We start from the raw sequence: 71,688 nt of genomic DNA on the forward strand, positions 1-71,688 counted from the left end.
GATAACAACAAAACTATTCCTAAAATCACTTGTAAAAGCAATACTATATGTATAAACAAGATTAAAATACCTCCTACGTCTTTTATGCCTCGTGCGATTATGAAAATAGCATAATCGCAATATCACTAAGAACAACAATTATGTAACATCCAATCTCATTAATAATTTCAAAATTTTAAGAGTGAGTTTGGATGGGCGGTGCGTTTAACTGCGGTTAGTGTAAAAAACAGCGGTGGCGGTGATATTAGATACTGTAGCGATACTGTAGCGTGAGACAAAAAGTAAGCTAAACGCACCGCACCCAATCACCCATCCAAACCCATCATAAGTCTTGAATGTGATCACATTTAAATCATACCTTGATTTGATCTAAATTGGATTTGACTAGAAAAAAAACAATCCTACGATGAGGAATCCACATTGGGTCCTCTTTCGTCTATAAATCATCATTTCTGAGTAAATTTTCACACACAATGTGAATCACTTTCATTTTAGAGACGCTTTCTTATAACTTAGCTTATACATAATATATAACCTAACTTTTATAATATGTGCAAAGTTAACGATATTTAGATTTATTAAAGGGAACAATTTTGACCGATCTACTAATGACAAGTGATATTAATTGATTTATTAAGAGCGTAATTTTTAGATTTTTTTAATTTTACAAAACAATAATTTTTTTAAGATAAGAATTTTAAAACCATATTTAAAAAGTGTATTAATTTACAAATTAAATTTTAAATATTGAGCAAAAATAAATTTTAAGTATAAAAGTTTTAGATGTACTTGTTTATACTATATGTTTCTTTTTCAAAAATATTTTAGAAACAAAAAGTAAAAATATAAAATATGTAATTAAATCATTTTAATATTTTGTTTTTAATACATTTTAAAAAGGAGAATGTTTAAATTTATATTTTTTTTGAAAGGTTTAAAATTCTATTTTTAAACATTAGTAACTAGTTTTAAAAATAACTTATTAATTAAAATAAAATAGAATAAATAGTTAATAAATATATTTTAATTTTAAAAAATAATTTTCATACTTTTAAAAATTAAATTTAATTTGTATTGAAAATGAAATTTTGTTATAATTTTTTTAGTAAAGTTAAAAGTTTTTTGAATTAATGCACATACAATATTAAACATTTTAAAAGTAGAAGTATTAAAATTTTAGGGTCCATTAATCCAAATAAAAACAAAAATAATTAAGGAAAATATTTGTACTTAATTTAACTTTTTTATTAAAAAAATTTTAACTTTAATGTTTAAGGTAGTATACGAGGTTTTTTTTAATTTGACACTTGAATTCTTTTTACTCACGAAGCTCTTAAGTTTGACTTTAATATTTAAACTTTTTTGTCTCAGTTAAGTATTTACATTTTTAATTAGAGTACACATGTCAAATATTCATTAAGCCACATGATATCGCTTAGTCTGAGTATCAAATTGGACATTGAAACTAAACTCGGATACCAAATGATATATTAATCTTAAAAACAATAAAGAATTCTTGCTAATAATATTTTTAAAGTATTATTCTAAAATCATCCCCTAATAAATTAAAAATAAAATTATTATTTGGTATACCGACAGTGTATTTTTTATTCCATAAGTAGCATTAAAAAATTGTTATGTGTCTACTTTTTAAAAATATTTAATTTTTAATATTTTACTATAACTTTATAGGGGAGACTTCTCTTATTTATGGAATCAAAAAACTCGACCGAGAATGTTGTAAATAATTTCTCTTAATAATAAAAAATAAAATGAATAATATAGAGTTATTTGGGGTATAAAGCTTGATCATTTACTGTTTTAGAGGATTGGCATAGTATCCATGACCATCAAAATTTTAATTTAGAGGATTTAGAAGCGTTAAAGTACATTTTAACTCACAATTTCTAAATTATTATTTTATTATTAAAAACTAAAATATTAATTACTTTTAAAAGGTATGTCAAAACCACTGGGTAGCACAACTCTGAAGTAACAGAACACCAAACCCAAGCGTCTCTAATCACGACAACTTATCACCTCATAATCTGACACGTGTCGCGAGATCTACCTATCCTAACTCCACTCCCAACTCCACGCGCTCTTTTTTTTCCTTCCCCAAGGGTCCGAAAGAAAACGAAGGAAAATATAAATAAGAGAAAAGGAAAAGAAGCTGAGAGAGAAAGAAAAGGAAAATAAAAGGAAAATAAAAAGAAAAGGGAGAAGAAAGAGGGAAGACAAAGGAATCGATTGTCGGCGCCCCATGTTTCCGCCGACCAATCTTCATTTCATTATCTCTTCCACCTCCACACACTCCTTCTCTCTCTATTAAAAACAATTTCTTTTCTCTCTCTCTCTCTCTCTCTCTCTCTCGAAACTTCTTTTAAAACCCTAACCTTTCTTTTTCCCTTTGTTTTTTTTTTCTTTTTTTTCGGTGCCTTCCTAATATTTTTTTGAACTAATTGGAAGTTATCCGAGTTTTTATTTGATCTAGGGTTATAATTTTCTTTCGTTTTTTTTTGTCAAATTAATTTTCGTTTTCGTTTTTTTGGGGGTTTTATTTGAAGTTTTAATTAGAAAAATTATGAGGAGAGGTAGCGGCGTTGTGGAGTCGTCTGTTATTGTTGAGAGGGTTGACGATGTTGATAAGGAGAAGAAGAAAAAACGACGATCTAATCGTCGATCCAAACATAACTCAGGTGTTTTTCATATTACTGCACTAAATTTTCCTGATAAAAGCCTAATTCTGTATATTCAAACTGAGTTTTTGGTGATGTCACTTGCTATTTATTAGAACTTAGTGGGGTTATTTATTTATTTACTAGGTTATTTCTAGAACTTAGCGAGTTTTGTTTATGTTTTGCTGTGTGCTGCTTGTAGAATTCTTTTTCTGGGTATTCTTTTAAGTTTGGTGAATTCGTTTTGCAGTATTGATTTGTTTTTTTTTTGTGTTATTCCATGGTTAATTTGGTTTTAGTGAGATTTATTGAACTGGGATTTTGATTTTGGGTTCATAATTTCTATAGCTTTTAATTCAGTGAATGAAGCACGTGGAGAAACATCAGATAGCTTGAAAAGCGATGACAAAACAAAAAATTTCGTATCCTCTATGGGTTATTCTTCGTCCAAACAAGGATTGGAGATGACTTCGAATGAACAGACAACATCTAATGTTGGTTTTAGTTCTATGCCTACAATGCATATCAATGAACGAGTTGGCTCTGCTTGTGATGATACTGCTGTTGTTGTTGGTGGAAGCATTTATTCCAAATCGTGTCCTGAATCAATTGCCTATCCGGGGTCATCTAAATTGTGCACAGATGGATTTCTTCCATTCCACCAGTTTGAGGGTTCTTTCCGAAAGAAACTGTTTGCTCCTTACTGGCCTATGGAGGCCGTAAATGAGGCATTGGAGGTTTGTTTGAAATTCAATCTTATAATTTGATATCTTTTTGTGCTATTGATTTGTTATTTAAGTTTAGTAATAGTTTTTATTAATCGACCATCAATATAGTCATTGTTCTATAAGAACAAAAACACCCTATAAGAAACTGATACATCCTAGAAGTTTGGAAATTTTGAATTTAAATTAATTAGTTTAATATAGTGGCTTTTAAAGTTCAGAAGAGGACACTTCAGGGGCTAGAACTCTAGTTTTGAGGTTGGAGGTTTCAAGTTCATATCTTATCTATATATTGAACATTTAAACTTTAGTAAAAAATAATCATTAGAGTTAATAATCAATAATGCCCCAGTTTACTACTCTAACTTGTAAATAACATATAATAATTAAGATTAAAAAATTACGAATCCCTTGCATATTGCTCATCTAATTAAAACTAGTGATGATTGTGTACTTAATTCTCTGTAGTTTGTATTGTTTTTTTGGATGCATATTTATGGTTTATGTGGCTGGTTCACTGGTTTTATTTGTGTGTTGGTTTCTTGCTATTTTGCCTTATGTTTAATTCTTCTGCAGAAAGGGGAAGCTTTCAAAGCGTTGTTTCGTGTGAATGCACACAACCGACTGGAGGTTTGTGGATGCTAAACTTACGTTTGTTTTTTTTATGTTCCTTGCTTGATAAATCTTGTATGCTGACATGGAAGACCACGTTATACTGCTAGGCATATTGCAAAATAGATGGGGTACCTACAGATGTTCTTGTCAATGGAATGTATTCGCAGAATAGAGCTGTGAGTATGAAACTATCTCTGGTTTATATTCGCTATGTTATTGTCAATGCTAATGTATCTTATTTAGTCTAGCCTGCTAGTTTATATGGGATGGGTCTAATAATTGCAAATATATTTTTTCTGTCTCATAGGTTGAGGGAGATATTGTGGTTATTAAGGTTGATCCTTTGGGATTGTGGACAAAGATGAAAGGGTCAAATGGGTCCTCAAACAATTCTACAGTGGTAGAAGATTGTAATTTAGTTCAAGAGGTCAATGGACTGGCTGATAATAGCGAGAAGGGTAAAGGAAAGGTAGATGCCAATTGCGAGCATAGTGATGGTAGAAGTGGAGTACTACCTGATAAAGGGTTTTATGATGCAACACAAGTGACTAGAACAGCAACATACAACTATGTAAATGGGCATCACCAATATGGTTCGGAGTCTTTGCATGTGGGTCTTTTACCCGGGCAGAATCAAGGAATGAATTCAGTGGATCAGTTGGCTTCCATGACAATTCGATACCCTCTGAAACGACCTACTGCAAAGGTTGTTGCAATTGTTGAAAAATCTCTTCGAAGGAATGCTATTGTCGGCTTTCTTAATGTTAAGCCGTGGTTCTCCTATCTAGAACTTAATAGAAAAGATGCAAAGAAAAATTCTGTGATCCTTGATCACGAGTATGTTACATTGACCCCAACTGATCCAAGATTTCCCAAAATGGTTGTTTTTGTGAGAGACTTACCAGTCTCTATAAAAAAGAGGTTGGAAGATGGTGATATAACAATTGAGACGGAGCTGCTAGCTGCCCAAATTGAAGATTGGAGTGCAGAAAGTTCTTTCCCATGTGCTCGTGTCTCTCATTCTTTTGGACGGGGCAGTGACTTGGAACCTCAAATCAATGCAATTCTATATGAAAATGCAATTCATTGTGCTGATTTTTCTCCTCAAGTACTTTCTTGTCTTCCAAGTACTCCTTGGGAAATCCCATCCAAGGAAATTCAAACTAGAAGAGACCTTAGAGACTTGTGTGTGTTCACGATTGACCCTCCCACTGCTTCTGATCTTGATGATGCTTTATCTGTTGAAAAGTTATCGAAGGATACTTTTAGAGTAGGTGTACACATCGCAGATGTGTCGTACTTTGTCTTACCAAACACAGCCTTAGATGTAGAAGCTCAGTTTCGATCAACCAGTGTCTACTTGTTGCAAAGGAAGATACAGATGTTGCCATCTTTGCTTTCAGAAGAGCTTGGCTCGCTCAACCCCGGAGTAGATAGGCTTTCCTTTTCTATGTTTTGGGAATTAAACAGCATGGGGGATGTTTTGGATCGTTGGATTGGTCGTACAGTGATAAGATCTTGTTGCAAGCTTTCATATAGACATGCTCAAGACTTCATTCAAGGTATAGCTGATGTGGAGAACTTTAGTACCTTAGAGGGGTACCCTGAGTTGCATGGTCAGTTTGAATGGTCTGATGTTATTAGATCTGTTAAATATCTTCATGAAATTTCAAAAACTTTGAAGGAGAAAAGATTTAATGGTGGTGCTCTACAGCTTGAAAGTGCTAAAATTGTTTATTTATTTGATGAAGATGGGGTTCCATACGATAGCAATCTAATTGAGCGGATGGATTCAAATTTTCTTGTTGAAGAGTTCATGCTTTTGGCAAATACGACAGCTGCAGAAATAATATCTAGAGCTTTTCCGGATAGTGCATTATTGCGAAGGCATCCTGAACCTAACATGAGAAAACTTAAAGAGTTTGAAGCTTTTTGTCGCAAACATGGTCTAGCATTGGATACTTCCTCTTCTGGTCAGTTTCACCAATCCTTGGAAAAATTAAGGGAAAAACTCAAGGGTGATTCTGTTCTTTTTGATATTCTCATCTCATATGCTTCAAAACCGATGCAATTGGCTAGTTACTTTTGCAGTGGTAACTTAAAAGATAACTTGAATGATTGGGGTCATTATGGGTTGGCTGTTCCTCTCTACACGCATTTTACTTCGCCTCTACGTCGTTATCCAGACATTGTTGTACATCGGACATTGGCTGCTGTAATTGAAGCTGAGGAGCTATGTATGAAGCATAGAAGGGTGCTTAAATGTACAGATGGGAAGGTGTCCAAACATTGTTTCACTGGTATTTATTTTGATAAGGAAGCTGCAGAGTCTCCACAAGGGCAAGTAGCATTGTCAAATGCTGCATTGAAGCATGGAATCCCTTCCCCTGATCTGCTTGGCGATGTTGCTGCGTATTGTAATGAGAGAAAGCTGGCCAGCAGGCATGCAGAGGATGCTTGTGAGAAACTCTATATGTGGGTTTTGCTAAAGAGAAGGGAGGTATGTTTTTCCCCCTTAAAATGCTAAATAGTTTCATTGATCTGTAGGATAAGCGGCTACTGCATTAGATATATATGTTGGTTCATTCGGAAAGCTGCTCTAGCTATGAGGCTTTCTATTCATGTTCAAATTTAACACACTCTGTTTGCTGGTTACCTTATGCCTTTTTACCATCTTCTTAAGAAAAAGATCCTGGTATTTCGGAGAAATTTTGGAAACAAGTAGTTACTGATGTCTAAAACATCCTAGAGACTGTTCATTGTAATACTTAGTTTCAATTTCGTAGATGTTTTAAAAATTTCTAATAGGAGGTTACTTGGTATAGACTTAAATTGTGGAAGTTCAGTAATTGTTTTTAATTTTGTTTGGGTCGTATGCATTTTTTTACTGATGCTTTCCTTCACCCTTTTGATTGTTCTCCCTCAGATTTTGTTGTCTGATGCTAGAGTGTTGGGATTGGGTCCAAGATTTATGTCTGTTTACATTCAGAAGCTGGCTGTAAGTGTTCCGTTTCTTATTTTTTAATTCTGTCATACTGTTCATGGTTTTGGTGCTAATGTTTATGTGGTTTCAGATTGAGCGGCGAATATACTATGATGAAGTTGAAGGGTTAACTGTAGAATGGCTTGAATCTACCTCAACGCTGGTGCTCAGTTTAGCTGGGCACAAACGCTTGTTCAAGAGAGGTGGCCCAGGGAATTACATGGCTCTAGGAAATGCTGCATGGGTTGTAAATCCTTATGATCTAAGTGTGGAAACAGGTATTGATGACTGTGATGCAACGCGCATGGCAAATGGTGAGGTGGCATTATCAGATTCAGAGCCAAACTCGAAGCCTTGGATTGATCCTGGAGCCTTCCCTCTAACGGTGCGGATGCTTTCAACAATTCCTGTGGCACTGTATGCAATTGGTGGTGGTGATGGACCCCTCGAGATTGGGGTACGATTATACATGAGTTCATATTTGAAGTAACTCGTGTTTTGAAGAAAGGGCAATGGAGTATGGAACGACCTGGGGGGGGGTGAACAAAGGAAACAGAGCCTTGTATGGAATGAACAGGTTCTGTTGTAGATAAGAAAGTAGTGTATAGTTAATGTGGTGGGACTAGGGAGGTGTAGATAGATATAACGGTGGGTTGGGGTTATGGTGGATTGTTTTGGGGTTTATTATAAGTAGCTGGTGTTTTTTTTTTAACAAAAAGCTGCTCTTGGAAATTAGCCCTTGTTTTTATCGGCAAGTTCCATCTAATATTCCTCTAGTAACTACAATGAAAACTATTCGACACTGAGCTTTAGCATAGCTTAGCTTAGGAGTCGATTCTATGCTGTATTGCTGGACTGCAGCCCGAAAGTTTTTTGGAGTTTGGGTGGCTGATTTCAGTTGTTTTCAGATTCTTTGTTTTTATCAGACATTTTTATTGTCGGAACTTTGTTCTTTAATTTTTCCTTGAATTAACGCCTTCTTTATCATTCGCTCTAAGTCTTTTGTTTTTAGACCCGAATCTGGTTCTTGGTTTACGGTTGTTTGTGATTGTGATGTTTAGGCTGTGTAGGGCTTTTCTTAATGGCTTTGTTCATTTGTGATCGTGTCTGAACTATTTTCTAATAAACAAAACAAAGTTCGTTTATTGATATCTTAGTTTGATGGTAATTAAATTATGACACTTACGACGGGAGTATATGGAAATTGTAAAATTGAGATGTTGGCAGTCAAATATTTAAATATTAATATAAATGCATAATATTTGGATGTGCAAATGTTACTGAGAGTTCCATATGATAATCTAATGAAGTTTAGCTCAATATTTTTAACAAAATACGTTCTAGATCCGAAAGGCCAATGCCCTAACTGAATCTTCGCCAAATAAAGCCAATCTTAAGCATAGAGTGACAACCTGAGAAGCAATGACATCGTCGTACGGCCCGTTGATCAATCTCTCGGAAGCTTCTAATCATATGGGTCATTTCGTCCAGCTTCTCGTTTTCGTCCATCGCTCTACTCCCGTTCAGGTTTCTTTAATCTCTCTCAGTTCCACTGTACGGGTTTTTCTTTTCTGCAATGAAGTTTTATCTTAATCACCGAATTCACTTTTAATTTTTTGTGTGGGGAAGTATAAATTGTCCAAAGGCGGAGAAATAATCAGGACAGACATTCAGGTGGGCGATGACACTCGACCCTTTTTCTCCGTATCTTTATGGAAGAAAGAATTGCGGTCTATTGTTGCTGCTGGCGACATCGTTCTATTACGAAGTACTTTTGATTGGTTTAACTTCTTAGTCTTTTAGATTATTTTTATATTATTCCGTTTATATTGCGATTATCATATTTGTCCGTTGATTTTAGATGTCAAGATTACAACATTTCGAGATGTTTTCGAGGCCAGAACTGTTGACTGGTCATCTTTACTCCGTCTAGTCCACCCTTACCAGTCCCTTGTTTCAAAGAGTATGTCTGAAATTTTAATTTTTTTTTGTAATGTTTACTGTTCTTCATCATTATATGATACCATTCCCAAGATACTTCAAAAAAGAATCGAGCATAATAGTTTCAGACACATGCCTAGATGATAGTTGCCTCCAAATCCAAAGAAAACAAGTTTATTGTTTCAGTGCAAATGTTGTTTTATGTATATATATACATATATTTATGTGTATTTGTTTAATTATTTATCAATACAAGCTCTTTAACTAAATTGAGCCTTGTGTTCATACTTTGTTGTAGGTGCAATTGAATTAGTAGCAGAATGTAGAATGGGGATTGTGGTTAAAGAAAAGCTTTCCAAGGTTATAGAATGGGTGCAGAGGACTGGGTATATTGCTATTGACAACATCGAACCAAATGACTGTCAAGTATGCTTTCCTCTCGCATGTATTTGATGTATCATTTAGTCAAGTTTTATGTATTTCTAATACTTGCTGTTTGAGGAATTTGAAAATAACCCTCTATAACCTTTTCATTATGATATCCAATTTTGGTTACATACTTCGCACTATGGTGTAGTTTGAGATTATGATAAATTGCTCATACTTGAAAAAAAGTGAATGCCCGTCCTATTTTATGCATACCATCATTGAATTTATTGCTGTATGATAAATTTCTTGCTCATTTTAATATTCGGCTGATCACCTGTAGGAAATTAGATAATCATGTCTTTCCCCTTTGCTTATATATCTTTTTGGTCTATACTCTATAGGTTCTTGGATGTTGCTGTTATTTAATCCATGTTTCACTGTCTTCTAAATGTTTTGAGTAATATATATGCTTAATTTTGCTTCAGAAAAGGCGACTCTCCAGAAACTGGAAAGTGCCAGAACCGAATAAATTTAGAGAATGTCCCTCACTTTCAGAGGTATTGTGCCTGAATAGTCACTGTAAGGCGATATTTAGTGCTTCTGTTGGTGAAATTTTTCTGCCGATTACTTGGAGGCCCATCGGAGAGTCTGAGAATGAAAATATGTTTATCAGCAGGAGACTATATAGATCAGCAGACAATAATTTAGCGGAAGATCTTATCTGCACTGGTTGCCGGCTCTGTGGTTCCCCTTTGCATCAAGAGCAAGGGTATGGTAAATATCTTCAAATTTTCTTACATGACTTTTAGTGTTATGAATGGATAGGGTATTCAATGTCTCTGTATTCTGAAGCAGGTCTATAGTTGGGACAAATTCAGTTCCACTCTATTGTGAGAAAAGCTCGGATCGCCTTCATGCAGTCAGCTTGATATATAGGCCTTTTATGGTATTGGTTTTTTCTTGAATTTTCTTTGGTAATCTTATATCATTGAAATAGTGGAAGCACCTCATTCTTTCTGATGAAATGGTTAAAGATTGTTTCTGTCGAACAAAAATTATTTTATTCTATGCATAATGCATTCCCTGAGCCATCTTCTAAAATTTGAAAATATAGCTTCATCTGCAAATAAAAAAAGGTAATTGTTTGGAATGATGCATGTGACTTGATAATTTCAGTTTTTGCTATCAGAAGTTGCAAACAGAGTTTGTGGTTTCATTTGTTTTTTCAAGAATCTGAAGTCTGCTGAACATACTCTGTTCATATCCTATGCTTTACACTGCTAGAATTAGAAGATGATGTTTCATGGAAGTTCTTACAACTTATTGCTATATCAACAGTAAACATTAGAAACAATGATTACAAGCACTGAATTGAGTGTGTTTTACACACACTCAAAATCCTAGGGCCTCAACTTTGCCATTTCAGCCAAGGATTGCTTGTATAGTGAAAGTTAAAACTGAACTCTAAACCTATATTTGCATGTCATATATAGTGTGTGTGCAGTCTCTTGGATCTCTTGATGTATTTGCTTTCACTAATCAATGATTCTCAACTTCATGGGCTCTGGTTGTTTTTTCCTCTGTGTTCTGCATTAGTTGTTTATTTTCCCTTGTTCTATGAAGATTTTTCTGTGATTTCTTCGGAATTCATTTATTTATGCTTTTCTGAGTATCATTTTTAGAGTAATGAATTATCTGTATCTGTAGTTTTTGGTGTCTGTATCCTCATGATCAAGATTATCTCCGTTCTCTGAAATTCTAATTCTTGTGTTTGACTGCAGTTATATTTATGGGATGAATCTGAACACATGCCGTTACTGGTAAAAAACAATGCTGCAGAGAAGTTGTTCGGAAACATCAAGGCTGAAAGAGTTTACTTATGCTATAAAGAGTACAAGCGTGATATAACTCTCAATCCAGGATGTATTGCAGAGAACGGTTCTCACGGTTGTGGCACAAGAATCCGTAGTTCCCCGAAAGCTGCTGGGGCAAGTGATGCAGAGCATTGCTCATCAGATGCACATGAGAAGCAGGAAAGTATGCAAAATCTACAATGTAACAAGAACATAAATTTATTTCAAATTTGGTTAGTTGTTCTTAAACTGTTGTTGCAGCGAGGAAAAAACAGTCCTTTGAAATTCGAAGTTGCCGTAAATGCCAGCCTTGATACAGAAAACGGGAGGTTTGAAATGATCACTGTTTCAACTCCTTGCTTTAAAACCATTCGGTGTTTGGAATGAAGTGAATACTTGTATACGAGGATTAAAGTACTTGTTTCATACATGATTGCCATGGATGATGAGGAATGCATGGCTACATAATCTAAGGCAGCAAGTAATCTGAGGCATTCATCAAGTGACTTAAATATAGCAGCATAATTGCATCTTAGAGTGTAACATTTTCAATACCATGCTGGTAGCCCTAAAAAAGGAAATCCAAATATTGACTTAAAATGGTTGGTGGATGGATTGCTTAAAAGGCAGTTTCAATACTATTTCAACAATATTTCAATATTTTCCCTTCATTCAAGTGCGTGCAACTATACATCATCTGCAATGATTCAAAGTAGAGAACCACGGAAAAAGCCAACTGATGATATAGTAATAAGGTGTTTTCACCAAAATTGCAGTTTTAGAAGTAAATAAATCAATAATAATAAAAAAGCACCATATTTTTGAACCCTTTGTCCCTGCTGCCTCATAAGCACCAGGGCTAGAGCCACAGATGTAGATGTTCATGAATCCAATCCCAGTTTCATGGTAATTTTCTATTATAAGCAAATAACAAGAATCATTTAAGATTCTACAACCTCAAATGTTGATCCAAAACATAGCAATGTTACATTCCTCGAGCTTCTTAACCTATTGGCCAACTATTTCTTCCTCTCTCTGCTATTTTATACTTGCACATCACTGGAATTATTATAAGAGGAAGTGAGGGGGAAGAAAAGCAAAGAATGGAATCCCATTAAAGCATCAAAGATTTGAAGGTAACATGAGAAATGTCCGTCAGAGGACACATCTTTGCTTTCTCTTGTTTGAGATGAAAATTTTGAAAGGCCCCTTAATAGGCTCCTAAAGTCCATTTCTTAAAGCCCATCAAATATGGCGAAACATTAAACCAGAGACGGCGCAATAGAGCTAAAGAACAGAGAAGCACTGAATCAGATTAAGAACCAAAAATAAAAGGGGATGAGAGGAATTGGGGGGCCTTTGCTTACCATAGGGGATCTGCTTAGCGACGTAGGTGAAGAATCCAGTGAAGCTCCTGACCACCATAAAAAACCTGATGCTAGTCTTCCACCACCGTCGATTCTTGATCCCGTTGACGCCTCATCTCAATCCCTGGACCTAATCAAACTGTTCCAGGTTCCTTGCTTGTTTCTCAGTATATTTTCAAAACCATAGGAAAGATCCCAAATTGGAAACATTTTTAATTCCTCCAATTTCTTACAGTTTTATGTTCTTTTTTAAATTACAAAATTATATTGCTTGAATCGATTTGAGTCGTTGCAAACGTCTAAATTTTTTGCAATTGATCCCAAACCTTGGAATCCTTTTGGTTTAAAGTATGTTTGTAACTTTGAATATCATATGGGATATGGGCTCATACATCTTCATGATTTGTGCTGGTAAATGCTGAAATGAATCAATGATCACATTCCATAATTTTTTTTTTGAATTTTGGAAACTTTGTTTCATTGCAATGTCAATCGCTTAGTGGTTTTATTCAGGAAAACTTCGAGAAATTGAATGAGGCACTCGCTGGTTCAGATCATTCATGGACTGCTCTAACTTTAGAGGTAATAAGATAACCTGTTTTAAAGCATATATAGAACAGCTTTCTATTTGATTGCTTGCAATTCGTTTGTGTTGCAAAGCATATTTACAGCAACTTTCCATTGATTATTTTCAATTGTTTGTGTTGCAATTTATATTATGCATTAGCCGATTATATATACATACTCGAATCTGTTAGGGGGCTGCAATGTTCTTGTTGCTTTAACTAGTTATATTTCTTCAATTTGGGCACCAATTCTTTTGACTTTAGTTCTTGTTCAAACATCCTATATTAGTTTGATTTCGGCGTGAGTGTCAGATAGAGAATGTGTCTGACACGGATTTTTCAACTTTTTCCATGTACTTGGGGGTTACTGATGTCTTAATATGTGTGATATGGACGTTGAACATGGGTACTTTGAAAAAGATGAAGAGTTGGAGCATTTTAGATTTTGTTCATGCTGACTGGTAGTAATATAATCCCCCTTGGGTTATTCCAGCTATGCACTGCTCTGGAAACTGCAAACAAATTGGTTCAGTCCACAGACACAAATGTTAGATCACTGTCGGAGAAGGTAAGGAAACTCGAGAAGATTGTAAAGAGGGGAGATTCTGCAATTACAGCAGCCAGAGCCATCTCCATCTCCCTAAACCAAAAAGGAGGATCATCTGTTGCTAGTGAAAACCGCGAAGAATACGGGTCACCTCAATAACATATGAAGTCATATAGACTTTGTTTTTACTGCTTGGGGTGCATTAGTATATCTCGGACAAGCTCCCAAAATTATCCTGTAGGAAAAAAATCCAATCTTTTATACAACTTTTATGGATGTATATGTATGCACTGTGCATTTGCTCTATGTGTTTCTTTTGTTTTGATAATGGCCTTTTGTTGTAAAAACCTGCAAACTACCTACCTATCAATGAAGAGGTAAAAGCAACCTTTGATCTTTCAGGGGAATTTCTTAGTTTCAGCTAATGTAAGAGAAGTGACGCTTTAAAATGGGGGCCAATGTGTGCTTCCAGTTTCCTAGTGGTTTTAATGTCTTAAGTAAAGGCCTAACCTCAGTATCCCCAATGATGCATTATGCCTGAAATCCCATTAATCAAACTTGAAGCTCATTAGATTTGGACGCTGGTGTTGAACTCTTAATTTCAGACTCAATTAGTGAAAAATGTCAATTTTTTTTTTAAAAGCAAAAGCTTGCAAGTGCAAAATATTAACAAGTAACCAAAGCATCATCCAACACAAGCTAGTGATAGTCCAAATTAAAATATAAATTCATGTTTTCATCAAGGGCCAATCGGGTTAATCTATGCGTAATTTCATTGGCCAAATGGAAAATAACAGAATCAAAACTAGTAGACAATCCACGAGCCTCAACAATGAAACAGACAAATCCAAAGAGTGGTTATTAAGCTTGTTAACTAGTGAATAATAATCAAACTCAACAATGTTACGGGGAAAGCCGTGCTCCCTGGTTAAACGAAGCGATCCCAAAGTAGCAATGGCCTCGGCCAAAAGCCCATCAAAGGGTCCCTCAAGTCGGCGCGCGTAGCCCGCTAAAACCATGCCGTTCGCATCCCGCACAACCACTGCCATAGTTTCTCGTCTTTCGTCCGCTTGTCATGCTGCATCAACGTTAAGTTTGAACCGCTCGTCTATAGGTATTTCCATCAATGATTCTTTCTAATTAAAAAGACAAATTCATAAGTAGGATTAATTTAAACATAAATTAAAACTGGTTTAATAGTAAATATATATTTATAACCCTAAACCTCGGATTATAAAGAGGTGCTAATGTAATAAACTTAGTTAAAAAAATATATTTATAATCCTAAACCTCGAATCATAAAGAGGTGTTGATGTAATAAACTTAGTTAAACTAAGATGATTATTAGATTTAATGGTAAAATTTTGATAAAATCTCAAATTTGATTTTTATTATGAATAAATCAGACTCCAAAGAAGAGAATGCCTTCCAATTTACCCACTTATTTAACAATAAAATAGTTGTCCTTAGTAACATAATTTAATCTCTAAATGATGCTTTCGAAACTTCACGAGACCCTTTTTTCTGTAATTATTTAAGACCAAATATACATTAAAAAATGGTTTGATTCTCTCAATGCAAAGACAATTAAATTCCCATCATCACACCATTAATTTATATCTCAACTTAATTGTCAGTGACGGAGATCTAATCACCCTATCTGCTTAACTTATCCCTAAATAATTTTACAACAAAACTCGTAATTCCCTAAAATCTACCTCTATTTATATTAAGCTATGATTAAGGTTACAAATATTCAAAAGCACTACTGATTCATCATTGCTAATTATATTGCTATTTCTTAAATTATTAAATTGATTTTTTTAGTAAATAAATTAAATTTTAAATGCATATTGGAAGTGCTGTTTTTAGTTTAAATATGTGCTTAGTTTTAAAGAGACAAGTTAACTTGAAATTATCGTTCCACGTGGAAGACAAAAAGCAGACTGCTGGCTGGTTTTCATGAGAATAAGCTTTACTTTATCTATATTCCAAATTTTATTATTGATTCGAAATTTAATTATAATTTTTACGATAATAAAAATATGTTTTTATCATTTTTAAGAGGACAAAGCATAATTTTACATTTACTTTATTTTAAGGAGAGTCGGGCACTTGTCAGCCCCTTAGCTACGCCCTTATATTAATATTTAAGTTCTAATTGCGTTAGTGTGAGTTAATTACTTATCAACTTGATTAAAGAAATTACAAAAAATATTTTTATGTATAAAATAATTTATATTGTTACGAGAGTACATTTGTTTTTTGTTTTTTTTTTTTACACTTTAAATAACAGTAGTGAAAAATTACATATCGTAAGATTTGAATGTATGTCATTGACATCAATAAAATCTTTTTTTATCACTTTAATAAAATCTTTATTTTCATATTTTTTATACATTTAAATATTATTAGACAAAATGTTTCACCCATGTAATTTGTATATATTGATAACATCTTTGACTAAGTTTACGTCACAAGTTAACTCAAAATCAATTAAAAAAAATGACAATACTATAAAAAACAATTAGAGTGCATTTAATATTTTTAATTGAATGTATTTACCTATTTATCTATATTTTAAATACGCAATTTTTACATGATCAAATATATATATTGGTTCAAAGCTTATATTACTTTGTCTAAATACAATAGTTTGGCTAAAATAATAATTAGAGGTTTCGCTATCAGCTTTGTTGCAATTTGCAATTATTTGGGTTTAGTTTTAAGAAAGCTTGATTTGCAAATTAACACCAGCAATCTTACAAATTTCACACGTTTAAAGGCATTAACGAGAGTGCTAAAAGAGAGGAAAATTACAATGAAAAAAATTGAAGGAAGAAAGTACAAAATTTGTACTTTGAATTAAACGAGATAATGAACCTCAGTGGCAATGTGTCATTTTGTTTATATTAACATAAAATTATTTGATTTTGTACAAGTTTATGTTGTTGGATAATATTCCCATCACTTATTATATTCTTATATAATTATATGTTATTACATCATTTTATGATCTCAAAACTTTACTACGTATTTCCAGCAAGTTCAACCATTAATTACGTCATTTCAGGATATTTAGTTTTAGTGAAAATTTGTAATTTTAAATGGTTTTTTTTGTTATAGGTACGTTTCAATTATTTTTAATTTATGATTATTTTAAAGTTATTTTCTGTAAAAATAAGGTTTATTTGAATTATTCACACTCTAATTTTGATAAGGTTTGACCAATTGAAAATAGGCATGTTTAGATCATATTGCATGTAATTTTCATCCATACTTGATCTATGTCATTTGGTTGCGTTAATATACATGATCAATAATGGATTTAGTTACGGTATATGTAATGCTTTTTAGATGAGATTGTATGAAATACTTTTTAAATATGATAGTAAAGTTTTGAGCTCATAAGTTTTTATAATGACATATAATTATAAGGTAATTTGTATATATATATGTATGGTAAAAGTGAGATATTGTTGGATAATATGGATGATACATATATAATAAGAATAATTACATTTATTATTTAATATCATAAAATGTTAGTCCAAATTAAAAGTTAACTAATGTAGTTAAAGACTTATTGGACTTCAATTATTAAATAAAGTACAGGTCAAACAAGGGTGAAGCCAAAATTGTTTGTAAGGGGGGCTAGGATATTTTTATAAAATATGTGTGTTTAAAGTTGCGGGTCAGACCTACTTTTAGGTATTTTTAAATTTGGGATAATCTTGATTACCAAAATTTAGGGAAAACAAAATTTTCTAACATCTCATCTCAAAGAAGGAGAGAGTTGTCACCACTAAAATACTTGTGTGTTAATTTAAAAAATCAAAACCATAAAACTTGAAATTTTCAAAATATGAATAGATTCATGTAGGCTTCCACATTTAATTTTTGTTTTTAATAATTTGACGTGATAAATCTTTTACAAATGTACCATTCACCACTAGTTTAGTAATATAACGACATTATTAAATTCACCAATTAATCTGTTAAAAAATTAATTATAGACAATCTTATAAAAAAATGTAAAACTAATGGCAAATTGCTAGATTAACTTATCGTGAATATACATTTTTCACTAATTCAACAATGAAAAACAAATGATTAGATTGAGTCATAATTTGATTGGCATGAGCATTGTTGCCAAAACAGGGATGACGTGGGTTCAAGTGTGCTGAAGCGTATTATCCTCCTATTTATGGGTTTAAGTGTTATGAGTAGTTTTAGACATTATGCCAAAAAAAGCAGATATCATCAAAACCTATAATGAAATTATTAAAAAGAAAACAATGAAATGGAAGTTGGAGAAAAGGATTTTAATTATTGGAGGATTGATTTTAGGATGAAATTAAAATAACTAAAGCCGGATAATTTTTGGCTTATGTTTTAGTTTGTTAGAACTTTTATAATACCTTGAGCAAGCTCCTCACTACTTTATTATTATTTTTAAACAAACAGCTTTATTGTAGCATATTCATACGCTAACCATAGTATTTATTAACTTTCGAACTTACAAACATATGTGAACGTGATGTAGCGAAAGGGAAATGGTTAATCCCATTAAATATTCTCAAAACTATTATTTAAATTTTAAATTCATTTTTAAATTTTTTTTTCTTATCAATTAGATCCTTCTATTAGTTTAGTCAGGACTATAAATTAAATATGATATAAAACATGTTTCAAAGTACAATTGTACCATTATATTAATTTGTATTTTCACGTATTTTAAATGGATTAAAAGATAATGCATCATTTTTGGGGGTGGGGTAAGGGGATAACGCCCTTGCCTACCCCTTGTCTACGCCCCTATTTAAAATACATGTATATCAAATTATAAACATGTATGTAGTTACTGTATGGATACAATGAATTTGAATTTTTTTTTAAAGAAATTGTCGTCCTAAATTTTATTTATAGTATTTGTTTCTCAACATGTCAAATTCAAGTTGTCAATGCAATAGGTAAATGTGTTTACAATTTGATACGCGCATTTTAAAAATACTCCACGTCAACTCAAATACATTTAACATCTAAATTGATAATTAAGCTGACAAAAAAACTTAATAGATACAATGTTGAAATATTAATGACTCAATTTAAAAATATTAAAATTTGTCAACCTCTCACCTTACTTGTGAAGTCTATAAATTTCACTGGTAGTGTACCAAATATTTTTCCTTAAAATAAAGTTTAGTATTTGGTACGTTGCTGATAGTGTACTCTTTTTATTCTACAAACAACTTTAAAAAACTAACATGTATCTTTTTTTACTATTAAAGCAGCCTCATTTTCAATATTAAGAGCTAAAAATAGGAAAAAAAATAACAAAAAGGAAACCCCATTTTCTTTATTTTGAAGTCATGATATGTTGCTTTTATGGGTTTTTTTTTTTCACATAAGACTAAGAAGATGAAAAAGGAAGGGGAGGGAACGGGAAGGAGAGATGAAATCTTTATTTAATTTAATTTTTACTTAATGTTAATTTAAAATATTTTATTTAATTAAAAATGTCATATGTCATAATTGATTCAAAGATTTTTTTAACGAGAATTAATAATTGATACGTAAAGCGATAACAAAATAAAATTTTACTTTTACAAAAAAAAATTGTACCTAAATAAGAAAAATAACATAGTTTAGCCAAAAATTTAAATTAATTAACTAATTAAAAAACTAACACAACTTAAACTATTCCACTATAATAAATCTAAATTAAACCTACGAATTTAAACTTAAAACCTTAACATTTCTGGAACTACTTCTATATCATTAATCCCAACAACCTAAAATTAAGATTTAGGGTCAATTTATCCTTGAGGTTAAAAAGTGATTTTGAAAATATTGTGGAAAAGTATTTTTAAAAAGGTAAAATGTTTATTTTAGACATGATATTGTAAAATAAAATATATGTATTTAAATTCATTAATATTATGATATATAAAATATATAAACTTAAGTTATAATAAAAATATTAAAAATAATTTATTAAGTAATTAATGTTATAATATGTGGAATACATGGAATATATAAACTCAAATTCGTAAGTATTATGATATATGAAATATATAAGCTTAAATTAAAAAAAAAACTCAAATGTAAAGTATCATTACTTTCACGTTTTATTATTATCACGATGCCAAATTATTATTATTTTGGTATTAACTAGTATTCAACTTAAATTATAGGCTTAACGATAAATTTGGCCACTAACGTTTGCATGTTTTATCAAAATAGTTCTAATTGTATTTTTAAGCCTGTTTTGGCCATCAACCTTTATTCTTCTTTTCAATTTGTTTTTTCTAATAGTTTTAATGAAAGTACCATTAAAAAAGTTAACGGGGATGATGTGAAATTTCATGTGTAGAATATATTTAAGGATATGTAATTTATTAATTAGATAACCCAATAACATAATTGCATGAGGAAAATAAAAAAATAATACATTAAATTAATAAAATAACTCTTAATTTAAAGAAACTAAACTTAATTATCTAAAAAAAATAACTCAGTAGAAAAACTACTCAATAAACAAACATGTGAAAGATTGAAACCTTGAATTTATTCATTAAATCTGTTAGAAAATGCATTTTGAAAAAAAAAATCAAAGGTTGATGCCCAAAAAGACTCAAAAATACAATTAGAGCCATTTTGATAAAAATAAGTAAACGTTGGTGGCCAAGTTTATCATTAAGCCTAAATAAGAGTACAAACATAATAAAATAATTTATGGCAACCCATTATTATAATATTGTAATATATAAAAAGTAAATTTCAAATCATGTTTATGAAATATCAAAAGCTAAAATTTTAGCCTTTTGATTCAGTTTGAAAAGTTGATCTAATGTGAAAAACTATGAGGGTGTTTGGAAAACAGATTTTTGAGTCTTTTTTAGCTATAATTTGGGCACAAATAGAGGACTGTGTAGTCAAACTCTCTAATTATAGTGTTTGGTGAACAAAGGTTTACAATAGCTTATTAAGCTAAAACCTCCAAAACAAAAAACGATGGGATAGACAACTTTTTTTCACAATTGATTGGGGAGTAAATATGTGGAATAGCATATCTGATCATGTGTGTTAAAAATTTACTCCTTTTGCCACATGATCTCAAACCTAATAAGGGTGTCAAGACATTAATAGCCTTTATTCTCTCATTTTCACTTTCACCTCCAAAGTTCAAAGTAAATCTTAAAAATATTCACTAATTAATTTCCATAATGAATGTTTTAATTCCTTGGTAATAGTGTTTTATTTTAATAATTTCACCCAATAAAGATTATTCTAAACAATAAAATGTGTCATGCCCTTATTTGTTTTTTACTTTTAAAAAATATAATTAATTTAAAAAATATTATTCAAATTTAATGCCAAACAAAGATTTAATAATCACAAAGGAGGGCAAAAAGAAGGGTAATTTACCAATAAAAGCCCTTTTTTTTCAAAATTTACCGAAATGGGCCAATTATTTAATTATTTGAAAAAGATAAACAAGCGTCGACGAAAACTGCGTAGATCTCGAAAAGTTATTTGAAATAAAAAAATCGTCTCAATCGGACAACCGAGCCAAAAGTTATGGCCTTTCAAAGTTTTCCAAGCTAAAAAACATAAACTGTTCATGCCACGTCAGCAAATCGCGACCTCAAGGGCGCGATTTGTGTCCACGTCAGCAAGTTGCGCTAACGTGAACGCGATTTCCTGGCGCGTACCCTGACATTGCGCTGACGTGGACGCGATTTCGCGGAAAATAGACCATTCCAGTAAATAATTAAATAGTTGGCCCATTTCGGTAAATTTAAAAAAAAAAAGGTTTTTATTGGTAAATTACCCAAAAAGAAACTATATTTGTTGAACACTTGAATCACGTTGATAATAGGCAAAAGGGTAAGTAAGGCATTAAATTAAAAATGCAGAGTAGTGAATAATGAAACCATGTTAGTGAGGTGGAAACCCAATGATTGTGGAGTTGAAGACAAACATAAAAACAATGCAAGTTCCTGAAGTGTGTCGTGTTTCGAAGTTTTCCAAATACTGGAGCTGCGTGCCGGTTCTTCTCCACACACTCTCACTGCTTTCCTAATCACTCACTCCCAAACTCCAATTATCATTATCACAACATCCTCCCACTTTAATCAAAATTAAATATTGATCAGTTTATTTTATTTATCTTTGAGTTGCCCTTTTTGTCAGAATTACTTGCCAAACGTTTGCATCATTATTCGGGGAAAGATTTTTATCCAGAATTCTTTAAAAATACAACATTTATAATCATTACTATTATTGTTAAACTAGATGCTTAATTTATGTCCATGTAACTATACATCATTTGGGGGGACCTGCAAAAAATAGGATTGTTTAAATTCAATAAATAAAAAGAAAAAAGGAAAATAAAATAATTTTGTTTTTAAAGCTTAAATATTACATTAATCAAGTTTTTTTTTTATTAATTTAACCATTAGTTTAATCATTCAAATGTAAATGGTTGTTCCAATATGACGTGGAGTGTTTAGATTATATCTTTTCACTTGGGCACAGATTAGTTTAATGCTAGAAGTCGCCCCATCTCTCTAACGTTTCAACTTGAAAGCATATAATATATCAGATTCAAATTATCCATGTAATATATAATATAATATAATAACTAATTTAGTTATAAAATATTATGCACTGATTAATATATTGTGTAGCATATAAATAAATTTTGCATTAATATTGATAATTAAATCGTTGGTAAAAACATTTATTGTTATCATCTAATCTTAGATTCAACTTTTAAGTATCGTGGCCCATGGATTAAACTTTATTAATTATAATGGTGGAAATAAAGTAATTCAATGTAATTTTTAATTCTTTTCATATTACCAAATAAATTTATTTAATTATAACTATATTTGATTTTGTTTGAAGAGAGGTTGATATTAAACATGTGTATCGAGAGGGGAATATTTGTATGAATCATTTGAGAAATTTAATTTCGAGTATCCCTTTTAAAATTCATATTCTTGAATCAACTCATGCTTGCGACACAATGGGGTTACAATGTCAAGGCTTCGTCCAGTTAGAAATTAGACTTTGCCTGCCTACTCTTTTCTACCAAAAATAAATCAATTATTTAAAAATGAGATAAATCTTATTAAGAAATAAACCCATTTAACCAAAGTCTTATTCATAATTTTTATAATCTTAATGATAATAAATGAAGAAAAGAAAAATTGAACAAATCAGTTTAAAAATTCTTAGCATTCGGTTTTCTCAATACATTATAGATATAGATATGTATTTTAAATTATATAAACATTTTATATGTTAACTTATATAAAAATTAAAAAAAAACATTTAATATGTATATAATCTGAGCTATGTTCAAAATTTACACTCCAACATTAACTTAAATCAATATAAATTATCTGTCACCTTATTTCTGAATGTGAATCATTGGATTGAATAAGTACTGTAATATTGAAGAGCCCCAAGTTGATAGAAGCCTCTACTTACCATATTATGAGTCAAATTTTTAATTAAAAATTGTTGATAATCTGCACAAAGTTGTGTTTAAATAAAAATTATTTGGAAACACTAAACGAAAAGATGACGACATGATGGAAGCATTATTGAAGCTGTATTGTGTAATAATAATGATGGGAATCTCGCCATTAAATGGGGGAATATACGACTGAATATTTCTATTGGTTCAAATTTTTTAATGACTTGAGTCAAGTTAAATTATTGTGCAAGTAGAAGAATAATATGTGTGTGTGTGTGTGCATTTTTATAATGGGCCAATTGTGGTGTTTTGACTTGATTTATGATTTTTTTTAAAAATTTTGTTGTGATTTCATCATCAACTTTTTTGTGCCTTTCCAGCAATGGTGGGTATTTGATAATAATAATTATAATTTAAGGATTATTATCAAATTCATTTTTCATTCTTTACGTGGTTAAAAAATTGGCATAATCTATCACAATTCTTATTAAAATTCAAGACATGCAAAATATTCCCTACTAAATGAAATCATAAAACAAAAGGAGATGACAGGAAAACAGTTAAATTGAATGGCTTACTAATTAGAAAGTCAGTATGTAAATCTTTTACTCTATATGTAACTAAGACAGAAATCACCTTTTAGGCAAATAATTTGGTGATATAAATCTACCAAACTACGTCATATTCATCATAGTCACATTCATTTCTACATATATTATATATTTAATATCCTGGATTTTGAAATGTTACAAATCAAAACTTTGCTTTGTAATTTATAGAATAAAAATACACCAATATAATATAAATATGTTTAGGGGAGGTCAATTTTGTTGAAACAAATTTTTTGAAATATCATTAGTTAGGAATTGGTAAACCTTTCAAACGGCTCGATAAAGTTTCTAGAACGATTTTTATTTTCTGACTCTATTGAAAGCTTGATTGCTTGAAGAGGTGACAGGTTCATAGCGTGAGAGCACCTCATTTGGTGCTTGAGAAGGCAAACCATTGTTGCATCTGGTTGAATTCAATCTTAAGCTCTATAGCATATAAAATATTTTTGAGTGAGAATGTTAGGCGTTCTTGCTCTATGGACTCTCGCCTCTTTAGGCACTCCAACCCTTAGCAAAGTCAAGAAACAAAACTTTCACCGAAAACAAACCCGTTAAGGAGCTTATTAGCTCTCTGACTGATGATAATTTACAAACTTCTAGAATACACTTGTAGTTTACAGTTGACAAACAATATGATGGCATAAGGGGCGGTTTGAGATTGAGTTTGACTTGTCCCTTGGCGATGTAATGGCCGTCCTAACAGGAACTGCTCCACTGATCACGAACTCATTGTGGCGTGTGTCGAACCGGCTCAGAGGTGCCTTCCTTTCCGGACATGTCTGTTTCTTTCCTTACATCTGCAACTGCCGGCCTAGTCCTCCCATCTCATGCTGCCACGACTTCAGCCGCAATTAAAATTTCACAATCTACCAATATATATATATGCAAGCTTAAAATTTTGAACTTGAAAAAACCCTTGTTAAGATTTTCACGGTAATCCACTCATTATTAGCAACATGATTTGATCAGTAATGACTTTAGATTATCATTGGGAAAAAGATGTAATAGTAATTTAGGGATAATTTCAAAAAAAAAATCGTTATTCATTCGTATTGTGGAAATTGTCGATGGATTATCCGACCGAATAGGCTTGAGTGCTTGACATAAGCAACATAACCTTGTGTTGCCGGCTTGATGGAGGGCCAAATTCGAATTAAGTTGCCATGATTTTTGAGCTAATAATAGTTTTGCCAAATGTTAAAAGAGGGTGGAGGTGGTTGAGCTGTTAAAATGAATCATTTTCAAATATCATGGTGCATGAAATCATCACCTCCACACATCATTCTAATTTGCTCAAAAATCATTTGAATATCTCAAAACAATTTTTATTTTTAAAAAATTTGCAGCTTTATTAATTTATTATTTTTAAATGTCACCATCACTATTGGGTCTCATTAACTATTTAATTGTTGTGCTTGGATGAATATGTTGAGGGATTTAATTTATATATAAGGGAAAATCATTTATATTCCCTATTCTATTCATAAAAATAGTATATTTATCAAATTTGGAGTAAAGTCACTGGCATTTGTTTAATGTTACATAAAGTGACAAAAGCATGTAAAACTAATATTATTTATTTATTTTTATCATACAAAAGAACGATAAATTTTGAATTTGTGTCATTTAAGTATCAAACATAAATTTTAACATTACTTTAAATAAATCTCGGCCTAATAAATTTTAGACGTCATGGAATCTTTTTTATATGTAAATTATAAGTTTTAACCACAAAAATTAAAATTTTAGATTGATAGAGCTTTAGCTCAATGGACATCGTTGCTCTTGCAACAATTAAAGGGCGTATTTCAAGCATATTTAAATGTGTTTTCCTCTGATTTCCTAGTTGAGAGAGGATTATGGATAATTGAATAGAAGTAAACATTGTATCAAAATTAAGACAAATTTTAAAATTATACATGAACTTTGATTTAATGTGTAATTTGATACATGAACTTTAATTTTGATTCAATCATACACATTTAAATAAATACATCAATTTAAAAATTATTTGTGTATGCAATATATAAACATAAAATGATATTATATTGATAATGTAATTATTAGTTTGTGAGAATTGGATCGAATCAAAATTTCATGTATAAAATTGCACAAAATCAAAGTTCTTATATGAAATTGCACATTAAACCAAAGTTCATGTGTAGTTTTGAGATTTATCCCTATAAAAAAAATTAAAAGTTTGTACTAAAAAGCAAATCATAGGATTTTCGATTACAAAAAATAAAAATTTAGTAAATATCTATACTAAACTTAAAACCTTTAATTGAGTTGATATCATAAATCCATTGGATATCAATTCAATTGAAAAATAATTAAAAAATAATTATTTTCACAAAATAAATTATATTATTACAAGAGCGTTTGACTTTTTATATTTTTTATATATATATATTTTTAAAAACACACATATGTGGGATTTGAACTTAAATCAGAACTATTTTTAGACATTCAACTTTATAATTTCAACTAATGTTTGGTTTCATTTTACATAAGTTTTCAATAAATATATTTTTTTTACATAATTCTTTTATCACCCACAATATGGGTGTGTCATAATCTAGTATAATTTATATAAAAAAATATGTATATTTCTAAACTATTATTTAAGCCATTTATTGAGTTGGTGTCACAAGTCAACTGGATACTAACTCAGTTAAGAAATTACCAAATGACCAAACTTTTAATGTAAAAGTAATATATTAGAAGGGTTGTATAAGTAATTTAATTTATTTTAAAAATAAAATAAAAATTATTCTCTTAAGGATTTAAACGTGGATGCACAATGTTCTAAGATCTTAGGTTAAATTTTGTTATTAGTATTTGTATCATGAGTAAGTTGTGGATTTAGTCCTTGTACTTCAATTTTGTCATATTTAGTCTTTTTATTTTTCAAATTCTGAAATTTCAGTCCTTATCAAATGGTAACTATTAAATTAATTAAGTTCTGTCGTTTCTCAAATCATATATGCAACATACATATTATCACATGTGTAATGTCATGCTAGCTTGTTATTTCCATATATTACTAATAGAAAAGTCTGTTATTGGATTAACTAATATTATTTGTGTTAAGATTGAAATTTTAAAATTTGAAAAGTATAGAGATCGAGAATGATCATATTGGAGAACATGGACTAAATCGACTACTTTACGTATGGTATTAGAGCAATAACAGAATTTAGCTGAGCAAATATAACTGCTATAGTTTAGGTTAATACTGAAATTTTAAAATTCAAAAAGTATAGTAACTAAAATTAACCAAATAAAAAAGTGCATTTATAATAAAATTAACCAAATTAATGTATATAGATTAAATCCACAACTTACGAGCAATATAAAAACTAATAGAAAAACTAGACCAAGATCTTAAATTGCGAATACAACCAAATTCCAAGTAACAATTTTTTTTTACATTTTTATTACTTTATCAATATTTTAAAAAAAAATCAATGCTTAAATTTTTTTATATTATACTTATTTATTTCACCGGCACTGCATAGGATTAATTTGATTTATTGATTAAGTTTATAACTAATTTATTATCTCGTGCACGAATTTAATATTGTATTATCAATCTAAATATATTTTATTTATATATTAAAAATTATTACAAAATTTATAACCTTTCAAAAATATTATAATTGAAAAATTAAAATAATATAATATTTTTTGCTTTTATACTAAAAATGTAAAAATAATATGAGTATAATATTCAAACATTTTGACATAAAGAATTTTTTTTCTTTCCATTTTTACATTAAAGACTCATAAAAATTTCACACATTAAATGTTCATGTGTTATATAAATATGGTGTCACTTGTCAAACATTGAAGCCTGCCTCTTAAATTTTTTTCTCTCTAAAACATTACTTTAGTATATATATTACATTTAAAACTAAAAAAATTGAATTTTCTCATTAAAATTTCTTTGTAGGTTGAGAAAAAAAAACTCATAAAGGCCAAGACCTTAAGATTATGAGCGCTTAAATTTAAATCTCATCATACACAAATATAATATATGGTCATGTTGAGATTTATTCTTACCTAAATAAATTCGGATATACTTTGATTTTTAATTTATTATGCTTTGTATTGAATTAATTTTAATTTTAGTTAATCATACAAACTCAGACTATAATTGTACCTATAATATACTTACAAATTCCTTAAAAGAAATTCCTCGATTACAGTTTTAAAAGTATGATTGTAGTGATTGATCTTGTTTTAACGATTTCACTTGGGTGTAATCAATTAAAGTGTTGATGCGCATGTCAATTTTACTTATTGTCTATATTAGAGTGGTCAAATTTCACTTATCGTCGGAGCTGCAAATAACCTACAAATTAAACCGGCCTCCACCTTACATCGTATCATTTCCTTTAACTAAAAACCAGCAATGACTTGACGTTTAACAAGTCCAATTCCTATTTTAATGTGACTCAATCAACCAATATTCACATCCATAGATTTTGAGAATTTTTTTTTTAAATTTTACCCTAAAAAGTGAAGCATTTTTCCAAGCAAAACCCATTCAACAATTTAAAATACATTTAACAACATGATTAAAATAACATATTTATATTTGATGTCATAAAATTATATTGTTAAAAAGAAATACGTATAAAGCAACTAAGCAAAGCTATATGGTGGATTGGTGGGGGAGGTGACTAGGAGTGGAGCCGGCCTCGATATGATTAGTGATGAGGGAATTAATTAGACTGGTCAAATGCTAATGTGGTCCTAATTACACTTTATTTGGGTGAGCTTATTCGTAAATTCATAAATGTTTTGTGAACTATGAAAAGTTATGATGATAATAATGTAGGGTTAGAACCTTGTCCAAAGCCCCTTGTTCTTGTATTATTATTTTTAGAACTGAGCTTTCAATTTGATGATTTCTACGCAAATATCATTGGTCACATCTCTGTCTCTGTGCCGTTCATTAGAAGTTGAAGGATTTGCTGTCATGAGCCTATATTCTTACTTTTCTCTATATTCCTCCCATGATTTTATGTATATTTTCCATCATTTCCTTATTCATTTCTACTGGTATAATTTAGTCATAACATGTGGATTTCACATGCAAATTTCCAATGAAAACCAAGAAAAAATTCCATAACCATGGGGTTTTTTTTTTTTGCTTAAACAAAATGTTGAGTAGTTAATTATAGGTCCAAAATGTTGACTTTTAGTGTTGCAAATGAGGGTGCAGGATCATAAAAATGAAGCAGGCATGGTGGCTGGTGGGTTTAATAAACAAATGATAATCACCAGCTCGCCATCCATGGATGGCATTGTTGACTTTCATATGTACTTTTAAATTTATTTTGCATTGATCATGAAATCATGAACCCCCCATTGGAACTTGTCATTACTACTGATATATCAACTAATATCCTTGTTTGCTATTGCCATTTTCCAATTATATGTAAGAAACAGGCTTTTCTATTTTAACTCCAGTACCTAGATTAAAAAGAAAATAGGCAAACAATGGCGCTCCGAATCTTTGAAGTTTACAATCTAGCTACCTTTAATATTCTAGGTAGGGTCTTGCATGATGTAACTATAAAGTAGGTTATTATTGTACCTAAGTGGAAGTGGAAGAGGAGGACATGGGAAAAGACATACCAATATTTGTATGGGAGACCGCTTGATAATATTCATAAAATTGGAGGGTCTTCCAGTGAAAAAAGAAAATGTTTCAAAAAGTATTGATGGAGACCCTGGTGTTGGGTGTATATAAAACCCAACCAACCTTGGGATCAATTGTACATCTTAGTCGATAATCTTTAAATTATTTAACTTTCATACTCGATTTCATTTCTACCTTTAGGGTCTCTTGATACACCCAATTTCCTTAATAGTAGTAGGCAGCCATGGCGATGGCCATAGATAACGCCTTCGAGGTCGACTTCTGTAGCTACAGCACCAGCACAACCACCACTACTACTGCAGATGAGGACCCAGCTTGTACCTGGAATCACTGGGGATCCCCGGTTGTTGACTGGGGCTCGTTATCGAGCGAGCGTGATGAGTTTCAAGACCTTATCGAGTCCATGATGGATGATGGAACAGGGTTCGAGCTAACTCGATTAGGACATGATCATGAGACGAGTAACTCTGTCTCTGTCTCTGTCTCCACCGATACGATGGTTGCGGATGAAGAAACCAATGGTGAGGATTTCAAGGGGTTGAGGATGGTTCACCTATTGATGGCCGCCGCAGAGGCACTCATGGGGGCTAACAAGAGCCTAGCTCGGGTGATATTGGTTCGGCTCAAGGAGTTGGTGTCCCCCAGTGATGGAACCAACATGGAAAGGTTGGCAGCCTATTTCACCGAGGCCTTACAGAGTTTACTCGAAGGCTCCGGAGGTGGCCATTCAAAGCATTTGATAACCAACGGACCTCAGCATCACCGTGACAAGCATCGTGAAGCGGACATGCTTGCAGCTTTTCAGCTGTTGCAAGACATGTCGCCTTACGTTAAATTTGGTCACTTCACGGCCAATCAAGCCATCCTGGAAGCAGTGACACATGACAGGAGGATCCACATAGTGGACTACGACATCATGGAGGGGATCCAATGGGCGTCTTTGATGCAAGCATTGGTGTCTAGGAAAGAAGGACCACCAACCCCACATCTTAGGATCACGGCTTTATCAAGAGGCAGCAACGGTTGGCGATCAATTGGTACCATTCAAGAGACCGGACGACGGTTAACCACTTTCGCATCCTCCATTGGGCAGCCCTTTTCTTTCCATCAGTGTAGGCTGGACTCTGATGAAACGTTCAGACCGTCAGGATTGAAGTTAGTTCGAGGTGAGGCCTTGATTATCAATTGTATGTTGAACTTGCCTCACTTTAGCCATCGACCTCCCAGTTCTGTCGCTTCGTTTTTATCCGGCGCCAAGACCCTGAACCCAAGATTGGTGACCCTGGTGGAAGAAGAAGCCGGGCCCATTGGAGATGGAGGATTCATGGGACGGTTCATAGACTCATTGCACCATTACTCGGCCGTGTTCGACTCTCTGGAAGCCGGGTTCCCTATGCAGTGCAGGGCTCGAGCCTTAGTGGAAAGAGTAATTCTGGGGCCTCAAATAGCCGGATCCTTGACCCAGATTTACCGGAACCGAAACGAAGAGGAGAGTGGCCGTTGGTCAGAATGGTTAGACACCATGGGATTCAACCCTGTTAGCATCAGCTTTGCCAATCATTGTCAAGCAAAACTTCTTCTAGGCTTATTCAATGATGGTTATAGAGTGGAGGAGTTAGCCAATAACAGGGTCGTCTTAGATTGGAAATCCAGGCGTTTGCTTTCAGCTTCCATCTGGACTTCTCCTCCAGACTCTGATTTGTAAAAAAAAAGTTACATAAAACAAATTATAAGCAGCCGTTTTCTTTCTCTTTCATCTGCACATTCTTTTTCATCCTCCGGACATGTTACTTTTTGAACCTTTTTCAGCAAAATCTTAGACCAAACTGTTGGAATTAAGATGTAATAATCCCATAAAGTAGTTGATTTGGTTTAGAGCTAATGCGGTTGTTGTAAGAACATGATGAGCTTGTTTCGTTTGAGGTTTTCCAATACCATTTTCTGTATGCATTCTTCTATTTTCCTTGGCTGTTGCTTTCACTTCCATTTTTACTCCAAAGTGACGTCCAAACCCAAGGTAAAACATTTATAACAAAAGGGTCAAAATCTGGTTTAGATCTTAACGGTGCAAAACAAGGGCTTAATCATTATACACTCTCAGTCACCATCACCATTTTTCTAAAATTAATACCATACTTAATTCATAATTTGTTCCCGTTTTTTCTCTTTAGTATCTAAATTATTTTATTCCAATTTAGTACCTAAAGTATTCCTAGCCTTCATATTTTCATTAAAAATACTACTTAAATTATTTTTTACTTAAAAATATATTTATTAAAATTAAAATAAATTAATAAAAAATATTTTTAATCCATTTTTTTCTCATGTTCTCTCTCCTCCTCCATCTTCTTTCTCACTCCATCTTTCTTTCCAATACAAACAATCATGGTTAATGTTCCTCTCCATTACCACATATGTACATTCATAACTATCAACACTATACACCAAAGCAAGAATAGATTTTTTGGGTATCATTTGGTCAATCTAAACGGTCAAAGAGAAGTTTATAAAGAAGAGAAGAATAATGAAATTTGAAGAGAATTCAACAGTGAAAAATGTTTAAATTTAGTATTAAAGTTTCGAGATTTATTTGTAGATCTATAAAAATCTAGTGTTTCTTTGAAAGAATAAATGTTGGAAATGAAAAGAAGAGGTTGAAAACAAGAGAATAATGAAATTTGAACTTAAACGACTACCCATGAGTGGCGCTTGATAATGGTCATAGACATTGAAATCTAGAGATTTTCTAGATTTAAAGATTATTGGTTTAAAACATTAAAAGAAAGATGATTTGAATTTTAAATTAATTAAAGTAAATACAATTAAACAAAATTTTAACTAAAAGAGATTATAAACAATTTTGAGTTTGTTTTTGTTGAGATTACAATGGACAAAAATACATCTTCTTTTCTCTCACATGAATAGCATGAAGAACATGATGAAGAACACCCACAAGTTTTGTTAGATTTTCTTTAGGTTAAAAACATTTATTTATTTTATGAAATTAATGAATTTTTTAATTTTTATACTTTATTATTAAATATATTTTCTAATTTTTTATATATTTTATTTCTATTTTTATAATTTTTAAAATTGATATATAAATATGATAAAAATATATTTTTTAATTAAAAATGTCACGTGACATGTTTTTATTGGACACCTTTTCTTTTAACAACATTAAAAAATTGAATCAAAATATATAACGAAATAATACTTTTAAGTACTAAATTAAAATAAAAAAATAGATACCAAAATGAGAGAATAAGTATATTTCGAGAGTCAAATCGTAAATTAAAATTATTATATATAACCTTAAAGTAATCAATAGGTGCTAGAATACATTAACACGTTGGTGTGGGGTTATTTAGATTAATTTTTTATGTTCAGAAATTTATAAATTAAAAAACGGTGTAATTAATGAAACTTTTATATATATGATGAAGCAATCAGGACAAGTTGATGCTTTTGAAAATGGCGAGAAAGTCAAGACCTTCGGCGCCAACATGATGTAATTGAATGCAACAGTTTCATTTGCTATAAATTACACGCATGGATTTCAAATAGTTAATTTTGATTTGTTTATTTTCATATGAAATAAATATAATTATTTTTATTGCACAACCAAATGTCCATCTTTTGACCATATATTTAGCAAGCTAGGCACTTTGCTAAATTAGCAATGTAAAATTACTAATAATATATCAAAAGAGTCTTAGCTTGATTGATATAGGTATTTTTGTCAATGTAGGAGGACGTGGGTTTGAGTGCGTTGATACACATTATCCTTTTATTTATTGGTTGGGGAGGGGCTATAGGTAATTTTAGACATTGTGTCAAAAAGAATAAATATCATCAGAATCTATAATAAATTGTTCAAAAAAAAATACTAATATTATAAACTGATGATATTTATATAAACTTTGTTGGGCAATGCAATTGTAAGGTGATTGAGTTAATCTCTTTATTCTAGCTTGGTAGGCATGTGAAATTGTAATTTTATTGCTCCTACAAGTTGGGTTGCGTAAAGGTCTTTCTTGATTTTTTTTTTGTCAAAGTTTAAATATCATTCCATTACAATAAAGTAATAACACAGTCCCATACAAAAAGGCCAAGGAGGCCGCCAGCCTAAAGAAGACGAAGAGAGTCGAGAGTCAAAACAAGGTAAAAGACACGAAATTTAACGATTTATGGTAGAAAAAGATCATCACTACTTGTAACAGGCCTAAATTGGAGGTAAAGAAAAGAAACTGGTGTAAGGGGTGAAACCAAAAAATTTTTTTAGAGGACCAAAATTAAATTGTAATTTTTATGATGTCAAAAATATAATTTCACTATTTTAATAGTCTATATCTTTATAATTTGTAAAGAATTAAATCAAATTTCTATATTTTTAAGAAGACAAAGTGTAATTTTATCTTTATTAATTTAAAATTTTAAAAATTTTAAAGGATTTAAATAAAAAAATTTCATTTTAGAGGGTCGATCCTATGAGCCACCCTAATTTCGCCCCTGCACTGGCGCAAACTCTAGCACACAATACAAAAAAGCGGCACACTTAAGATGTGTTTAGTATTGCTTCTAAGAAGTACTTTTGAAACAAAAAAAAATATATTGTTGAGACAAGAACATTTTTAAACAAATTACTTTTTTTGATAAAAAAAACTGCTTCTCTCAATTGAAAATTTTACTTAAAAGCACTTTTTTAAGAAAGTAATATTTTTCCTTAAAAACACTATTGAAAAAGATTGATAAACTAAGCCTTAGCCGTATGACAATGAATATATGTTGAAGACTGGTTTCCTAAGTCCTTAGTAGTTGTGGCCCATGGAATTAGGTTGTTCTGAGATCTCCTTCATGATTAGGATATTGGGCGCTTCATGGAGCCTGGGCCTTTCAAGCCTCATATTTCTTTGGGCTCTAGGATCAGGCTTCTCTTTTTGGTGGAAGGGAGGGAACAACAAAGGTTAATATTTTTTCAAGGAAATCTTTAGGACAAACAGTTGCTTCCATGAAACTAATGAATAACATAAGAATTTCAAGTGTTTCTATTATAATTCATGCATACTTAAATTATATCACATCTTTCATTTTCTTACTAAAATTGTCTTTTTAATTTTTTTAAATAAAAACAGAGAATTTTTTTCCTCTCGTACACACAATCTATTTTTCTTTCAACTTTCACATGTTCGTATCCAATGACCCATAACCTTTTGGGAAGCCAAGACAGAATTTCCATTTTCAAGTCCATATATGGAGTTCTTATTGGTATTAGCAGACAGGACAAGGGAGTACTGATCTCATTTTCAGTATTAGAGGGGGCTTTGAGTATCCCTTCTCTGCTACTCCATTAAGTTGAGGGAAGGAATTTGGGATTCTTGCCGCTGAGAATATTTGGTTCATCAATCTTCCATGCAGTTTACAAAGTTCTTCGTTGCATTGCATGATGGATTGGAGATCAGCCCAGCAAAGGGTTAGAAACTTGATACTAACTTCTTTTTCCTACCTTTTTTTTTATTTTTATTTAAAACCAGACATAACTGACAAAAAAATTTAATTTCGTATAATACGAACCCTCTTTAAGTAATTAATCTTCTTTTTTTTATTTTTTTTTCTGCGGAAGAAAACTGAAGCCTCTCGTTTTCCCCATCATCCTTAACTCCACATAATACCCTTACTCAAATCTCAACCCTCCAAAACTTGAACCAGCGCATTCTCAACGATCAACGGCGACGCGAGTAGCAAGTGATTTAATTTACTAGGACGTGAATTAGGGAAGCTTATTCTCAAAATCGAAACATAAAGAGAAAACAGGTGATGGCACGTGCCGCGCTGCCTGCCACACTAAAGCGAAACGAAGACCGAATCTAGATCCGACGACCATATCTTCCCGTCAAAACCGGCACTTCTCCAATTCAATCCAACGGTTATTAACTAACTATTCATATCAGCCAACTGATCTTCATCCAACGGCTCTAATTGAATCAACCCTTTCCCTTATTACAACCATAAATATATATCGAAATGCCCGGTCCAAATCTCCAGATTCACTCTTTTTTCTTTCTTCCAAAACCAAAAAAGAAAGAAACCGATTTTTTTTTTTGAGAAAGAAAACCTCTCTTTTTCTTCGATAGTGCTAACGTGCACGGTTTTTAGAAGCAAAAGGCGTTGGTTTAACGTGCGCTGCCTGAGATGTCGCCGGCGGCTTCCAGAGCAACGGTTGTGATAAGAATCTCACGGTATAGGGAAGGTCAGTGGTAGTGAAAGTTAGTTAAATCAGACGGTTGCCGTAAATTTTTTTTTGGGGGGGGGGGTTGGGACCCAACCGGAAACGAAGGACAAGAAAGGAAAAAAAAACCGAAGGAAAGTAATGGAGGGACAAAAGAGCCAGGCGAAGTTAACACGAACACAGTCGTCGTTGCTCCGTTCGTCGCCGACCGTCCGGTCGTCAATCCACAGCATGTCGTCCATCACCGAGGGTGACTTTATCAAGGACCAAGAAGACAAAGACGACCACCAGCACCGAGAGTCGTTACTGAACGACGAGAAACGAAAGAAACCGCCAACAAAGAAGTCATGTTCGATGACACCTAGGATCATTCCGGTCCGGTTCAACCCGGTTTTCGCCATGGCTTCCATCTCTTTCTTCTCTTTCATCTTTTTCTTTTGCTTTTATCTTAGAAGGGAGGAGATTCCCACATCGGAATGCCTCTTGTTAGCGTTAATTTTCGTCGCTATAACCCTTTTCTTCGCGTCGAAAAACAAAGGTTTGATCAACCAAGGCATTGTTTGTTTCAAAGAAAGACTCCAGTTTTCGAAACCCAATTCGAAGCCCGTCCAATGGTTCATTGGAGAAACCCATTGTAACAAAAGCAACGACAACAACAACAAAGAAAACGGAAGACTTCAGCTGGTTGTAAGGGAAGGGGTGGAGTTTTATAGCAATGGGGACTTTTATGAAGGTGAATTCCACAAGGGGAAATGTAACGGAAGTGGGGTTTATAATTACTTCGTGAATGGGAGATATGAAGGGGATTGGGTGGAAGGGAGATATGATGGGTATGGAGTGGAGAGCTGGAGCAGAGGGAGTAGATACAGAGGGCAATATAGACAAGGAGTGAGGCATGGATTTGGGATATATAGGTTTTATACAGGCGATTCTTATTCTGGTGAATGGTGTAATGGCCAGAGCCATGGTGTTGGGGTTCAAACTTGTGCTGATGGGAGCTGTTATGTTGGGGAATTCAAGTCTGGGGTTAAACATGGACTTGGTTACTATCATTTCAGGTATGAAAATAAATTTACTATTTCACCATGTTAATATTCCTGCTTGATTTTAAATGTAGATGCATTGAATGTTTGCTGAGATTATGGAATTGTTGCGTTACTTATCTGTTGTTTTGCATTCTTGATGTCAGTACTGATCATGGAAAAATAAAGCTTTGGATGAAGGGTGATTTTAGTGTGGGGATAATTCAACTTCTAATTTAATATTTTCCAGTTTGTCTTTTTTTTTTTTTTAGTTCTTGCTTTCAGAATTCTTATGCGTCGAGTATATTCATTTTACTTTTTCAGTACCTTTTGCCAAATTCAATTGTATTTTTATCAAGCAAGAAAGAAGAAGTTATTTTCATTTTAGTCTTCATCCAAAAATATGGTTGATGCTGACTTAATGATCAGTTGTGGATCCTATGTCTTTGTATTCAATGAATTAAAGCCGAGAGTGAATTTATTCCCTTTTATGAATGCTTAATATTTTGCATAGATTATTATTATTTTTGTAATAGATCATTTTTCCCTCTATATTCAATAATGAATTTTTTCTTTATCATGGGAGTTTTAGTTTGATTTTTCTGGGTTTAGGTAAAGCATTTCTATTCCATTAAGGAGATCATGATATTCATAAATGTGATGGTGGTGTTGTAGGAATGGAGATAAATATTGTGGAGAATATTTTGGAGACAAAATGCATGGATTCGGTGTTTATCACTTTGCTAACGGTCACTGTTATGAGGGATCGTGGCATGAAGGTCAAAAGCAAGGGTATGGCATGTATACTTTCCGAAGTGGTGATACGAAGTGTGGGGAATGGGATTCCGGCACCCTGAAAACCTCTCTACCCCCGCTTACTGATGCAATCCTTCGAGCAGTTCAGGTATTTTAATTGGATATTTATACCATGTTTATCTTCTTTAGCCATGAAAACAAACTCTTACGATATTTTCTGGGTATGTGCAGGCTGCTAGAAAAGCAGCAGGAAATGCTATTAAGCTTCGCCGGGTGGATGAACAAGTGAACAAGGCAGTTCTGGCCGCAAATAGAGCAGCAACTGCTGCTAGGGTAGCCGCAGTCCGAGCTGTTCAGAACCAGATGGATGGCAAATTTTGTTATACAGATGTCTAAGATGTTTAGCTTCGGCTGGAAATGTAAATTGTTCTTTCCTTTTTTTTTTTACTAATTTTTATGTGAACTTGAAGAGGTGGAAGTCACCCTGATGAGCAAAAGCTCATTGGAGGTTGAGAGAGATTTATGTTTGAAGTTTCATTGATAAAAAATGTAACAAGGTACATAACTCGTGTATATCAATGGAAGATCAGTTTTCATATATTTTTCTTTTTACATGTCTCGTGTCTATCCCTTTTTTTGTGGGGCTAAATTGAAGTGGCTTCATTATTCTGGTTTTCTTTTCCCCCTGCAATTATAAGCATTGGTCTAATCCCAGCCTCTCTCTCCTATAATTCGTTATGATCCATAACATCAACCCATCTGCAATTTGAATGTCTTTATTCCAAAATTTCGAACACCATCCCTGTAGTCGATGATGTCTACGTTATCGGAAATTCATGGTTCTAGCAGAAAACCGGGAATTTAGAAATGGTTATGGTTCAAGTTTTTCCTTTGAAACTGATTCGCTTTCAATCCGGAGATTCCGACAAAGGGGGTTGGTATTATATTCCTTTTATAGATGCTGTTCATAAATATGGCCCGGATGTTAGGCATTTTTGCTATTACTTTTGCCCATATCATGGAATGTCCAAGAAGATGGTAAAAGAAATATCATGACGGGGCGACCATGTTAGAAGTCCCTTCGTTCTTTTAACAATAATAACTGATTAATACGAATTAACCGGAACCCAGAATCCAATTGCAACACTTTGCCAAAGCTATTATTACCAACCAAAAATGCATATCATATCACTCCAAAAAGCAGGAGAGAACTATAATATTTCTTAAAAACAAACCCAAAAAAAAAAACACAAAGCGACAAATGTAGAGTACTTAGATTAAAAGACTGGAAAAAACTCTAAACCTCCAAGCTGAATATTTGGATTAAACTAACGATAAGAAGGCATGTGCCTTCACCCTCCCAAGTACGATAATGTTGGGATAGACATTATTCTAATCTCAAACCAGCACATGAACATGAACTGGTGTGGTGGGGTTCTTCAGTTCTTGTCTTAGTGCATCATTTTTAAAAAAATATATATATACAACTTTTAATGCATGCTGGATCCATAATCTGTGTTCTATAAAATTTTAAAAAAGGGGTAGCCAGAAAAAATAACAACTCTTTGTTTCTTTGTTTATTCCTTCTTTCCTTTGTTTGAATATTCAAATCTGTTTGCAGATTCTTTTTTCTTGCTTCTCTAAATCTTTTACCTAGAAATGATTCAACCCTTTCCCCCTCTTCTGTCTTAAACTTCCAACTGCTCCACATGCATTTTTCACAATGACAGTTCAACCCCCCCAAAAGCAATCTTTTTGTCTGAACTAGTTTTCACTACTTCAATCATAATAAATGCATTGCTTTTATAGTTTATACCCTACAAAAAATGTTTTTCGTATTTTCCAGTGTTTATTTATTAGAAAATAATTTAATTAACAAAAAAATATTTATTAGTCAACGGAAAATTGTTTTTTTTTCTTTGAAAAAAGTCCCTCATAACCATGGGTAATACGATTTTCAGATAAAAATTAAATTCAATTTAGGCAAATATAATTATGTTAGTAAAATTTTAATTTTAAAAATATTAAATATTGATCTCAAATTTTATAATCTTTAATATGATTAAACATACATATTTTTATTTTAAGATTTTATTAATGAATTTATAGATTATAATTTATAAATATTTGATAATGTAAAATATAGATATTTTAAGTACAAGTATGAATATTTGTTTAAATTTTGATTAATTTTATTTATCCCTTACAAATATCTACCCTCATACGTGCAACTTCAAATTTAAGTTTAATATGCATCGGTTATTACTAAGTCAATATAAGATAATTTTGATTGTCTAAGGACAATGCTTTGATCACATTTTACAACAAATATAATTCATGCCTTATTTGTTTTATTGAAAAGTAATTTTCAGACGACTTTAGAAAAAATTTACCAAACATTATAAAATTTTTATATGAAATCATTCAAACATCGAAAAATATCAATTTTTTTTGTACAAGTTTCACGAAACGAATCTATCATTAAATTTTTTTTGGAATATAATAAGAAAATAAAATTTATCTTTTAAAAAAATGAAAGATTTGTTTAATATTTTAGTTTTGAAATAAATAATCTTTATAAACACCCATTAAAGGGATCCATAATCGAGTAAGAGGGGGAAGGTGATTTGGATTAGATTAAAGGATTATTCTTGTGTATGCAAATAATGTGGCTTAGCATGTCCTATTGGTTTTTATTTTAGTATTAACAAAAGCAGCTTTTCTTCAATTGGTTGCCTATGGTGGGTACAGCTTCTGACCATTGTGTGAGCCATTTGTTTTTATACTTTCAAAATATTTGAGAGACTTTGGTTTTGGTCAAATTTCTTGGTGCTGATCCGCATTTAATGTTCTTTGCTATAAACCATGCTGTAAGGTAGGCCCATTCTCTTCCCTTATATTTAAAAAATAAAACTCTAGCACAACTTTAAAAATTAATTTCAACCCAACAAAAGTATAATTTTATTTCATTAATTTAAAATTTCTAAAATTTAAAAGAGTTTAAATAAAAAATTCAATGTTAGGAGGTCGGGGACACCCTTGCACGTCAACTAAAAGCTCTATTCGCAACCGTTTGAAGAATATGTAAGTATATGTCTTTTTTTCATGATCAATATTTCTCTCTTGATAAATGTGAACTATTTATTATTCTGGTTTTTGAAAATCTAATTAATTTTTATTAAGGAGAAGAAAGAGATGGCAGCTCCAATGGAGAATCTATAATCAAAACTTAGTTTCTCCATGCAATTGAATCAATCACGATGAACTAAAAAAAGCATCCAAAGCTACCCCAGAGATCATAATATCAATTTTTTCCTTCACTATTCTTTCGAGAAAATAAAATGATAACAATAGTAGCTACTAGCTAGTAGGTTTTTATTTTCCAGGGAAAAAAATATTGATTTTTCCCAGGAAAATACACGTGGCCACTGACCACACTATCCACCTAGTTAGCAATTAAGTAAAACACTAGTACATGAAAGTACTGATTTCTTTTGATTCGTTTCAATGCTTCTATGGCATGCAAAATTGGCAAAAGTCTCAATCAAAATATGAAAAAATTAATAATAAAACAAAAACTCATGTCTTCGTCAACTATAACCTAATATGGAACCCATGAAGACTTTTTCTTTTCTTTTCTTCTCTTTTCTTTGCAAAAACGTATGAACTGAAACAGTCATTGCTTCATTACAATTCTTTTTTTTTGTCGACATTTTTTAAGCAAATTGTAGTTAAAAGCATTTATTATAAAATAAAATAATTTAAAGTCCAAGGAAAACAATAAATAGTGTGAATGTGACAGTATAGGAGGTGAAATTGACAAAATTCCATAATTGCGAATAAATCCATCAAATTTTCTGATTAACCAATTAAATCCCAGCTTAACAAATTAAAAGCAGTAGATTCAACAACGACTCCTTTTTCCTTTACTTTTCTCAAAGGTATTTTCTTATTTCATATGTAGCTGCTTTTGCTTTGGGACGTGAAAGGATTGGTTTTTTTACACCCAAATTAATTTATCATTATTGATTATTAGTTGACATTAATTTGACGTATTCTTCCCACTTAATCTGGGGCATTCGAGATTTTGCTTTCGGATTACTCATTCCCATTTCTAGTAGAAAAATATTTATTTTCTTAATAGACATTAACATCAAATCACGAATTTGCGTATGATCAAATTTTTTAGAATCGGATTAATAGTTCAACCAATTAAATCATTGGTTTTTTATTTGACTGATCAACTATTTTATTTAAATAAATTACTAATCTTTTATAAAAACAGAATTTGATTTAACTGGCTCCAAGCGTTCAACAATTTATATATAATGAATTATAGGCAGTAATTCAATAATTTATACATAATAAAATGTAACGATCCTGCAACAATTTAATAAAATTCAGTGGTTTAAGCTAATATGTTTACCAAAAATTAAATTAACCTCTTTATTTTCGAGGATTAAACTTTAATAAATAAAAATAAATAAATTGACTTCTTAATTTTTATATAAAATAAATAAATTCACTTAAAGCAAGAAATTGAAATATGTAGAGTTGGTAAATGAGAGTCACCTTGATTTTGACATTTGTTTCGTTTCAAACCCTTTCGAGTTTTGGCAGTGTGGTTGGAAATTTAAATGCCACGTATCTCAAAAAATGAAAAACCCACCATTAAAACCTTAATTCCGATTGTGTTTTTATTTACCAATTTTATTATAAATTATGATCATATCTATTATTTTTAACATCATATTTAAAACTATTCATCATCCCTCATCAGCTTATAAATAGGAGGATAATACGTTTCAGTGCACTCAAACTCATATTCTCTTATATTGGTAACAATACTTATATCAATCAAGTTAAAACTCAATTAACCGATAGTGAAAATTTTTAAACCAGTTGTGATGTCAACCAAGTTATCTTCCATAATTTTATTTATAACCATATAAACGTAACACCAAAATTAATTATAATATAATACAAAAAATCATTTTATATTGAAATTTATATAATATTTTTAATACGATTATGACAAAAAATCATACACAAATCGTCTGCCCTACTCAAAATTTTAATGTTCTCTCTTTATGGAGCCTGTGAATTGAGTTAGTCACCTAATCCAATACTCAGCTTTGTTGACTTTTTAGGCCGAAAAATTTTGGGCCTAAATAATGTGAGGGTTTTGTTGATGACACGAAGGCTACAAATTTCTAAAAGGTTTGAAATTTCTAAGGATTTAGGGTTTACTTTATGAAGTTAATATCTTCCCTTTTGACTTTACTGCTTGTATAGTTGTTCCATGCAAAATTAACATAATATCAAATAATTATTTTTTCTTTTGTAATTAAATAAATTAGAGATTATGGTAAGAGGTATTAATAATATTATATTATAATTATAATGTGTTATATTAAATACTACAATATTGTAATTTTGTTTAGTTTTTTTTTCTTAACTTGCTTTTGTATAAATTTAACCATAAAATCTTTTTTAGTTAAAGTAAGAGAAGAGTTATCTAAATTTGCACTCAAATTTAATATCAGCAAGAACTCACAACATGAATGATTAGTGTTGATATGGTGTACAATAAGGGAAGAGATCACAGTGGTGTAAAAGAAGTCGGTTCACCTAAAAAGAACGATAGTCGGAGTAAGGATAAGAGGACAGGTTGACTTAGAGGATAACTGCTCAGAGTAACTTCAAGATCCCAGAAAATCAATCTCCTCTTCATATATCTTCGAGATATTTATAGGAGAGGTCCTCTTGTCTATTAGCATGACATGGCAGAATATACATTCAACCCCACTAAATGTGTAAAATATAATAATGGGTGTATAAAATATAATAGACTTCTCATTGTCTTGGAAGTGTGTTCACACTCAAATACGGGTAGGCGTCTTCTACTAAGTTAAGCATGTGATTGAGGATGAATGATTTACGAAGATACTACTTTAAAAGGAGTCCATGCATGAATCAACAATGTGTCTAATACTAACACATATAGGAGAGAATAAGAAACAACATACATATAATTTGGACCTTCTTCCCAATAAATGCAAGTTATTTTGGATATTTTTTTAAAATCTACATACAATTAAGAGAATAAAAAATTACCATTTTACACTAAAATGGAAATATGTTAAAAACTATATCTAAATCTAATCTACTTTTAATAAATCGTTTTTTATGGAGCACTTTTAATAAATCTTAATTTTAAATTTTTCTAAAACCATTCTTCAAAAATCTAACTTTTTTCTTAATAAATTTTAGGGGTTTACATTTGGTACACTAAGGCTAACATTTAGTTAAAAACCATAAAAAATAAATACATAACATATAATTAAATTTTGTAATAATTAATCAAAATTTTAACACATGTCATCGCCCAATTTACTGTCAATGTATAAAATTGCATTAAATATAAATTCAAAAAAACTATTTTTCCCTCAGTTTCTTGAAGACCACGAAATTATGAAGTATTATACAAATATATATATATATATATATATTCAAATAATTAACTAGCACAATCGTTTGATTTGAATGAATCAACAAAATGATAGCAAGGCCCAGTCCACACTTAAATTCTAACCGTTGACTTTCAACATTTAATCAAATCAGACGATGTCTGTGATGACTGGTGACAAATTGTGTGTCAAAAGATGGTTTGTCAATTTGGTCTGTGTGAAGTTGTGAATTTGAATTATTTATTTATTTATTTATTCCCTTTTGGTGTTCTTATGGGCAAATAATTTCTTCTTATTCTGCCCCTTCCCCAAGAAATGTAGGGACTTAATTAATTTGGGTGAATCTCAAAAGAAACAAAGATAAAAGATGGTTGGAGTTTTTTTCCATCTCTTTTTTCGTACAATTATTTAGTTTGGGAAAATAGATGCAAAATATAGTGAAAGAAGAAGGGAGAAGAATATACTTTTAATTTTAAAATATGATATATGCAAATATAATAGTTTTTAATATTATTTCTTATTCTAAGTGTTTTTAAAGTTTATTAATTACGGAAGAAACTTCTTTTTTAATTTATCTGAAAAGATAGGTAAGTTATATGAAAAATTAAAAAAGGATAATAAATCTTTTGTCTGGTCTAAAAAAGACTCTTCCAAAAGTTTATTTACTTAAACAAAGTGATAAGTTAATTTTAGAAACAGATTCCTCACAAAATTATTGGGGTTGTATATTAAAAGCTAAGACAATAAATAATGAAGAATTAATATGTGGATATAGCTTATGGAAATTTAAACCAAATGAAATTAATTATGTTATATATGAAAAAGAATTATTAACAATAAATAAATGAATAAAAAAATTTCTCATATATTTAGCACCTGAAAGATTTATCATAAAAACTGATAATCAGGCAGTTAAACAATTCCTTACTAACAAAAGTTTGGAAACTGTACCTAGAAGAATTAGGTGGTACAATGAATTATGTAATTTTAATTTTGAAGTTTTATATGTAAAAGGAATTGATATTATTATTGCTAATTATCTTAGCAGACCCAATGGATAGAGGTAAAAAACCTCTAGAAAAAGTTGGTGAATGAACAATTGTCCATAAAAGACCCAACAAAGGGAAAACAACAAATTCTAATAAAGGATTTGTGACTATACCTGCACAAGCACCTTTTTATCCAAATAAAGGATATTATGTGCCATATCCAATCGTAAGACAACTAGTTGGAACTCATTTATTATTGACATAAAAAACGGTAAGTCAATTCCCTTGGTCTCAAGATCTAAATTCAGTATTCCAAGCCAGTTATGCTGAAATAATAAAAGGAGCAGAAAATTTGTTGAAGGCACAACAAATTCAAGAAATAAAATATTTTTATAATACAGGCTTACCACTAGAACTATATAATTTTATTAATGAAATATGGAAAATCCATATTTCTGAACAAAGAACTAATTTCAGAAGAGCTCTTACTAAGTTTTCACAATTTTTAGTTGAAAAAACAACGGAAGAAAATGAAGTTCATAATTTATTACTAAAATCTATTTTATATAGAGATTGGGAAGAGCTTAAAATGTAATATATAGATATTAAGGAGATAAACAATCTTCTTGATATATTTCAGTATTTTTTTAATAAAGGAACAAATAGTTAGAGGTGCTCATGGGCCAGGCGGCCCGGCCCGGCCCGACGGCCCGCCCGAAAAATGGGAGGGTTTGGGTAAAAATATATGCCCGAAATATAGGCTTGGGCAAAAATCGAGGCCCGTTTAAAAAATAGGCAAGGCCTCGGGCAAAATTTTTTTGGCCCGGGCCCGGCCCAGCCCAGCCCGGTTTCATATTAAATTATATATTTTTTATTTCTAAAATATATTCTCCAATTCCCAAATATCCCAAATCCCAGTAAGTCAGTAACCCATTTCCCCCATTTCCCCTTTTCGACGTTTCTCCCTAACCCTAAGCCTGTGCCCTCTTCCCATTTTTCTCAATTCGAGTTCACCTCCGGCAGCAATCCACCTCCGGTCCTCCACCGATCTACGACCAGACCTCCACGGCTCCACCCATTTCCAAAATCAAAGGTTAGAGCGAAGCTACAAACGTTGTTGCCTTACAGTTCCTTTTTTGTTTGATGTCTTTTTTGTTTAGTAGTTCAAAACCTTGTTTATAATCTGTCGTTGTTGCCTTACTGTTGTTGCCTTACAGTTCCATTTGTTTAGTTGTTCAAAAGAATCAAAACCTTGTTGCTTCTTCCATCCACTGACTGTTGTACCAAGTGACTGGTTTATAACCTGTCTTCTGCTCTCTTTTAATTTCTCTTACTTTCTCTTATATTAAATTTTATAATCTGGTTTATACATTGTTGCTTCTTTTTTATATTTGAAATTTTATATTCTGGTTTATAATCTGGTTTATACCTTGTTGCTTCTTTTTTATATCTGAAATTTTAAGCTCATTATAGTAGCAATTTTTTTGGGAACGGTGGAAATCTGTCGTTGCTTCAAAGTATTCTATTGTTTCACTTGTCCCCAAACGAGATTTTAGTAATGGATGTTTGCAGCTGGCGACCATGCTTGATTTCTGCAAATCTTGTTTGCAACATTGTTTTCATCCCTTTTATGGCTTTTATTAAATCAATTTGAGTTAATGCAATTTTGGTTGAATTTGCTTGTTTCTTCTCCTGCTCAAAAGCTCTAATTTGTCTTACAGTATTTCCAAGTTCCAAGTTAATTTCTTTCTTTCTTTTGCTACTTCCTCTATGCGATTTGCTTTTATTTTCTATTAAGTTGTTAAAAAAACAAAAGTAAATGGTGGACAACATGTTCATTATTTATTAAGAATCAAAGCTTAGAGTGTAATACTACATCAATTCTCTACTTCTAAAAGACATCAATTTTTGAGGTTTGTTCACTTTGTCTTTGTTTTGTTCAGATGCAAATCTTATGAGAAGGCCAAAAAGAAGTTGACAATATTAGAGGCTCCAAATATTCTTACAATTGCATTGAAGAGATTTCAGGTACAACTTTCGATAAAGAATGTTATTTTGCTCTTTGTTCTTTGCAGATTCTTACAGTTTAAGTGTGTATTATGTTGCAGTCCGGTAAATTTGGAAAGCTTAACAAAGCGGTTCGGTTCCCTGAGTTTTTGATATCATGAATATACATGCTCTATGGAGTAGTGGTCCATTTGGATATCATGAATGCAGCATTTTCGGGTCCCTACTTGTGCTATGTTAAAAATGCTCAAAACAAGTGGTTTAAGATTGATGACAGCATGGTATGTTCTCTACAACTATCATCTGCATGCCTTAAGCCGTTTCATTTGTTTACCGCATGCTTCTTTCCTCGATCTATGTTTTCATCTACATTATATTTTGATTTCCTACCTTTAATTTTTGTAATAGCATGTTTGGCTTGTTCTCCCTTAATTTAATGGGGTTTTTTCCCCATATGTAATGTTTTAGCTATAGTTGCCATGTTAATAATCATCGATTCTTTTAAATCCTTTGCTTTACAATCACTTAATTTTCCTGGGTAAAAGGAGTTGTACAAAAATACTCCCTAATGTTTTGAAATAAACCAAGGGTGGCTTTGTATTCTTCCTTTTGATTTTGGACTGCATTAAACAATTTTTTTCTAATGGCTTTTGAGACAGTGAAAAAGTTGGAAAATACTCCGGTTAGCATCTATTTTTGATGTCTAAGTTGGAGGCATTTTATATTTTTTTGTCTGATGCACCAATCTGTAGGCCAAAAATGCTACCCTAAAGCACAAGATACTCAGTTTGAAAATATTCACTCAATTTCACCCGCTCATGTTCTGTCTTCATGTTACTCATTAATGTTATGTTTTAATTATGTTAAATCACCTCTCAAGTTTATTCGGTTAAAATTTCCAAAAAAAATTGAAGAATACAAATGGCAGGAAAAAACGGGTAGGGCTCGGGCTTAGGAATTTTTTCTCGGGCCGGGTCTGGACAAAATTTCAGGACAAAATTTCGGGTCGGGCCTAGGTCACGGGCCAAAATTTTTTCTGGACCCAGCCTGAACCCGGCCCGGCCCATGATCACCTCTACAAATAGTCCTATTATGAATAAAATGTTTAGACTATGTTTATATAATAAAGCTAAAAAATTTTACCAATAAAAATTTTTACAAAAATAAATGGAGCTATTTGCAAATAGTAAGCTCAATTTCAAAAGGCTTTTTCAGAATATTTTCTACAAGCTTATGTTTTTACTAATAATTTAGATGAAAAATTTCCTACTATAAAATTTAGACTTGATCATGAACCATTTTATATAAGAAGTATTGTGATAGCCCGAAATAGGGCCTAATCGGAATAGTGGTTTCGTAACCAAAAATTCGAAGTGAAATAGTTTTATTTTATAAATTTTTATTAGTTACTGATTGATTGAAATATTGTGTGAAAATATGGATAGAAAATTTTAATGATTTAGTGCCCAATTGAATTTTTAGGACTAAATCGAGAAAAATGCAAAGTGTGTCTAATTAGTGATTAAATGACTTAATTGAATTATTGCATGAAATTAGAAGTGTTTATGTGGAAATTAGACCATAAATTAGTGTTATGGACACAAAAGGGTAATTCTAGAAAAATATCTAAGTAATGGGTCAAGGGCATTTTTGTCCAAATTGAGAAAAAGACAAAATAAAGTGAAAATAAGTGTCCATCTTCTTCAAAATTGAAGAGCTTGCTGCCGAAACTTTCATGCTTCAATAGTTAGGGTTTTTTATTTTTCTAAGCTCAATTGTAAGTGATTTCTTGCCCCGTTTTTAATTATTTTCGTATTTTTATGCTTATTGAAGCTTGAATTTCATGTTTCTACTATTTAATTTAAATGAAATTAAAGTTTAAAAAATTGACCCATTCATGATATAATTGTAAATTGATTAGTGATGTTAGATAATGAATGTTTGAAGTGTTAATTACAAGTTTTACTAGATGAATTTTGATGAAAATGTTGAAAAAGGGCTAAATTGTGAAAGATGGTAAAGTGTGCATAAAGTTGTGATTTTGTGAAATTGAGGGTTGTTATGAGCATGAAATATGATTTAGTGAAGTTTGAAATTTAAAAATTTAGTGAATTTTATTTTTACGAGCTTTGGGACAAAAGTGAAATTTTTGAAAAGTTATGGGGAAAAATTTAAATTTGCCAAAATATTGTGTATGAATTGTATTTGAATGGAATATTGATAAAATGTATTAAATTGTGTTAATATAGATCAAGAAAGAAGAAATAGTGGAAGTGATCGGGGAAAAGAGAAAGTTATCGACTAAATTACAAAAATAGTCGTTTTGCATCCGAGGTAAGTTATGTGTAAATAATAGTAATATATTTTATAAATTGTGAATTTTATTTTATATGTGAATCAATATTGAATGTGGACGGAAAATTGTTCATGAATTATTCAAGTGATAAAGTGTTTAAAATAAAGTGTTAAGTGTAAATTCCCGGTTGAACTTAGGAATAGAAGTGGATACAAGTGACATGTCACTAGAGACCAGTGTTACAGTGAGTCCCGAGTGCTGGGTGATCTAGCATGTGTTGCAGACACCTGACAACTTGTGTGAGCAGACCCGTGGACATTTCCAGTGTTATTGATCAGTGGTAGCTTCGGCTACGTTTCAGTGGTAGCTTCGGCTACATAACAGTGCTAGCTTCGGCTACATTTCAGTGGTAGCTTTGGCTACATAACAGTGGTAGCTTCGGCTACATATCAGTGTTGCACTTATGTGCTAAATCTCTACGTATCTGTGTATATTCCGAGTGTTCAACGGGATTAATAATGAGTTAAAGTGAATATGAAATGAAGTGTGTATGCAGGTACAATTGGAAGAATGAGCATATGTGATAAATGTTAAGTGTGAAAATGTATATGAAAGTGAATTGGTAAGATTGTGCATGTGTAAGTGATTGAAATTGCTAAGGAATGTTTTGATTGTTATATGCTAAAAGTGTTATTTATTAAATGAGTACCTATTATTTACATGTAACTTACTAAGCTATTTGTAGCTTACACATTTTCTCATTTCCTTTGTTTTATAGTGATTTGAACTTGATCGAATTAGGGATCGTCGGAGCTCGTATCACACTATCATAACCATCTCGGTATTATGTGCTTTTCAAAATGTTTAAACTATGGCAAGTATAGAGTCTTAATCATTTTGAGTATGTTCATATGATATGGCTAAGATTAGCTATTGAAATGGTTAGAAAAGATTATGTTTTGGTATTATGTATGTTTAAATGGTAGCTAATACAAAGAAGCAGTTTCTTTGACAGCAGCAGTGATGTGAATGTGAAAAATCACCATAAATAGTAGAAATGGAATTAGAGAGTGAATTATATATGGAATTAAATATTATCAAGTCTATTTTTATATGAAAGAAACTTTGTAGGCAAAGGAATTCTGTATTTTGAGATATTTCAATTTTAGTGAGACAGGATCAGAATGGTTTTTGAAGTCCCCTGTTCTGACTTTGGAAAATCATTATAAATTGTACAGAAAGAATTATGGGTCATAATTTATATGTATAGATTTATTAGTGAGTCTATTTTCAAAAGAAACAAACTATAACTTATATGAATTCTGTGCAATGAGATAATTTATTTTTAGTGCCAAGAGGTCAGACCTGTCGAGCTGTGAAACATGGGATACTTTAATGAATAAACTGTACTAATTGGCTAAGTCAAAAATTCTTAAAATTTTATGGTAAGTAGGAATATGAGTATAGTTTTAGGGAAAATTTACGGATTTAAATTTTTAGTCTCGTAACTCGAGTTATAATTAAATTAGTGACAGTCACGCAGGTGGACAGTTTTGTTGTGAACAGTTAATTTAATTTTAAAAGTAAATTTTTATGCTCCGAATTGGTAAGTTAAATTGGATGACATCTCGTACTCGATTCCGGTAACGGTCTCGGGTAAAGGGTGTTACAAGTATTGAATGGAGTTTTGTTAAAGAAATAATAGTTTAAAATTTTTATTTTCATCTATTAAAAGATTTTCCTGCATCTATTAAGTCTAATTATTAAACATAATAAATAAAGATGACTTTTACTATTATTTTCATATTGAAATAAGCAGCCTTATTGGTATTGCTGAAAATAAAAAATTTTATCAGCCATATCAAATTTGGATTATTCAAAAAATGATTGGAAGCCCCAAATTATCAGCAGTCAAAGAAGACAAAAACCACTTGACAAAAAACATTGACAAGTGTTACAAAAATCCCAGTTATTATCAAACCCAAACAGGGATAGATTTGATGACAAAAGCCCAATATTTACTTCAACAAGAAATTTATTGTAACACCCCTAACCAGTATTCGTTGCCGAAATAGATTTACGGAGCATTATTGGAATCTACAGATCAAGTAAACGGATATTTCACATCATATAGTATTCAAATCAAGCTAAAACCAAATTTTATACATATATGATCATCACAAATACTTGACCAAATTGACCAAATTCACATATATGCATTCTTGTACAAAGTATTAACATACCTATAAGATTATCATCATTTAAGTATACCAAACACTCACATCTAACATGATATAGCCTCTCATATGCACATCAAAACATGTTCATTACAACCCATCCCTATGGCTAGATATAACAAAACATTAATAAGCCAACATTGGCCAAATTAATTTATACATGCCATTATAACTGGAATCAAATCATCCAAAATTACCGATAGAACCAATTGATAGTGTGATATAACTCTGACAAGCTTCCAACCCGTTCGAGCTTCCGATAATCTGTAGGGTAAATAAAAACAAATATGTAAACAATGAATACTTAGTAAGCTCGTGTAATCTTTAATCATATTAATTCATTTCAAATATGAAATCTATACATATAAAAAATAATCTAATATTGATACCGCAATACTCATGAAGCTATATTCATCAACTCACAAGATGAATAAATCCATAGCATCACTTATACATATTATCCCAAGCTTAGTAGGATTTTATATAACTTTAACTCTTCCAAATTTCTTTATTTTCATTTGTATCTGTTTACTTTCCACACTTATTCCATATGCATGACACACAAGTCATAAATGTAACACCCCTTACCCGTGTCCGACGCCGGAACAGGGTACGAGGTATTACCGGACTTAAACACAATCAACCATTTCAAGCTAAAACATGTATATTTCAATATCTACCTCAACCATCACATTCAGATTTACTTTGCATACTTAATCATTCATATTATTTCTTTATTAATTCAACCCCTATACATGTCATATAAATCAAAAAGTTGTTTAACAAAATCTACCGGAGTAAATCTGGATAGTGTGATCCTTGATGTAGATCCGATCCTCCGAACATATATTCACGTCAATCTACAAGAAACAACAAACACAAACAAGTAAGCTTACAGAAAGCTTAGTAAGTTCATAGGCTCATAATAAAATCTCACCAAAATTTCACTAACAATTATAATAAACAAGTATAATACAACATTTCCTGCCAACCACAATCTCAAACAATGAATTTACTCAATCGAGCTCAATATCAGATATCAACTTATATTCCAACATTTAGCTTCAATTGCACTTACAAATACTTGTCAAATTAAGGATCGTCTTACGGATTTGAGTACATCGTTTGCCCGGTGCCACGATTTGTGTGAATCCTTAACAATGCTATAACTCAGTATGGTTTTATTCACTGAAATACCATACCTACTTTTCACAACTCAGTATGGTTTTCCTTACTGGAATACCATACCTACGTTCCACAACTCAGTATAGTTTTCTTTTCTGAACTATCATACCTACTTTTCACACTTTGCCATGGATCCACCATGGACTTATCCGTTAATTCATCACTGGTTACTGAACGTACGTACTCAATCTTGCGTATCCCTTAATATGAACTTACAATTTGATTTTCACATTTTTAAAATAATGACAATTCAATAACAATACACGAATTAATACATTAAATCATTCCCACATTAACAATTAATCATAAAAGTTTAGTTGTATGAACTTACCTAGGCCAATTTGTAGGAGTTATAAAAGTCCAGGGACTAATTTGATATTTTCTCTTTTCTGCGTTTATCTTCGGATTCCTGATCTATAATATAAATTTTTCTATTCATTAGCATCTAATTCAATACTAATTCACTTTGCAATTTATGCCCTTTAATTTTTGAAATTACACTTTTACCTCAAAATTTATAATTTTTACAATTTAGTCCCTACTCAATTAACACTTTATATAATCATTTTAGGCTATTATACAGCCTTTGATATTCATAATTTCAGTAAAAAAACCTCAATTCCTAGCTTTTTCACAATTAGGTCCTAAAAATCATTTTCTACTAAATTCACTTAATAAAATCATAATATAATGAAATTAAAGCTTCAAAGATATGATAATTCATCATAAAATTCCAACACTTCTTCATGGTAACTTACAAAATCACCCATGGAATCAAAAACTAATGAGTTCAATAGTTGGACCTAGTTGTAAAAGTCACAAAACATAAACATTTCAAAGAAAAAGAAAGAATTGAACTCACATGGTATAAAATTATGAGAAACCAGCTTGTTTCAAACCTCCTATGGTGTTTTTTTTTGATGAATTATGAGGAAAGCTCTAGATTTTTCAATTTTGTCTTTGTTTTATATGTTTAATTTGCAAAATTTCCAATTTTGCCCTTGTTTCTCCTTGTTTTCTTGCTGATTTTCTTACCCAAACCGTTCAGCCCATATAATTTAGGCCTAATTTCCTTTTAAATCCCTCCTTATTAGTCACTTAAGTTATTTATCATAATTTAATAAATTTTGCACTGTTCTCAATTTAGTCCTTTTTAATTAATTGACCATCCAAACGTTAGAACTTTCTAACCAAACTTTAAAACCAACTCAATGACACTCTATAAATATTTTTAAAAATATTTATGGCTCGGTTTATGAGTTTGAGGTTTCGATACCTCGTTTTAGACCCAATTTACTTATTAATTTCTTTTTAAATCACAAAATTCTAAAATCACTGTTTCAATATCTCCTATGGCGTTTTAGACCCAAAATTATTCTATAATCACACTTAACTCATATGTATTTATTTATTAAATTTTAAAACTCACCGGTCGGATTTAGTGATCTCGAATCACTGTTTCCAGCACCATTGAAAATTAGGTTGTTACAATAAACATATCATTCAACCATGGTCACCAGCTAGTGCATTTAACCAAAGCCTTTTTCGAATTGATCACATGATAAGTCATTTCATAAGAAATTACATAATTTAAACCTTACCACTCTTTAATGAGCACTAGCATATTTTCACTTAAATACTTACCAATTCAATGCATCATATAAATAAACATATTACCATTCAACCAATAGCTTGACACTTGCCTAAGCATCAAGCAACAACACTGGTTAGTGTACTTGCACATATTACATATAAATTCAACATTGATAAACTTATTTTCTCGACATGTCGCACTTGAGTTTATTACTCGTCTCAACATACAGAATTTCCTTGTATCAACATATCAAAGATAGTCACATATCTACATGTCATGATACATATCATTCTCTTGCCATTTCTTCATAAACATATATCATTCATTTTATTATATCAATATTTCATGTACCATCATTTTCATGAATTTCGTGTATATTTATTTCGGTAACAGTTCATAATCATGAATATACATAATTATCAGGCAAGTTTCATATACATCTATTTTCCATGTCATGTTTCAATATATCAAATAAATATCATTTCCATGTATTTCACGTATATACCGGTAATAGTTCATTTCAAACTCATGTTATCTCATATCAGAACTTTGCCCGTTAAACCATTTAAAATGTCGATGGATACATGGGTAGTACACATATAGTGTACAAAACTGTAATCCGTCAATTCATATTCGGGAATGCTCATACGAGCACTTAACGGGAAGCTCTTTCAAGCCATATAACGGGAAGCTCATGTGAGCCATGTAACGGGAAGCTCCGGAGAACTATTAACGGAAGCTCATAAGAGCCAATTTCGAGAAGGTTCAAGTGAGCCAATTAATTGGGAAGCTTCGAAGAGCCATATATCGAGACGCTCATAAGAGCTGCAGCGTGTCCACAACACATGTAGGAGCACAACCAATTGGATGCTCCGAAGAGCTATTAACGGAAAGCTCGCAAGAACCAAATAATGAGATGTTCATGAGAGTTAATATCAAGACGCTCTTTCGATATGTGGTATGTCCGCAACACATTTAGGAACACAACCATTCGGGATGCTCCAAAGAGCTATTAACGGGAAGCTCGTGAGAGCCATATATCGAGAACCCTGTATCCATCGATTTTCATTTGTTCAAACGGGACTTAATACTTGTCATATATTTTTCGGATATGTGATCAATATTCATACATAGCAATTACAAAATTTACATACACAACATTTAATTAAAACATATAAATATACAATTTAGTTACACGAACTTACCTGGCTAAATTATAGAAATACTAAGACTTAGGGGCATTTTGGTAATTTTCTATTTCCTCTATTTTCCTCCTGATCTTGATCTAAATTAATATTTTCATTCAATTTATTAATTTAGATAATAAACAATTCATTTCATGCAATTTAGTCATTTTTGACATTTTTACAAAATTACCTCTAAAGTTTTATTTTTATTCAATTTAGTCCCTGAAAGCAAAACATGCAAATTAACCATTTTTAATACAAATTCAAGCTAGAAAAATATGCACAGCATTCAATACAACCCATTTTTTTTCAATAAATTCACAACAAACTCTTGTATTTTTACCATTTCAACAATTTAGTCCCTGATCAGGAAATTCATCAAAAATTACTTAATAAAATACTTTTAATTAACAAATAATATCTCAAATTCATCATTTATCATAAAAAAATCATATAGATTCATCAATGGAAACATCCAAAATCTTTAACAAAATAAAAAACAAAGGTAATGTTTAGTTGGACCTAATTGTAACAATCTCAAAAACATAAAAATTACAAGAAAAGGGACTAAATTGAACTTACATGAAAGAATATAAAATGGCAGAACCTCCAAGTTAAACTCTCATGGTTTTCTTCAATGAAAAATAGAAATGTCCAGAGAAGATGTCTTTTTCACCTTTTTTTTTCTCTTATTTAATTTCAACAAATTTACAATTATGCGATTGAATCCTTTTGTTTTATTATTTTTCCTTCATATGCCGCCTCATCCATTTAATTTAGGTATAATTGTTTCTTAACTCCTCCCTAATTTATTAATTAAATCATTTAGTCAATTAATTATTATAATTAGCAATTTTTGTACCTTTTTCAATTTAGTCCTTTTTAATTAATTAACTATCGAAATGTTAAAATTTTTCAACAAAACTTTAATACTACCTTAATGACACTTTGTAAATATTTATAAAAATATTTACAACTTGGTTTATAGAAACGAGGTCTCGATACCTCATTTTCTAAAACCACTTGACCTAAATTATTATTATAAAACACAAATTATCAATTCAAAAACCTTTTTAAAACCATATTTGACTCATAGAACTTACTTGCCAGATTTGGTGGCCTCAAACCACTATTTCCAGCACCACTGAAAATCAGACTGTTACATTTATAAACTCTGGACTGATGGAAGAAGAATATTGGCATATGAAACTGGAAACATCCAGAATGATAGAGATAAAGAATTTGTGCAACTATTAAAAAACATAGCTGAAATGGAGATTGCAGATTCTCATATAATAGAAGAAATCAAAAACACGTGGGAAACTTGGAATTCACCAATACTGTCACTAGATTCATTACATATAGATGAGATAGAAGAAATGAATCTAGATAACATTCAAGAAGGATAAAGCCAAAACAGGTAGCCACGTGGAAAAATAAAGTCCAAGAAAAACAAATATTCAAGTATGGACAAAAGAAGGCAACTTGAAGAAAAGGGCATCCAGATGCAAACAAAAAAAATTACAACATGGAAGCAACCATGTTAATGATGAGACAGGATCCTTATCAGAAAACTGTGCGGGATTGAAAGAAAATAAAATAGAGTTTAAGAATTCTCTTATAAATAGGGACAGGGGAAGCCTAAACAAAGCATCAAATATAGAAAATAGTTCCTTTTCTCTGATCCTCTGCAAAAAACTTTTCCTTTTCTTTTACATTTTAAAAAAGTTTATCTACTAGCTTTCGCATCTAATTCCCTTACCTTGTAATTGGTATCAATCTTGTTGTTTATGTTGAACAGTATATGTGAAATTTACTGTCCAATCATTGAAGATGAATAGATTTTACTAATAATTGAACACCTATGAATGTCGAATTAATTGCCGACAACTTTTCAAGATTCTTCTCAAGAATCTTATTCTTTGTATAGTAAGTTGACGTGATAGAATAGTAACTTGATTTGTGCGTGTCGAGTTATGTTTGTTTTTAGTCAAAGAGATGCCGACTTCAAGCGAAAACTAAGTGGTTGATCCGCTTATTCCCTTCTATAAGTTATACGATTTATTGAGTAAAAAAGAAGAGAAAACCATTCAAAAATAACTCTCTCAAAATTTTCTCATCCTAATTCTCTTGCCATCATTACACAACATGCAAAGGTTCTATCATTAAAATTTAAGTTTTTTTAATAATTCATGAATAAGTTTTTGTAGCCAATACTATACCATTATTGTGTTTATCAAATGTTAAAAGTAATGTTTTAAATATTTATTTAAAAATTATAAATTTATGAAAAAACAAAGGCCTCATACCAACCCAGTTAAAAATGGCAATAGTTAGCCTTTGAACCAAGGGGTAAAAGGCTCAATGATGGGAGTTGGCAGTTGGATCCAAAGCAGAGTCCACTTTTATGTCTGAAAACATGATCTCGACATAAAGAATATTTGGCCACAATCTTTGTATTTATGTCAAACGACACCCTGCTTTTTCCGTTGTTGTTATTTGTTGATCCTATCCATAACCAATCAAAAGGTGTGAACCCCACACAAAGGCTTCAATTTTTGTTATTGTTCATGTACCACTTGCAAGTACACACTTGTTTTTCCTTTTACTAATAATTTGCAATGCTGGGCGTTTTACTATGAGAATGAATAACATCTTTACACCTTTACTTCTGACACTTTTCCATCTTAATACATAGCCATGGATTAAAATTGTATTGGATTTGCTTGGACTAAAAATTCATAACAATGATAATGAAATTTGACTTTCAATTCTTTGGGAGAACCAAAACTCAATTTAAGCCGAGATATTTAAATGATTTACAAAATAAAGTTAAAAAATCACAATTAATTAAACCGAATCAAATTCTTTTATATTTAAAATAATGAAATAACTTACATAAAAATTTATTTTTCTAAATATATACCATACAAGAATAAATTTACTTGTTTTTTTAAATATATTTTTAAAATTAATTTTTTTTTGAAATTTTATTAAATAATGTCCAAAAATCTAAAATCCAAAATTAGTATAAAATACTACAATGAAACCGAATTCAATTATGTTTGGGAGTTCAAAAAATCCAACCAAACCGAGCTCACCCTAATTTGTATGTCCTAAACTGTTAAACAAGATTGCTATCCGTTGGCTCGCCTGGTTGCCGTATTCTTCATATGCAGCAGTTTTTGCTAATGGAAAATTCATGTAAACTTTTCTTTGTCAATGGAAATCAATCTTTATGCATAAAAAATTGAACATGCATGTGCTGCAAGTCTAAACAATATTCCTATATAACTAGGTTGCACATGAACATAAAATTCCACCCACATTAAAAAAAGCTCCTTCATTATCCTGATAACAACGTATCCAATTAACATTTTTATCTGATTCAAAAACAGGGCTTACATAGTTACTATCAAATGTCAGGAAAAAAACAAGAGTTATGAGACAGTGAGAACTACATTTCTCCCTTTAATTTATGTGTTTTGGTTGGATTTTGTTTCCAGTAAGCAAAATGGTACAACAGAGTTTAAGCTAAGCATCACAAATGACTTCAAAGACGCTTAGGTTGATAGCGAGTACCTGCATAAAACCCTTCAGTATATGCTGTGTTCTTGAATATTGTCTGCAATGGACAGCCCCCATTTCAATTAGTGTAAAACTAAAATACAACACACCCTAGTTGTTTCTTTTTTGTTTATCCGAAAATGAATAGGAAAAATTATGGGAAAACAAATGTGTTAGCAATTTTTTTCTGGGCAATGGTGGCAGTAAATACTAAATAATATTTAATAACGTATATGACTGTCACCATATTATACTTACAGCAAGGTTCTTTAGGTCTTCTCTAAGACATTTTTTTATATTATTTGCTACCTCAGCTCCAAGCTGCCCACTGTGTTGCTTAATCGAATCCTCCGAAATCTGTGTTATTTCATTAATCTAAGTAAAAACCGAAAAAAACATCCAGGTTGATATTGACCAAAAGTATAAGATTTAGCTTACTTCTGAAAGCAGTAATGCAGATGCTCTGTCCAGGAGCTCTTCCACAAAATTCCCAGCATCCGCAGCAGGAATTGAAGGCTGCACAGTATTGACTGGCTTCTCCTTAACATTTTGCGCATTACCAGATGGCTTAATAGCTTTGGCTACATCAAGAGTAGACAGTTATATTTTTTAGACAAGTTAAATACTACAGTACTTGATGATTGACTGCAGAGCTGCGGACTCAACTATCACACAAACAACATTGCAGTTTTCCTTGAAGTTACAAGAAAAATAATAAAATTTCTCCATTTCCTCTGTGAAAATTACAACCTGTTTTACCCCTGGCATTTGTAAGCTGTGCAAGAAAAGTAATTAAGTGGTGCATAACAATTCTTTTAGATAAATTACCTGCAACTGCTGCAGAATTACTAGCAGCACTAACATGTTTTCCGGTAGAATCTTGTGTAGGTGCTTTTACTGGAAGATCTGACAGAATTGGGGCATCTGATGGAACAAAAGCAGCTAGATCGGGAGGTTGGTCTTTCCCTACAGGAGGGTTAGCCTACCAATGACATTAGATCAGCTAATCTGGCATATAATTACTGGTGAAATAAGACAGTTTATGAAAATCAATATCACCTCCAGGTCAACGTATGATGGGTCTCTCCCAATCGATTTAAGAAACTTGTCCAGACAGTGGGCGTTAAGAGCTGGGAACACATCAATTAGGAATTATTCCAATCAGGCACCAAAATATTTAAGCTCAGAAACAAAGGGCTATTTAAAGTGACATGACTAAGTTCCTCCTTGACTGCCAGTTACACAAAGCCACATCCTAGCAAGTCAGTTCCCTTTTTCTATCACAGGATTTCTAGGCCTCAATGACTAAATTGAATACACCATGGAAACTTAAGGCATTGATACTTGTAACCAATTAACTGCCAAGAACAGAGAAAAGGAAGCAGCAAGTTTTAAATTGATGGTTTGGTTTAAGAGTTCTTATGCATTTTCAGTTAGGAATGAACATAACTTGATAAAGGAGAACAATGCCATACAAGCTAATGTTCCAGATATAGGAAAGCCACCACTAATTGCATTGTACATGACAAAATAAAGTGTTACTGTGAATTCAAGAGAGGAGTATGTGAGCATATCTTGTACATTCTTTTTCCCAACTTACAGATTGACATGTCATTGGAAAGTGGGTGGAAAAAGCAATACTCTTGAGCTTTGAATCCTTGATCCAACAATAGTGAGACATGTCTTCAAAAAAATGACAAAACTGAAAATTAAAGCTAGAAATACTCTGAAAAGCACAGCCAAGAAAAGCAAGCAAATCTTTATATCCTACCAAACATACATTGTAACAAAGAGAAAAGAGAAAGGTAGTGGATGGGGCAGCACCTGCATGTAAGATGTAAAGGAATCATGCTAGAATTTTAAACTAATGATCATTAGCACTAGATATATCTTTAAATGCTAAACTTTTTGCAGTATTCATAGATTATTTATTACTTTTCACATAGGCCCAGCGTTCTTCATGTGTGCACACATACACACACAAAGGTCAGCTACAACAGTTTTTTAGGATAAATAAGACATCAATAATGAAGGGAAAAACTAATCCAACCATCTCATTAGGGATTCTACAAATAGAACACCATTGTATACTAAATACAGCCAAAGAAAAACACAACTTAAAGCTTCAAGGGTTTCCCATCTTGTGTGCAGCCAACAAAATTACCAGATCCTAAGGAAAGAATAGTCCATGCACCATTCAGCACTGTAGTGCAAATATATTTTGAAGCCTGAAAGAAATGAAACTTAAATGTATACCTTGCAGATTCATTTACCACGGCAAATGGAGCAACACATCCAAGTGGAACCTTAAAAGTACAAAACAGAAACAAAAACATAGACGAGTGAATTATAATATTGCTATAATATCTATGACAATTTTTAGTGGAAGAAAACATGACAAAATGAAAGAGTGAAGTACTATCTTGCTATAATATAGTTCATGATCATTAGCGAACAACTTAGTCAACCCTTAACCTCTTATTGACTAAAAAATATTTAAAAAGAAAAACTTGAACACAGATTACAAAAATTAATTTTCTTCAGAAATTTGAAAAGTGAATGTTATTTTATTAGTAGCTTGTCTTTTTACTTTATATCCTTTTAAATTGGATAAAACCATAATTTTGAACCATGCACTACAATTTAGAAACAAGATAGGTGATTAGAAGCAATCTGCTCACATAGTTAGAGTAGATTGAGTAGAACACTGAACACTATACAACCAGGCAAAGACTTCTCTACTAAATCTATACTACACATAATACAATCTCAGAAAATTCTTCTACAAACAAGTTAAACTAATATGTACACCCACCTTAAGTATCTCAACCAGTGCCTCTTCTGCAGCCATTCTTAGACCACCTTTCCCTAAACCAAGCCTCTGAGATAAAACTGCACAGCTTTGAAGGCAACACAAAACTCTCATCAGCATCCAAAAATTGCTTCAAATTTTCCATATCAAGACTAGTATGTGAGACTAATGAACCATTTCAATGCATTATATGAAAGGATTATTTATATTCAAGTGGAAAAGAAAATAACGTACCTTTCAAATCTACTTTTGTATCTGCAAGAGCAGAGACAACATAGTACCTATGTTTCTTGTCCTGCATGGATAACCATTTGCAATCACACAGGAAATTAGAAACAAATCCGAGATTCATTCAGCCTACACGTCCGAGTAACAGTAAAGCATTTTATACTATACCTTCAAGAACAAATTTTTGCTCAATGCACCTCCCAAATTCCCAACATATTTTGCCTGATTGAGAAGAAATATTTTAGTTATATAATCCATGAATATGCTTAGGGATTCATGAGCCAAGTTAGCAGTCTTCTTTTACCTGAGCTTCAACTGTCAAAACAACGGGATGTTCATACTGGGAAAATTCTATTTGAAGCTCCTGCAAGATCCCAATCCACGTACCAGTCACTAAAGAAGAGGGTACAAAAGCATAACCACCATAACTAAAGCAAGGCCATGATTATGATTATGAACCCCATTGATGCTATCAGTCTCATTTTCTTTCAGTAGGTTGTAGAATTGATATAAATTCATTAAATTCAGCCACAGTCCGATACAAACAGAGAAATATGCTGAGCCAACGCCATATAACTAGAAGGATTATAATATTTGCATCCATTCACAGTGCAAATAACTAAAGAAGTCCATAGTCTAGCACCCCCCTCCCTCCCCAAGAAAAAAAAAACTACATGGATTCCAACCCTCTACTTGCTCTATTCTTACCATGGAAAAAACCAATGTAAAACAAAATAATAAAAACCCCAAATCAAAATTGGAGTGCAATAAAAAAACTAAAAATTATCCCAAAAAGAATTAAAAGAATAACCTTTAAACGAGCAAGCAGCTGGTCCTTGGAGTAAGCCATTGTATTGGTGAGTTAGTTTCTGAGTCGAAGCTGAAGTGAATGATAAAAGCAAAGCAACTACAGATCTGCAATGAGCTTCGAGTAGGTTTGTTTGTTACTACACAGCCTACAGGCAAATGGTAAAGCACTGAGTTTGATTGGGCTTAAACTCGTTGGATTATTGATCAAAACACAGGTAAATTCGGCCTTAAAATGGGTCTTCTCTAACTAAACTGGGTCCATGTAAAGAAAATAGAGAGAACTGATTATTAACAAAGTTTTTGAAAATTTTTAGCTAGCTTGGTTAGAATTTTTAGATATGATCCATTAATGGAAATTGACAATGTAATTTTAAAAATATTTAAGTTTGAATCTGTTATAATTTACATTTTTTTATTTTTTATTGTTATAAATCACTTTGATTTAATTTAATTAATAATATTTATGTACCCTTTAAAAATTAGAATTTATTAAAATATATATCTATAATATATATAAAATCACGACTTAAAAAAAAACTTAAATAGACGAAGTACTCTTTAATATTAATTTAATTACTAAATTGACATTAAATAAATATTTTTTTTGATGAATTATAAGAGGAGGGCTATTCAACTAGTGTGATTCAAACCCAGACCACACCTGATATGGTGAACAGCCTGACCATCAAGCCAACACATGGGGTTTAATAAATAATTTTTTTCAAGAATTTTCATTCATTTGAACTATATAGATAAGAATAATAAATAAAATCTCCTATAAAAATAATAGATAAAATCATATCAATAATTTTATTTTTTATATAATAGAGTTTTTATTGATTTGAACTACACAATTGAACATATTAATTATTAATAATTTATTATTTTAAACCAATCATTGTTTAATTAGTGTTACAGTTATATACTAATTAAAACTAAAATTTATCATTATAAATGGCATTCAACAAATAGAGGTTATTAGCATTAATAAGTTTGAAGTATCTAAAAAATAATGGAGTATTGAAGTAATGACTTGTCGAATATAAAATTTCAAAGCATAGTCAAATGAGAATGACATCGGAAAGTGATGAAAGATCATTTTAATCAATGATGAGTTAAATTATAATATTCATTCATCATCACTACAGGTGATCAGGGGTTGAGCTACCCGGCTCGGCCCGACGGCCTGCCCGAAAAATGGGAGGGTTCGGGTAAAAATATAGGCCCGAAATATGAGTTTAGGCAAAAAACGAGATCTGCTTAGAAAATGGGTCGGGCCTTGGGTAAAACTTTTTTGGCAAGGGCCTGGCCTGACCCGAACTATATGTTAAATATATTTTTTTATTTTTTGATCAAATATATATTATATATTAAATATATATTAATATGGGCCGGGCCGAGCTTGGACAAATTTTTAGACTCGTATTTCGGGCCGGACCAGGATCGAGCCTAGAAAACAGGCCTAAAATTTTGTCTAGACTCAACCCGACCCGACTCATGATCACCTCTAATCATCATGCATTTTCTTAATTTATAATACATTTATACTAAATTTCTTTTAAACTCACACTCTTATTCAGTTCCTTCTATCATTGTTTAATATAAGAGCTTCCCTTTATGATTTTATGTTGTTATTGATTTCTAATTTTAATTTTTACAATTTTTCTAATTAGTATTATAATTATAATTCTATACAAAATTTCAACCTATTATTGTTGTTTAAGTAATTTGCAACTACGAAGTAATAAAACGCAACATAAGCTCAATGTTGAACATACAAATTAATCAAACTCTAATCTCAATTCTCAAAATAACTTTTTTACGAGATATTTACTTAAATTTTCAAAAAAATCCTTTTACATTTATTCAAAAGTGTTGAAGTAATATTGGTAATTTAAACTATCCGATTTAATCAATAAGCAATACCTTATGATTTTAAATTTATTATTATTTTATTTACACGTATATTCACACGCATTGCACATGATGCTAAAGACTAATCATTTTAAAATAAGGGTTAGTATTTAGTACAATGACACTATATATTTTTTATTTCACATGTAATATTAAAAATTGACACTTTTCTCTTTTTAAAAAATATTTTTTCAAAAAATAAATTACTATATTCGTATAGAACACTTGTCAATCCCTAACATTATCTGTGAAGTCTAAAAACTATACTGCTGTGTACCACATATTTCCCTCAAAATAAATTATAATATTAAAAAACCATATATTTAAATTAACATTCCTATGGTATAAATGAGAAATTATGTGATGAATTGTTGAGATAAATTAAAAGCTTTGTGAGACAAAGCTAAAATTTTGTATTCAAATTACTTAAATAAAATTTTTACTTTTTGATAAGGATAAAAAATGTATTTTTTAACAAATAAATTAAAAATAATTAAATTAAATTATTAATATTCGAGAGAGATTAAAATTGTAATCATATTATTTAATCAAAAAGTCTAAGAACTCTCATTATGCTCCTAATAATAAATTTGGGTAATCCGTACTATTTGAATCAAGATCATAATGAATTTGAACATCAAATATTTAAGATTGTTTTTTATTTCTACAACATAATCATTTTATGTTATGCTTGTTTCACTAAAAACAACTTTCGGCAAATGTTTTTTTGGAAAATGAATTCATCTTCTTGAAAAGTTGGTTTTGATTATTATGCGTAAAATATTTTCCATTATTTGGCAAATTTTTGTAAAATCATTTTCTAAAAATTTTTCTTAATGAAACAAACACGACATAAATACATTTGTTGCAAAATATTATAGTATCATTTCTTTTTGACGATCGAATTTTATTTTATAACAAGATGATATTTTATAATAAATATTATATATAAACTTAATAATAAACAATGTCTAATTATTAAATTGTATATATTACATACATGGGAGTAGATAATGACACATTAGAGTTGGAATGGATAAATAAAGTTAAGAATGGTTTAAACAAATATTCATATTAAGATAATTAAAATAACCATATTTTATTCTATAAATTATTTTATTGTTAAATATTTATAAATTGTAATATATATACTTATTATTAAAATGATTAATATAAATATATTTTCAATAATGTATTAAGAATATTATTTAAATTTTAAAATTATTATTTTCAAAATTTATTATTAAAATAAGATTGTAATATTAAATATATTATTAAATAATTTATTATATTATTAAATATAAATAATTAAATATGTATGTTTAATAATATTAAACATTATAACATTTGATATTAATATTTTAATGTTTTAAATATTTTAAGAATTAAAATAAAAAATCATTAATAATATAATAATATAACAACATTAGACTTGATCAAGTTAATTTTATATAAAAACAAAATTACTCATAAAATAGTCTTTTTTTTGGAGAATAACTTACAATTTTTAAAAGGGTAAATCAATTTACAAAAAAAAAATTATATTGACCTATAATTCATTTTTCCGTTGACTAAGCTATATTTTACAAAAAAAAAACACAAGAAAAAAAATTTTTCCCTAAGTCATTTTCCGTTAAACAAATGTAGGAACTTAAACTAGTTAACTAACAAATCTATACATAATTCTTCCGGTAAATGTACATGAGAGATCCCTATTATAGAGACTTGATTAAATTAATCCATCTACTATTAAATGAATCGATTTAGTCCTTGTAATATGAAAAAGAATCAAATAAGATCAATGATTTATTGCTTAATAGAGTTAATATTTTTTAAAGTTTTTATTATTCTGTAAATGAAATTTTTTATTTGAAATTGAACTGTAATCAGAAAAAACTCAAGATATTTTTTATACCATAAATATTAGTTATATTAAAATTAAAATTTATTAGATTTTTTTAATAATACAGAAATTAAATAATTCATTTAATAATAAAACCGGGTTTTTTACTAAACTAGGCTTTTTTTTTACTGAAATAGGGTGTCAGAAAAATTATTTACGAAAATGGGTTACTTTTTTCATTGGTGCCTATCTCAGAGGCGCCAATGAATAAAAAACTATTAATTTTTTCTTTTTTTGAATAAAATATTATTTTTTTTAAAAAAAATTTAAATAAAAATACGAGTCAAAATACGGTCAACGGGTCAAAGGGGAAAATGGGTCGGGTGGCGCCTCATAGGGACTAGGGAGGCACCATTAAAAGTGCCTCATAAGGAGGCGCCATTAAAAGTGCCTCATAGGGAGGCGCCAATGGGTAATTTTGTATGTATATTGTAACTTTTTGTATGAATATTATAATTTTGTATGAATATTGTAATTATTTTATAATTAATTTTGTATTTATAGTTTTGGATTAGTATTTTGTATGAATAGTGTAATTTTTTGTATGAATATTGTAATTTTTTATGAATATTGTAATTATTTTATAATTAATTTTGTATTTATAGTTTTTGATTAGTATTTTGTATGAATATTGTAATTGTATAATTTTGTATGAATATTGTAATTATTTTATAATTAATTTTGTATTTATAGTTTTTGGTTAGTATTTTGTATGAATATTATAATGTTGTATGAATATTGTAATTATTTTATAATTAATTTTGTATTTATAGTTTTAGATTAGTATTTTGTATGAATATTGTAATTTTGTAATTTTGTATGAATATTGTAATATTGTTTGTATGAATATTGTAATTTTGTATGAATATTGTAATTATTTTATAATTAATTTGTTAGTAATTTAGGATTATGTTATAAATTGTTGTGTTTGTAATTATTTAAAATATAATTAAATATTTCCGAAACTCAAATGTGAACAGCTTCGAGGCTTTCCTTTTTTTTCTGTTTGGATAAAAAGTCTTCATTGGTTAAATCAAGTAACTTGGAACATCCCATTTTTACAATCTATCTATTCCCGTATAATGTTAACTTTGAATTTTTTAACATGCACAAAACTGCTTCGGCTTCAAGTTTCAACGGTCTCTACAGTTTGTTCCCGGTGAATATTTTTGACCATGACAAATTAAGTGTAAACTGGGGGCTCCCCACACTTCCCAAAGGCCTCTGCAAATAAATGGAACAGGAAAATGAAAAATGAAAAATGAAAAAAAAAAGATGATTTTTTCTCTCTTAAATATGGCAATATTCATAATTTGATACATTGAATATGTAGAAGGCTCCACATTAGAGTTCCAAAAAACAATGGTTTCAGTTCCATGTGGATTCATTCTCCTTAACTCAAATTACACTAAAATATGAATTGTTTGGTCACTGTCAGTAACATCTTCAAGCAACAAGTGAAGATCAATATCAATGAATAGGAATGAATAAAAGAATGGTTTAATGCTGGACTTTTTCTTTTTTTGCCTTAGCAAAAACTCCATAGGCGGATATCATCACCTTCATCATAGAAATCATGGATCATTGAGGGTGGATTAAGTGAGGATACATTGAACATCTGATCAATATGCTTGGGAGAATATTGCAGGCAGCTGTCAAAGGAGGAGTACCATGGTTCCATCAGAGAAATAGGCTCGTCGTTTGCAGCAAGAGATTGTATGAGTGACACATAAGCATCATCATCAACATCAACTACTTGATGATCAGATGGTGAGGAGGACATTGATGGGGAAGAAGCTGGTGAAGAGGAGGATGTGGAGGGAGGTGGTGGGGATATCGGTGGGGTGGCGGCACTGGAGACGCCATGACCGACGACAAAACTATTAGCAGCTGCAGCAGCCACTCTTTGTATTGACTTGGGAGACAAAAGGGTGTCAGGGTCAGGGATGTAATGTGAGGATGTGATTGGGAAGTTGAGATTAGCTGAGGAACCTTTGAGGCAAAGAAGTGCAGCATCATAGGCTCTTGCAGCAGCTTCTGGTGTAGAATAAGACCCTAACCAGATTCTTGTTTTTTGATTTGGAGCCCTAATCTCTGACACCCAAGAACCCCAGCTCCTCATTCTTACACCCTTATATTTCTTCTTTTTGCATGCTGATGAGGATGGTGGTGGTGGTGTGGGTGATGTTAATGCCTTCATTTGCTTTGATGGTTGTGGTTGAACTTGAATCTTCTGCAGATCAGTCTTCACCATTGGCAACTAGCAGTCGAGCACTCAACAACAGTTTTCAGTTATCAATTAATGCTTTGATGAGCTATGGATCAAATGGTTTCTTGTTCTTTTGAAAGTGACGAAAGATGTTGATATTTATAGATGGTGGGAGAGTGAGAGTTTTTAATGTTGGGAAGATCCGTCGGTCAATCAGTGTTACTCCACATATGAATAAGAAAATGGCTGACAGACAGATATTTTAGACTAATTAAAAAAAGAAAGAAAGAAATAGACAATAGTTTACTGTTCAATGGTAAAACCCCAGTTCCCTATGGCTAAGTATATAATAAATAGTTTGTACCAAACACGTGGAAATGAAAATATAATGATCAAGTACACAGCAGAAATGTCAATTTGCAAACCCCAATATTCAACCTCATTGGCTAATTCTTGATTAGAGGAGGAAAGATCAAGGAATTAAGCACAAATAGTTTTGTAGACAATGAACAAATTACAGCTAGAAGAAACGTTTTTTTGCCCCCTTTGAATCATTCAATATTAAATACCATTAATGTAATAAAGTCATTTTCTTAAGACTTTCTGCAGAAAGATTTAAAATTTAACAGCCAGGAAATGATGGAACATGAATGCAACATGCTATGATTCGATAGCTGTTAGAAGTGAATGACTCAAGTTAAATGGCTGTTTTTAGAGTTAGATTGACTTGCTAAGCAAGTCAGTCCCCACCCCAGTTGATACCCAGAAAATAAAGAATAAGAAAAGAAACCAGGAAAAGGGTAAACCAGAAACTTTTCCACCAGGGTTTTCATTAAAATACATTATGTTTTACTGTACTTTTCTTTATAGCTGATATAATAAATTGTAGAAATATTGGTTTTTCTTTTTCCTTTTTATGGGAAAAAACCCTTTTGATTATTTAAGATAATAATAAAGGAGTGTGTGTGTGTGAGAGAGAGAGAGAGAGAGAGAGAAACATAGGATTCTTTATAGGCAACTTCCAGGATCTGCTAGGCATTAGTTTTAATGGGTGGGGTGTGAGACGCGCAGTCTAAATCCTAGTGCTTAACTAAGCCATTCATTACCCCAATGTAGAAAAAACAAAACCAGCTGTTGCTGCTCTGTCTTGCAGCTCTGAAACCGCGTCTCTTGGCCCTCATGCCTTCTCAAAAACCATCTTTTTCACTCTATTTACTGATTAATAAATTAGAAGCCCTTATGACACACATCTCTCAACTGTTTCAACTTTCATGGTGTTTTTATGCTTGGCTGCTTTATGCCTACATGTCTTGACTTTCTTTCTTCCCAAGTTTCTCACTCCTGCTTACCTCGAGGGGATTCTCTTTATGGTACGGCAAACAAAACCAAAACTAATATCCCTGGACCAAAATACGTATAAACTTGGTTAGTTTTCACACTTGGGGATGTTCGAATGGGATGAACCAATTTTTCAAACTTTCCAGCACACGGTTGTTGCCCTTGTCAGGCAAATTGGCAATGATACGCCTGGCAAAACGTGCCCAACATTTTTGCAAAAAAGGCTACATACAGACATACATACATACATACATACATACATACATACATTCAGATTAGTACAAAGTTCCTTCCAGTCAAAGGTTCATAAAAGGGAGGCCCTTCGACATAAGATAAGAAAACCTGTTTGTGAGCAATAATGGCGGCCCAAGTAATACTTTTTGCCATGACAGAGAGAAAAATGTTCTTCCCAATGAACATTACTCATGTGTGAATAAAAAGAATAGTGTGGTCAATCCGTACAAAAACCCTGCTTCAATCAAGAAGGCATCGCATCTCTCTTTCTTTAAATTAACAAGTGTATTTTGTTCTGTATTAATTGCAAAACTATTCCTATCGGGCAGGTGCTCTGGCATTTATCCGATTCGCCATATAAGTAACATGTATTTAAAAACAGTATCTCTTTCAAATGTGTGAGACCATCCCTTGGTTCATTTCTTTATCTTAAATTTTTTTCAGAAATTAAGGAATGAAACAAGGGCTTGGTTTCTTGGAAATGGGAAGGATATTTCATTTTTATATTTAATCATTCAGCTCAGAAGCTGTGCCCCTGAGCTCATAATGTATCACAGTTTTGTTTACTGATGTTAATGTTATTGATAAACTTTTTTAACACCTGTCTTTCAGAGTAAACTTCTTTTAGGTTTTACCTGTTACTGGGTTATGAAATTTGGGTATCTCATTTTTGTATGATTTATAGCTCAAACAATATGTATATATATATGCCAGTAGGAGGGGCCAAAAAGATCTTTACTTGTCTGGGCCAATTCTGCAGTGCAAGATCGATTATAGTAAGGCAAATCGATATATAAAATCTGTCCTAAAGCAGAGAAAATAATTAAACAGAAGATTCATGCTTCTGGTCATCTCAAGTCTCATCAAATATTATTGTACATCCACACGGATAGTTACGTGTACATAAATGTTGTTGTGCTGAACTGGCATTGACATTGCCGTACCCCCATAACCCTTATTCCGTACTGGGTGTTTCGAGGAAATTGACAAAGAAATAATTAGTCTTGTGAGGTAAAAAGGGGATTGAGCGTTAGCCAACTGGAAGTAGGACCAGGATATATTGAAATGGGGGTAAGGGCAAAGATAGGCGAAAGTGCTAGGAAGGTTGTTTTCAAAGGGTTTAATGTATATTATCAGCAATATCCACAGCAACCACCATATGTATCCAGAGTGATGGCTCACGTAATCCTTGTTGACTTCAAACCTGGAGATTTTAAAACAAGTTTAAAAAAGGCCTTCATGAGATTGTATTACGTAGATACAGCTATTCAACAACTTG

At 31.3% G+C, this 71,688-nt stretch overlaps 7 protein-coding genes and 1 long non-coding RNA gene across 10 annotated transcripts; 6 read left to right on the forward strand and 2 right to left on the reverse strand.

Moving 5' to 3' along the window:
* Positions 1-2,171: 2,171 nt before the first annotated feature.
* Positions 2,172-7,945, forward strand: LOC107904990 (DIS3-like exonuclease 2). Of its 2 annotated transcripts, none has more exons than XM_016831534.2 (7): positions 2,172-2,699; positions 3,039-3,415; positions 3,980-4,033; positions 4,126-4,194; positions 4,326-6,518; positions 6,945-7,016; positions 7,093-7,945. In XM_016831534.2, exons 1-7 carry the CDS (start codon positions 2,585-2,587, stop codon positions 7,489-7,491), a joined length of 3,279 nt encoding a protein of 1,092 aa, XP_016687023.2. In that variant the 5' UTR covers positions 2,172-2,584; the 3' UTR covers positions 7,492-7,945. The 2 variants fall into 2 exon arrangements, with proteins under 2 accessions (XP_016687023.2, XP_016687022.2); XM_016831533.2 differs by having other exon boundaries at positions 2,173-2,699; positions 3,027-3,415.
* A 153-nt stretch (positions 7,946-8,098) lies between these two features.
* Positions 8,099-11,567, forward strand: LOC107904992 (uncharacterized). 2 transcript variants are annotated; one of them, XM_016831537.2, is made up of 7 exons: positions 8,099-8,528; positions 8,631-8,782; positions 8,863-8,964; positions 9,241-9,368; positions 9,797-10,080; positions 10,167-10,257; positions 11,093-11,567. In XM_016831537.2, exons 2-7 carry the CDS (start codon positions 8,683-8,685, stop codon positions 11,549-11,551), a joined length of 1,164 nt encoding a protein of 387 aa, XP_016687026.2. In that variant the 5' UTR covers positions 8,099-8,528; positions 8,631-8,682; the 3' UTR covers positions 11,552-11,567. The 2 variants fall into 2 exon arrangements, with proteins under 2 accessions (XP_016687026.2, XP_016687024.2); XM_016831535.2 differs by having other exon boundaries at positions 8,631-8,769.
* Positions 11,568-12,220: 653 nt separating this feature from the next.
* On the forward strand, positions 12,221-14,045 carry LOC107904993 (uncharacterized). Its single transcript, XM_016831538.2, has 3 exons — positions 12,221-12,679; positions 13,045-13,113; positions 13,591-14,045. The coding sequence occupies exons 1-3, from the start codon at positions 12,503-12,505 to the stop codon at positions 13,801-13,803; spliced, it is 459 nt and encodes a 152-aa protein (XP_016687027.1). The 5' UTR covers positions 12,221-12,502; the 3' UTR covers positions 13,804-14,045.
* A 15,391-nt stretch (positions 14,046-29,436) lies between these two features.
* Positions 29,437-31,304, forward strand: LOC107904994 (protein NODULATION SIGNALING PATHWAY 2). The gene has a single exon (XM_016831539.2). It carries the CDS (start codon positions 29,646-29,648, stop codon positions 31,125-31,127), a length of 1,482 nt encoding a protein of 493 aa, XP_016687028.1. The 5' UTR covers positions 29,437-29,645; the 3' UTR covers positions 31,128-31,304.
* A 3,339-nt stretch (positions 31,305-34,643) lies between these two features.
* Positions 34,644-38,027, forward strand: LOC107904995 (uncharacterized). Its single transcript, XM_016831540.2, has 3 exons — positions 34,644-36,709; positions 37,349-37,577; positions 37,661-38,027. The coding sequence occupies exons 1-3, from the start codon at positions 35,793-35,795 to the stop codon at positions 37,823-37,825; spliced, it is 1,311 nt and encodes a 436-aa protein (XP_016687029.1). The 5' UTR covers positions 34,644-35,792; the 3' UTR covers positions 37,826-38,027.
* Positions 38,028-45,772: 7,745 nt separating this feature from the next.
* Positions 45,773-50,411, forward strand: LOC107904996 (uncharacterized). Its single transcript, XR_005914064.1, has 5 exons — positions 45,773-45,981; positions 46,832-46,916; positions 46,997-47,176; positions 49,145-49,229; positions 49,970-50,411. It is a non-coding gene; the product is annotated as an uncharacterized lncRNA (long non-coding RNA).
* Positions 50,412-58,722: 8,311 nt separating this feature from the next.
* LOC107904999 (prolyl-tRNA synthetase associated domain-containing protein 1) lies at positions 58,723-63,066 on the reverse strand. Its single transcript, XM_016831542.2, has 12 exons — positions 62,813-63,066; positions 62,306-62,365; positions 62,170-62,223; positions 62,008-62,068; positions 61,777-61,853; positions 61,218-61,267; positions 60,562-60,644; positions 60,021-60,091; positions 59,790-59,943; positions 59,400-59,542; positions 59,220-59,318; positions 58,723-59,019 (listed from the first exon to the last, which is right to left on the reverse strand). The coding sequence occupies exons 1-12, from the start codon at positions 62,849-62,851 to the stop codon at positions 58,948-58,950; spliced, it is 963 nt and encodes a 320-aa protein (XP_016687031.2). The 5' UTR covers positions 62,852-63,066; the 3' UTR covers positions 58,723-58,947.
* A 4,824-nt stretch (positions 63,067-67,890) lies between these two features.
* LOC107905001 (ethylene-responsive transcription factor ERF014) lies at positions 67,891-69,594 on the reverse strand. Its single transcript, XM_016831543.2, has one exon. It carries the CDS (start codon positions 68,880-68,882, stop codon positions 68,157-68,159), a length of 726 nt encoding a protein of 241 aa, XP_016687032.1. The 5' UTR covers positions 68,883-69,594; the 3' UTR covers positions 67,891-68,156.
* Positions 69,595-71,688: the final 2,094 nt, after the last annotated feature.

Source organism: Gossypium hirsutum, chromosome D05, assembly GCF_007990345.1.
Source record: "Gossypium hirsutum isolate 1008001.06 chromosome D05, Gossypium_hirsutum_v2.1, whole genome shotgun sequence".
Lineage (NCBI taxonomy): Eukaryota > Viridiplantae > Streptophyta > Magnoliopsida > Malvales > Malvaceae > Gossypium > Gossypium hirsutum.

Excerpts from the sequence above, each read along its gene's own strand:
- LOC107904990 (XM_016831533.2), top strand. The coding sequence starts at position 2,585 with ATGAGGAGAGGTAGCGGCGTTGTGGAGTCGTCTGTTATTGTTGAGAGG. Across the intron at positions 3,416-3,979 it reads CCGTAAATGAGGCATTGGAG|AAAGGGGAAGCTTTCAAAGC; the intron begins GTTTGTTTGAAA and ends ATTCTTCTGCAG. Across the intron at positions 6,519-6,944 it reads TTTTGCTAAAGAGAAGGGAG|ATTTTGTTGTCTGATGCTAG; the intron begins GTATGTTTTTCC and ends GTTCTCCCTCAG.
- LOC107904992 (XM_016831535.2), top strand. The coding sequence starts at position 8,424 with ATGACATCGTCGTACGGCCCGTTGATCAATCTCTCGGAAGCTTCTAAT. Across the intron at positions 8,529-8,630 it reads ATCGCTCTACTCCCGTTCAG|TATAAATTGTCCAAAGGCGG; the intron begins GTTTCTTTAATC and ends TGTGTGGGGAAG. Across the intron at positions 10,081-10,166 it reads CCTTTGCATCAAGAGCAAGG|GTCTATAGTTGGGACAAATT; the intron begins GTATGGTAAATA and ends ATTCTGAAGCAG.
- LOC107904993 (XM_016831538.2), top strand. The coding sequence starts at position 12,503 with ATGAGAGGAATTGGGGGGCCTTTGCTTACCATAGGGGATCTGCTTAGC. Across the intron at positions 12,680-13,044 it reads ACCTAATCAAACTGTTCCAG|GAAAACTTCGAGAAATTGAA; the intron begins GTTCCTTGCTTG and ends GGTTTTATTCAG. Across the intron at positions 13,114-13,590 it reads GGACTGCTCTAACTTTAGAG|CTATGCACTGCTCTGGAAAC; the intron begins GTAATAAGATAA and ends GGGTTATTCCAG.
- LOC107904994 (XM_016831539.2), top strand. The coding sequence starts at position 29,646 with ATGGCGATGGCCATAGATAACGCCTTCGAGGTCGACTTCTGTAGCTAC.
- LOC107904995 (XM_016831540.2), top strand. The coding sequence starts at position 35,793 with ATGGAGGGACAAAAGAGCCAGGCGAAGTTAACACGAACACAGTCGTCG. Across the intron at positions 36,710-37,348 it reads CTTGGTTACTATCATTTCAG|GAATGGAGATAAATATTGTG; the intron begins GTATGAAAATAA and ends GTGGTGTTGTAG. Across the intron at positions 37,578-37,660 it reads CAATCCTTCGAGCAGTTCAG|GCTGCTAGAAAAGCAGCAGG; the intron begins GTATTTTAATTG and ends GGGTATGTGCAG.
- LOC107904999 (XM_016831542.2), bottom strand. The coding sequence starts at position 62,851 with ATGGCTTACTCCAAGGACCAGCTGCTTGCTCGTTTAAAG. Across the intron at positions 60,645-61,217 it reads GTGGTAAATGAATCTGCAAG|ACATGTCTCACTATTGTTGG; the intron begins GTATACATTTAA and ends ATTTTTTTGAAG. Across the intron at positions 60,092-60,561 it reads TTCCAATGACATGTCAATCT|CTCTTAACGCCCACTGTCTG; the intron begins GTAAGTTGGGAA and ends ATGTGTTCCCAG.
- LOC107905001 (XM_016831543.2), bottom strand. The coding sequence starts at position 68,882 with ATGGTGAAGACTGATCTGCAGAAGATTCAAGTTCAACCACAACCATCA.